General features: G+C 45.1%; 2 protein-coding genes and 2 long non-coding RNA genes across 16 annotated transcripts; 2 read left to right on the forward strand and 2 right to left on the reverse strand.

Moving 5' to 3' along the window:
- On the forward strand, nt 15161–19539 carry FXYD4 (FXYD domain containing ion transport regulator 4). 2 transcript variants are annotated; one of them, XM_013983261.2, is made up of 8 exons: nt 15161–15432; nt 16751–16810; nt 17496–17528; nt 17636–17659; nt 18640–18714; nt 18836–18872; nt 19117–19154; nt 19347–19539. In XM_013983261.2, the coding sequence occupies exons 2-8, from the start codon at nt 16771–16773 to the stop codon at nt 19364–19366; spliced, it is 267 nt and encodes an 88-aa protein (XP_013838715.1). In that variant the 5' UTR covers nt 15161–15432; nt 16751–16770; the 3' UTR covers nt 19367–19539. The 2 variants fall into 2 exon arrangements, with proteins under 2 accessions (XP_013838715.1, XP_013838713.1); XM_013983259.2 differs by having other exon boundaries at nt 15166–15456.
- HNRNPF (heterogeneous nuclear ribonucleoprotein F) lies at nt 28518–49753 on the reverse strand. 11 transcript variants are annotated; one of them, XM_021073897.1, is made up of 5 exons: nt 49663–49753; nt 49267–49334; nt 36061–36197; nt 34222–34293; nt 28666–30586 (listed from the first exon to the last, which is right to left on the reverse strand). In XM_021073897.1, exon 5 carries the CDS (start codon nt 30533–30535, stop codon nt 29291–29293), a length of 1245 nt encoding a protein of 414 aa, XP_020929556.1. In that variant the 5' UTR covers nt 30536–30586; nt 34222–34293; nt 36061–36197; nt 49267–49334; nt 49663–49753; the 3' UTR covers nt 28666–29290. The 11 variants fall into 11 exon arrangements, with proteins under 11 accessions (XP_020929555.1, XP_020929551.1, XP_020929554.1 ...); XM_013983263.2 differs by lacking the exon at nt 36061–36197 and adding an exon at nt 48618–48708; XM_021073896.1 differs by lacking the exons at nt 49267–49334; nt 49663–49753 and adding an exon at nt 48618–48708 and having other exon boundaries at nt 28518–30586.
- LOC100738157 lies at nt 49792–59881 on the forward strand. Its single transcript, XR_307560.3, has 3 exons — nt 49792–49873; nt 58483–58655; nt 59731–59881. It is a non-coding gene; the product is annotated as an uncharacterized LOC100738157 (long non-coding RNA).
- On the reverse strand, nt 66581–70548 carry LOC100737817. Of its 2 annotated transcripts, XR_135407.4 has the most exons (3): nt 69922–70544; nt 69588–69799; nt 67231–67378 (listed from the first exon to the last, which is right to left on the reverse strand). It is a non-coding gene; the product is annotated as an uncharacterized LOC100737817 (long non-coding RNA). The 2 variants fall into 2 exon arrangements; XR_002338868.1 differs by having other exon boundaries at nt 66581–69799; nt 69922–70548.

Consider the following 70995-nt stretch of genomic DNA (forward strand, 5'->3'; position numbering starts at 1 on the left):
TTTTTTTTTTAAATAGCTGTACTGATGGCCCATGGAAGTTCCTGAGTCAGGAACTAATTCCAAGCCACAGCTTCAACCTGAGCTTCAGCTGTGGTAGCGCTATATCATTTAAGCCTCTGCACCAGGCCAGGGATCAAACCCACAGCATTGCAACTACCAGAACCACCACAGTTGGATTCTTTTTTTTTTTTTTTTTTTTTGCAGTTGGATTCTTAACTTACTATGCCACAGTAGGAACTACAAATAGCACTATTCTTATGAGCCCAAATCTGGGAACTGCCTAAATGTTTGTCAACAGGAAAAATGTATACATTGAAGTATATACACCAGTATAATACGATATAACAATGAGGAAAAAAAAGGCCTCAATCAGGAGTTCCCATCGTGGTGCAGCAGAAATGAATCCGACTAGGAACCATGAGGCTACAGGTTTGATCCCTGGCCTCACCCAGTGAGTTAAGGATCCAGGGTTGCCATGAGCTGTTGTGTAGATCACAGATGTGGCTCAGATCCCAAATTGCTATGACTATGGTGTCGGCCGGCAGCTGTAGCTCTGATTAAACCCCTAGCATGGGAACCTCCATAGGCCATGGGTGCGGCCCTAAAAATAAAAAAAAAAAAAATTAAAAATTAAAAAAAATAAAGGCCTCAATCCCATAGGAGAAGCCCACAAATGCCTGGAACACTACATCGTGTGATTTCATTTACATGACGTTCAAAGTACAGCAAAACAAATCTATGGGTTAGAGGCTGAGGGAGTTCCTGCTATGGCTCAGCAGGTTAAGGTCCCAACTTGTCTCCATGAGGATGTGGGTTCCATCCCTGGCCTCACTTAGTGGATTAAGGATCTGGCATTGCCCTAAACTATGGCTTAGATCAGAGATATGGCTTCAATCTGGTGTTGCCATGGCTGTCGCCTAGGCATAGGTCTCAGCTGCAGCTTTGATTTGACCCCTAGCCCAGGAACTTCTATATGCCACGGGTGTGGGCCATTGAAAAAAAAAAAAAAAAGACTGAAAGACTGGTTACTTGGGCTGTGTGGAAGGGGGCAAGAGGGGCCTCTGGGTCTTGGTCATATTGGTTCTTAAACTGGGTGCTGGATATGTAGGCGTGCTCACTTTGTAAAGAATCATCAAGCTGGATACTTTGGTGCACTTTCCTATGGGTATATTACACTTCAATAAATTTTTTTTAAGTAGTCATTTTTTTTTTTTTTTGTCTTTGTCTTTTTAGGGCCACACCGGCAGCATATGGAGGTTCCCAGGCTAGGGATCTAATCGGAGGTGTAGCTGCCAGCCTATGCTAGAGCACAGCAAGGCCGGATCCGAGCCATGTCTGCAACCTACACCACAGCTCACAGCAACACCGGATCCTTAACCCACTGAGCGAGGCCAGGGATGGAACCCGCAACCTCATGGTTCATAGTCAGAATCATTTCTTCTGCGCCATGACGGAAACTCTTTAAGTAATCACTTTTAAAATCACAGGCTCAGAGTTCTTGTTTTGGCTCAGTTGGTTAAGAACCTGACTAGTACCAATGAGGGTGTGAGTATGATCCCTGGCCTCACTCAGTGGGTTAGGTTTCCAGCGTTGCCAAAAGCTGTGGCATAGGTTACAGATGCAGTTCAGATTTGGCATTGCTGTGGCTGTGGCATAGGCCAGCTGCTGCAGCTCCGATTTGATTCCTAGTTTGAGAACTTGCATATGCCACAGGTGCAGCCCTAAAAGAAAAAAAAATAATAATAAAAATAATAAAGTCATAAGCTCATTAACAGAGGATTCTTACTCTAAGGACTGCCAAAATGGGCACTTAGTCTGTTTAGGCTGCTATAAGAAAATACCATAGACTGGATAGCTTATAAACAGCAGAAATTTATTTCTCACTGTCTTGTAGGCTGGCAAGTCAAGATCAAGGGCTGCAGATTCAGCATCTGTTGATAATAGGGACAGAATAAAGGGACAAAGTAGGTGATTAAATGGTTAATCCCACTAGGGGATCATGAGTGGAAAAAAGGTATGGGAGGCCCCGTAAGTTAATGATCAATCAAGAGAGCAGGCTTGCTTAACAGCAAAACTATGCAACAGAAGCATGAGACACGCCCCTAAACAAAAAAATGACCGTGAAATGAGACCCACATCCTGCCTAGTGAGATCAGTAGTTAATGATGCCTAGGATCTGCTCCTCTGCACACACTAAAAACAAAAATATAGGGAAAGGTGATATTACACTGAAACCTGAGATGATTTACCTTTAGTATATGTTACCACATTTTTGCCCATTTCCATTGCGCCACGACAGTCCCAGTTTAACCATGTAGGGGACAAAAAAACTCCCCCACCACACTGGAGCAGGACTAATGATGGAATTTTGATGTCTACTCAAGAATGAGGAAGGTGGGCTTCTTCCCCTCCATTTTTCCTTTAGCTATAAAACTAGCCCACTAAGTTCTTGGGTCGGCACGCCTTTACCTGCCGGCTCGTAACTCTCACAAGTGTCCGAGGCTAATAAACTCTGTCCTTACCTGTCACTCTGCCTCTCTGAATTCTTTCTCTTCTGAGACAGAAGAATCTATGCGGAGTTCCTGCTGTGGTGCAAAGGGATCGGCAGTGTCTCTGCAGCACCAGGATGCAGGTTCAATCCCTGGCCTGACAAAGTCGATTAAAAGGATCTGACACTGGAATTCCCATTGTGGCACAGCAGAAACGAATCCAACTAGGAACCATGAGGGATCCCTGGCCTCACTCAGTGGGTTAAAGATTTGGTGTTGCCGTGAGCTGTGGTGCAGGTCACAGATGTGGTTCAGATCCTGCATTGCTGTGGCTCTGGCGTAGGCCGGTGGCTGTAACTCCGATTTGACCTCTAGCCTAGGAACCTCCATATGCTGTGGGTGAGGCCCTAAAAAGCAAAAAAAGGATCTGACGTTGCTACAGCTGTGGTTGCAGCTATGGTTCAGATCTGATTTGTGGCCCAGGAACTCCATACGCCAAAGGGGGGGGGGGTCCAAAAAAAAGGAGAAGAAGGAGAAGAACCTGTGCTCTACTGGGTCCTGAAATGTGTTCTACAGTTTCATTCTTTTCACTGTGTCCTCACATGATGGAGGTCTTTAAAATAAAGGCACTAATGACAATCACAAGGGCCACATCCTCATGACCTAGTTGCCGCCCAAAGGCCCCAGTACTATCACATTGGGAATGAGGTTTCCACAGATGAATTTGGGTGACATAGACCTCTATCTACAGATACGAACCTCCATGTGTTAAATGATGATCATAGTTCTGACCCTGAGGTTTATTTTACAGATGAGAAAACCAAGGTTCAATGTTACTTCCCTTGGCTAGGACCCTCTGACCATGAACTCTGGATCACAGTGGTCACCAGGTCCTGCCAGAAGACAACCACTCATAATGGCCAGAAGCAGCAGCCTGCATGGAATAGGTCCTCACGAAGAGCACTGGAAAGATGTGCACATGTCAGTGGTATGAAACATGCAGTATATACAACATTTTATTAAAGAGAAGGAATCTGACTGCCATCTATACAAGAAATGTATGACAATCTATCTTCCTATAGGTAGAAATGTAGACTAGGTTTTTTTTTCTTTATCTTTATTATTATTATTATTATTTTGCCTTTTTTAGGGTCGAGTCCGAGGCTCATGAGGTTCCCAGGCTAGGGGTTGAGTCAGAGCTGTAACTGCTGGCCTACGCCACAGCCATAGCAATGTGGGATCCAAGCTGAATCTGACACCTACACCATAGCTCATGGCAACGCCAGATCCTTAACCCACTGAGCAAGGCCAGGGATGGACCTGCATCCTTGTAGATACTAGTCAGATTTTTTTCTGCTGATCCTTTATTATTATTATTATTATTATTATTATTGTTATTGAAGCATGAACTGTAATGTGCTAATTCCTGCTATACAGCAAAGTGATTCAGTTATACATATATACATACATTTTTATATATTCTTTTCCATTATGGTTTATTTCAGATTATTGAATATAGTTCAATATATTCAATATGGATATATTCATATCCATATATTCAATAGATAGTTCCCTGTGCTATATAGCAGGAACTTATCCATTCTATATGTAATAGTTTGCATCTGAAATGTGAACTGCTTTAATAACAATTATGTGGTTAGGAGTTCCCATTGTGGCTCATTAGGTTAAGAATCCAGTGTTGTCTCTGAGAATGTCTCTGAGTTCAATTCCTGGCCTTGCTCAGTGGGTTAAGGATCTGGCGTTGCCCTAAGTTGCAATGTAGGTTGCAGACTTGGCTCAGATCTGACATTGCTGTGACTGTAGCTTAGGCCCCAGCTGCAGCTCCGACTTGACCCCTGGCCAAGAAACTTCCATATGCTGCAGGTCAGGCCATAAAAAGAAAATTTTTTAAAAATGTGGTTAGACAAATTAAATTGGTTATATAAATATTGAAAAGATGAAGAGAAAGTGTAAATAGTACTTAATTTTCAGTGGAGAAAAGGTATAGTTGTTCAAATATGTTCAGATTTATCTTTGTAGATTGATAAACATAACCATTTACATATATAGTGGTTAGATAAATATAATGTTTAAATGGACACTATATACATAGCAAAACAATTTTTTATATTTCTTAATAGATGAGGTATATACAGTGATTCAATAAATATATATTCAGATACTTAATGGTTAGTTAAGCATAACAGTTAAGGCATTTGGATGCTTTGAAGGCAAGTTTTTCCCACCAAAACTCCAAGGCAGGTAAGCCAAGGACAATCCTGTCCAGTCCTGTGCCAAGGGCACCTGTGGGAACACTGAGCCAAGGGAGTAACACCAGCTAGTAGAGACAATGGGTGAGAAATAGGATGATAGTAATGGCTTTCCATCGACACTGAGCACTAGGTATGTTCCAGGTGGTAACCTCAAATTGCCCCCTGAGGTAGACGATTCCATTAACTCTGAGTAGAGAGAACTGGGGCCCGACAAAGGACATCCTGGCATACTAGTAACTTTCCAAACATATTGGAGACAAGATGGCAGAGCAGAAGGACTCAAGGTTACCTTCTCTCACAAAAACACCAAAGTTACAATTAACTGCTGAGAAACCATCAGTGAAGAAGGTTGGGAGACCAGGGATTTGGGACTGGCATATGCACACTGTGGTATATGGAATGCCTATCCAACGGGGACGGGCTGTGTGGCAAAGGGAACCTACCCAATGTTCTGTGATAATCTATATGGGAAAATAACATGAAAAAGAATGGATGTGTGTTCATGTATAACTGTATAACTTTGCTGTACAGCAGAAATTATCACAACCTTATAAATCGACTATACTTCAATATAACTTTAATAAATGAGGAGTTCCCATCGTGGTGCAGTGGAAACGAATCCGACTAGGAACCATGAGGTTGCGGGTTCGATCCCTGGCCTCGATCAGTGGGTTAAGGGTCCGGCGTTACCATGAGCTGTGGTGTAGGTCATAGACATGGCTCAGATCTAGCATTGCTGTGGCTGTGGTGTAGGCTGGCAGCTGTAGCTCCAATTTGACCCCTAGCCTGGGAATCTCCATATGTCACGGGTGCAGCCCTAAAAGGACAAGAGACAAAAAAAAAAAAAAAGAAAAAGAAAAAAATACCTTTTAAATGTCATGAGAATTAACAGGCTGCTCCTGAATTATTTGTTTGTTTTTCTTTTAAATAAACTTGTAGTTAAATAAATTTGCTGCACCCCAAATCTACTACCCCCTAACCTGCGTGTTTTGGCTCAGTGAGAGCAGAAGTGGGGGGAAGAACAAAGTTGAAACGGTTGACTGCCACCTAGTGGCTACTGGGGGTATACTCCACCCCATCTCCTACCAAGGAAAACTGCCTTGGACTCCCACACCCTTACTTGCCACTCAGAGGGCAGGCCACTTTACCTGGGTGGGTAAAATGATGAGCTAACCACTGGCTTTGTGCCTGGTGTGGCTGTGGCCTGGCCTGGAGGGATGTATAAGCTGAGACATCTGGAGTCACAAAGAAGCAAAGGCAGGAAGGCACTGAGAGACATGTGGATACAGCAAAGATACAGAAATAAAGATGCCAACATCTTTATCATCATACCCAGAGGGATAAGAGACAGAGTCCCAGACAGACCAAGAAGCAACACTAATAAATAGACACAGACACGCAGAATGCTGAGGGCAGATGGGAGGCCCCTCCAACCAGAAGAGCCCTTACCCTCCTGCTCTCTTGGACTTCCAGGCAGCCGTCCAGCCCCATCCCAACACCCACTTTCACAAGGTCCTGCAAAATGTAATTCCTAGTACTTCCTGGGACTCACTGGTACAAATTAGCTTATTTCAGGGCTTTTCCCAGGACAGGCTGGGGTGCTGCTGCCTCTGTTGTGGTGTGTTCAGCTTTCCAGCTTCTGAAACGTGGCTGCCATTGTCTCTTTACCCCTTCTCTTTCTCCTGGTGAGTGTATTTCCCAGTCCTCATTCATGTACATAATGTATATTTTCCTGTACATAAAAGCTTCTGTACATAGAGCATTTGCCTGGAGAAAACAAAACTGATGGTGGGTTTCCTCCCAAATGGCTGTCTTGCTGAAGCTAATAAAGAGTTGTCATGGAGTTCTCCTTTGGCATAATGGATTAAGGATCCAGCATTGTTCTGCTGTGACTCAGGTTCCATCCCTGGCCTGGGAACATCCATATGCCATGGGGACAATCAAAAAAAAAAAAAAAAAGGAGTTCCCATCATGGCGCAGTGGTTAACGAATCCGACCAGGAACCATGAGGTTGCGGGTTCGATCTCTGGCCTTGCTCAGTGGGTTAAGGATCTGCGTTGCCATGAGCTGTGGTGTAGGTTGCAGACATGGCTCGGATCCCGCGTTGCTATGGCTCTGGCGTAGGCCGGTGGCTACAGCTCCGATTCGACCCCTAGCCTGGGAACCTCCATGTGCCAAGTGAGCGGCCCAAAGAAATAGCAAAAAGACAAAAAAAAAAAAAAAAAAGAGTTTTGGGGAGTTCCAGTCATGGCTCAGTGGAAACAAATACGACTGACCAATATCCATGAGGATGCAGGTTTGATTCCTGGCCTCACTCAGTAGATTAAGGATCCAGTGTTTCCATGAGCTATGGTGTAGGTCGCAGATGAGGTTCAGATCTGGCGTTTCTGTGGCTGTGGTGTAGGCTGGGAGCTGTAGGCCCAATTCAACCCCTAGCCTGGGAACTTCCATATGCTGTGGGTGTAGCCCTAAAAAGGAAAAAAAAAGAAGTTTGAACTTGGAGAGGCCAGTGATCTTTCTTGGGCTTGCTGAAGACCCCTGCCTGGCTGACAAAACAACGAGACTTGTCCTAACCCACAGTGGACAGCTTGTGGCCTCATCTGCCCTGTGCAATATGCTAAATTCACCCCTGCATTCCAGGGAGACCTCCTTACGGGCACTTAGCAGGCTCCTGGAGAACGCCAGGGAATTATCAGTGGAGGGATTTGGGAAAGTAGGAAAATGGTCAAATCCCGAATTCAATCCACCATTCTCCAGCATTCTCCTCTCACCCTCCCCTCCCCCGACCCCAGGTCATCCTCAGGCCACATTCAGGTTTCTTCAGCAAACACTGCCACCGTTTATGGCCTAGGGACCTAGATTATGGAACCTCACTTGATGAATTCTAATTTTGTTCTCACCACTTAACCACCTGGCTCTCCTAACCTCTGCTTCCCCAAATATAAAACAGAATATTGATAGGGTCAACAATTGATAGCACAATGAGTTAATATTGCAAAGTGTGGTTCTGAACAGAGGTAACAGAGATTTTGGAGGCAGACTGGCCTTGGGGAATTCACTTAATGGCTCCAAAATTTCCTTCTCATCTGTAAAATGGGCACAGTGACTTAAATGCACAGGATTGTGAGTATCTAACTAAATGTTGAGAGAGACCCTGAAGGACTTGAGATGTGAGATGGCCACTGTGGCCTCCAAAGTTCCTGTTCCTCCAGCTGTGCTTCCCTCACCCCTCCATGGCACTTAGCCCCTACCTCGTCCTCTGGTCCCTTTCCATAATCCCAGCCGGCCCAGCCTATGGCTGCTGATCCTCAGAACAAAGCCTCTATTCCCACTTCAGAAACCAGAGCTACCTTTCCCATAAAATACCTGGAAGGCCTTCCTGCAATTAAAAGTCCGTTGGCTCCCTCAGAGCCTCCTCCTAACCAGAAGAGTCTTTTTTTTATTTTTTTATTTTAAGGGTCACACCATGGCATATGGAAGTTCCCAGGCTAGAGGTCGAATTGGACTGTAGCAGCTGGCCTACGCCACAGTCACAGCAACACCAGACCCAAGCCACATCTGCCACCTACACCACAGCTCAAGGCAACGCTGGATCCTTAACCCACTGAGCGAGGCCAGGAATTGAAATCCAAATCCTCATGGGTACCAGTTGGTTTATAACATGCTAAGCCACAATGGGAACTTGAAGGCAATTAATTTTAAATTTGTTCTTTTTAACATTTTGTTGTCAGTTTTTCAAATTTTGCAATTGTTTTACACTGTCATTCTAAATAAACTGTCACACAAACATGTTATGTTGTTCATAATTGCGTGTTCTTTTCTTAGACTGAACCTTCAGCATTAGACGGCTTCAGCTCCACTTCCAGGATCTGCCCTTGCCTGTCTTCTGGGGCAGGTGTGTCTGTGCTCTGAGCGCCACACCTGTGGCATCGCTGCTGGACGCTATGTTTTCACTAGTTTAGGTCTCAGAGGCAATGCTTCTTGTTTCCCAAGGCAGGTGTGCCAATTTAGAAATAGAGCTGAGATCCAGTGACCCCACGCTGCCCAAGCCTAGTAGCCCAGCTCTTAGCCATGGATGAAAAAGTGGAATACAGCAAACTCCACCCAGCTCTATTGGCAAAACCGGCTCACCAGGTGCTCTGAGTGGAGGGGATGGCTTCAGACCCTCACTGTGGAAAATTCCGATGTGGATCATTTGAAGTTAATATATTAATATTTTACTAGTATATTAAGAACCCGAAGGCAAGAAATAGCTCTCAAGCCTTTATCAAACTACAGGACGCTCTACATGACAAGAAAAAAGCTAAAACTGCTACTCAATTTTTAAAATACGATTTATTCCCATTGTTTACGAAACTTCAACAGTTCTTTTAAATTTTGTAAACATCGCCGGGAAGTACTTGTTATTCTCTTCTGCAGTCTGATTGGAGTAGAACAGAACACTAGCTCCCTTTGTTTATTGGTAAAACTGCATAACACATAACTCCAAAACGTTGCAGGGTTTTTAGTTGAGCTACTGCAGTGGAGACAACAAAGACTTTGTTCAGCTTTGATGGCATTTGAATCCAGATTTCAGGTGGCCGCAAATTCAGTGATCTCATTATTTAAACAGACAAGGTTCTAGAAACTACTGAGATTCATAGTCACATCTATGCTAACAAATAAAGAACCAAGACCCTTACCGATCATAGTGCATTTACTCTGTTGAGCCAGTTTTCAGTTTTTCAACTTTAACATTCAGTGCCAGTAAAATATTCTTTTATTCTATTACTGCCTAATAAGTAAGTAATTCTCCTTATCAGACACTTAATCTTGTTATAGCTAACTTATTCAAAGATGTAGATAAACAAGTTCGAAGGAGAGACATTTCTTGGAATTAGAGCAACGTTGTAGATAAGAAACCCTTTTCATAAATTATGTTCTAATCTAAAATCTGGGTATGTATTTGACTTCACTGGTTCAGTTTAACAGGAAAAAAAGGGGAGCAAAGGGAAATTTATGACTATGTCATACAAATGACCGATTCTAACCTCCCAATCTAAGAAAGCAGTCTCTTTACATCTCTGCCATTTTATGTGTCTTCACTACACTCGTTAATCAATACTTGAAGTATTATACTGTCTATTCCTCTTTCTGATCGTCTCCATCATGATGTTAGCCATTCGAGGCAGGTGCTTTGCCTTAGTGGGTTGGAATCCTCAGTTCCTGGAAAAATGCTGGAACCGTAGTGAGATTCAAAATATATGTTGAATCAATCAATAAAAATCGAGGAATTAATTAGAATGAAAATACTTTGCAAGTTGTAAAATCAAATTATAACTTACTAAATTAAAAAAAAAAAACATGGTACATGGAGTTCCCACTGTGGCACAGTGAGTTAAGAACCAAACTGCAGCAGCTTAGGTCACTGCAGAGACTCCGGTTTGACCCCTGGCCAGGGAATTTCCACATGCCAAGGGTGCAGCATTAAAAAAAAAAAAAAAAAAGCATGGTACAGAGTACATGTATAGTGATACCAACAATTGACACCTTAGTGAAAACAAAATGTGCATTTATTGACAGAAAATAAATAGCCTTCAGCCTAAAAACCACACCAAAGAATATATACGCATATATATGTGTGTATCTATGTAAAATAATGTACACAAATTCTGTAAACATCCTAAAACCGCTTAAATTGTACAATTTAAGTGGAAGAATTGTTTAGTAGGTGAATCATGTCTCAACAAAACTTTTTAAATTGCATTCAAAATAAATCACATGCACAGTTTAATGTGGAGAGTGGTGATTAAGAAACGGTTCTGGGGCCACTACTCCACCTGAGAGGTTGGGTGCTCCTCTTAACCTCTCTGACTTCATCCTAAATCGGGTGGTAAGAGTCCTCACTGGAACAGTTGTTATGAGGATGAAAGGAGTGAACACGTGCAAGCACTCAACAAGGCTGCCATTGCCAGGAAGCTGCAGCACCCAAGTGAGGGGGTGCTAGTCCCCTTAAGCGGGTCATAGGCCGAGGGGATGACGCATCAATACTTTCCATATGAAGTGCTCAATGGTGGCCGATGTGACCAGGTGGATAAGGGAAGGACCTGAGATAGGGAACTCTGAAATGGAGACAGGTAGGGGTTGGGGGAAGTGACACAATAGGAAGGTTTATTTCAGAAGGCGTTGACTGAGAGGTGTATCCACGAGGTATTTTAACTGTAAGGTCGAGGACTGAGTAGCCCGGCTTATGAGACATAAGCAGTAGTTGGACAATGGAGCTAAGTAACCTGTAAGGTAGGAGGAAGTAACACTGAGCTCTAACAGACACGTATCTGCTGCTCCTCTCCTCTGGCACAGCTTTCCATCCTCACTCTTCGAAGGACCTTCTCAAATGCAAATCTAACAATGTCCCTCCCCTGCCTGTCCCCGGATGGCTTTCTGGCCTCACTCCCTGCGGCTTGCATCTTGGCTCGTCCCCCTCCTCCCTGGCCTGCTCTGGGCTCACCCAATGCGCTCTCCCTTCACCTCAGCTATCCCTCACAGCCTCTAAGGTCCCAGCTCCTGAAGACCTCGACCTCCAAAAGAACGTGGCCATCACAGCGACGTTAAGTAGGCGAACAAGGCCGGACAACTGAAAATGGAGAGGAACAAAAGAAACTGCGCAAGCATAATAGGGCGGCTGCTTGACAGGCACTCGAATGAGCCGGGGCAGCCAATCCGCGCGAAGAGGGTCGGGACCGTTTCGCTACAGGAAAGCCCTGCCCACACTTGCCTCGGCCCTCACCTCACAGGCGACTTTAACCACGGCCCCGCCTCAAAGGCCGTTCCTTGGTGCTGATTGGCTGGAAGCCACCACGGCCCTGCTCCAATTAGCTGTTTCTCGGCCCTTTGCACGACGGAGAGTGGGTAATGGATAGCTTCTTGCAAGCGGCCAGTAGAAGTCGATCTAATCTTGTCTGGAGGCGGTAGTGGGCCAAAGGGAGCCGGGCCTTCCCTCCAGACTCCGATGTCCCAATTCTTGAGACACTCTCCCACATCATTTCTGTATCCCCTCATCTCTTAGGTCCGCCCCCACCCCCCCAACCGGCGTGAAGAAGCTACCTCCCCAGCGCGCAGGAATCAGCCGAGGCCAAGATCCGGGAAAGAGCCCTTCATCCCTCAAACTGCGCTACTCTTCAGATGGCTGTCCTTGCACCCTGTCTTATACCCGCTCACCCCCTGCCCTCACGCTGGCAGGCAGATGAGCAAGGTCAGGCTGCCTCCCTCCCCAAGGTTCTCAAAGGGAGTAATTCGCAGATCTATGGGCAAGGAGCCCAGCACCCTGGGCACAAAGAGGGGGATCTGCGGGGCACACGTCAGAGAGAGAGAAGGAAGAGCAGGGGCCTCCTGAGATAGCACAGGAAGTGGTCCAGTGGGAGTTCAATATTTCTCAGAATAACTGGGAGAAGCCTCAGAGGGCAGGGAGAATCTTCCTCTGGTTCTCTCCGAAATTAGGTGTTTTCCCTCTCCTCTACCACACCCTGCAAAACTGACAATCTCTTCTACTGATGCTTGTGACATCCAGTTCATCTTGGAAAGCAGGAAAAAATACATCATGCTCCCACAGTGTGCCAGGCACACCAGTAGCCACTTGCCTTTTACTCTGGTCAATCTTATATAATTCCTGTTTTATTATCTTTCCTCAAAGAAATCAATGGCTTTGAGGAAGCATCTACATTCTTTACGGAGCAATAGGCAGTGCTTAGAGAAGGGGAAAAGCAGAGTTTGGAGGAGCTGTGGCAGTGACTGACATGAACAGAAGAGAGTCCTGGGTGTGAGTGACTTTCAGCTGGCCACTCTTGGCAACAGACTTCCCTCCTTACACACAAACTCTTTTGTATTATCTGCAGTAATGAGTCCAGAAGAGGACTCTTTCAGTTTTCTCTCTCTTGACTTTTGATACCTCTAAGCTCGCATCTGCACCCATCCAATGAGGCTGGCTCTCCATCACCTGCTCCTCCCAGCCCTTCATCACCTGAGGTTTGGTTTCCCTGTAAGTCTCAGTGCCTCTAACCCAGCTCTCCAATCTGGTAGATAAGAAATTAGACCCAAATGGATGGCTCCAGGAATTCTGATAAAGAATGCACGCCCAAGAAACAGGGCAAGTGAGCAGCCCTCCTTAAAAGTGACTTCCTGGAATTCCCTGGTAGCCTTGTTACTGCTGTGGCTAGGTTCGATCCCTGGCCTAAGGACTTTTGTATGCCGCAGGCACAGCCAAAAAGAAAAAAGAAAATCACGCTTAGAAAGCAATTGTTTGTTCATCCTAAACACTGCTAACATGAGCCACTTGTAAATATACAGTTTTTTTGTTTGTTTGTTTTCATTTTAGGGCTGCATTCATGGCACATGGATGTTCCCAGGCAAGGGGTTCAATCGGATCTGCAGCTGCCAGCCTACACCACAGTCACAGCAACAGCAACACAGGATCTGAGCCACATCTGTGACCTACACAATGCTGGATACTTAACCCACTGAGTGACACCAGGAATCAAACCCAAATCCTCATGGATTCTAGCCAGGCTCTTAACCCACTGAGTCACAACAGGAACTTCTTTGGAGTCTTTGGTGGGGGACAGGCAGCCTACAGCATGTAGAAGTTCTCGGGTTTGGGATCAAACCTGAGTCACAGCAGTGATAATGGCTAATCCTTAATCCTAATCCTAGGCCACCAGGGAACACCTACAAAGCTTTTAAAACAAGCAAATAAATAAAGCTTTTAAAGTTTTCTATAACCAGTTTCATAACCATTTATAAGTGCTGGGTTTAATATCTAAGAAGCTATATTCATTGCCCTGGAAACTGACTTGTGCCACTTCCAGCATGGAAATCACTATTGCCCACCCCTGAGTGTTTGGCTGGCCTTTGGGACCTCTCAGAGGGGACTCACCCACTCCTTCCCATCCTGCCTTTCAGGGCATTGTCCTGTCCTCTGACTCTCAACACTAGGAGCTGCTGATGGCTTCTTATTCTCACTGACTCAACAATTCAATCAAAATCTGTCTGTGTGTATCCATGACTGGGCACTGGGAATAAAGGAGGCAAAATTCCTGCCTTCAGTTGTTCACCAGCCAGTGGGAAAAGATGAACAGAGAGGAATGAGGGAGAAGAGACAGCAGAATGGAGAGATTTGGGCTCATCTGGGGCCCACAGCATAGGTCAAAGGCAGTTGGTGGTGTGAGCGACAAGGAGAGAGATTGGCCAGCAGTGCACAAGGCTGGCATGGGGGTCCGCAGAGGGAGGTGCTCACTCCTCATCCTGGTCAGAGGGTGGGCGATCCTGAGGGACGCCCATCAGCCCCAGCTCGCCCCTTGATGAAACCTAGTCCAAGGGAAAGCAAGGGGACCTCTGAACAAATGGAGCCTCAATGCCAGCCCCTGACTCTTTGTTGACACAGTTGTCACTCCCACGCAGAGGTCCTGGGACCCTTACTTCTGGCACAAGTACCTAGAAATATCCTGTCCCCCTCCAGCACATCTCTGGACCCCTCTTTTAGGATCTAGGTGAGCTAAAGAAGCTGGAAGTCGGAGTACCCGTTGTGGCTCAGTGGGTTAAGAATCTGACTAGTGGAGTTCCTGTCCTGACTCAGCCATAACAAATCCAACTAGTATCCATGAGGACATGGGTTCAATCCCTGGCCTTGCTCAGTGGGTTAGGGATCCAGCACTGCCATGAGCTGTGGTGTAGGTTGCAGATGCATTTAGGATCTGGTGTTACTGTGGCTATGGTGTAGGCCAGCAACTACAGCTCCAATTGGACCCCTAGCCTGGGAACTTCCATAAGCCACAGGCCCAAAAATACAAAAAAAAAAAAAAAAAAAAAAAAAATCTGACTAGTATCTCTGAGGATGCAGGTTTGATCCCTGGCCTCACTCAGTGGGTTAAGGATCTGGCATTGCCACAAACTGTGACGTAGGTCCAGGGTACAGCTGGGATCTGGCCATTGCTGTGGCTGTTGTGAAGGCCTGCAGCTGCAGCTCCCATTCCACCCCTGGCCTGGGAACTTCCATAAGCTCCAGGAGCAGCCCTAAAAAGAAAAGAAAAAAAAGAAAAAGAAAAGCAAGAAAAAAGCAGCTGGAGGTCCACTTTCTCCTCAAGAGAAGGGTGTAAGGAGTTCCCATCATGGCTCAGTGGTTTAGGAATCTGACTAGGAACCATGAAGTTCCCGATTCAGTCCCTGGCCTTGCTCAGTGGGTTAAGGATCCGGTGTTGCCATGAGCTATGGTGTAGGTCAGAGATGTGGCTTGGAACCCCCATTGATGTGGCTGTGGCCTAAGCGGGTGGCTATAGCTCTGATTAGGCCCCTACGCTGGGAACCTCCATATGCAGCCAGTGTGGCCCTAGAAAAGACAAAAAAAAAAAAGGAGAGAGAAGGGTATATGGCCCATCTCTCCCCCACCATCACCTCAGCCTCTGAGCAGGCCTGGGGCCCCTCGCTCTGCTTGGTGCTGAGTGTGGCGGGGTAAGCAGTCTCCTTTAAGAGCACACTGGGGAGAGGAAGCTGCAAGAATCTCAAGGAATCTGACCAGTTCCTTCTGCCTGATAGTATTGTTGCCCTGGGCGGGGCCACTGGGTTTAAGAGCCGGAACCCACCTGGGCTGAAATGCAGCCCCTGCAGCCTCCACAGACCAGCTCTCGGCACTCGGCTCTCAGGTGCGCTCAGGAGAAGGCTCTCAGGTAGGCAGGTATCTGCTGGTACTTCTAGCCTACTAGGCAGAGGGGTTGGGGTGGATGGGAGGCCCAGAGTACCAAACTGAGGGGGTGCCTGGCTATTCTCAGTAATAGGTGTGTGGGGGGGGGCAGGTGAGAACTGGGGGCTGCCTGCTCGGTAACCAATGTCATATGGTTTGCAGGGTGGCTTGCAGGGTAGTGGCTGGAGGAGACAGGAGCCAGTTTAGGGCTAAAGAATATGTAAAAATGGAGTTGTGACCCTCATAATCCAGAAATTCCAGGGTGGTGGAAGGGGCAGAGGGAGATGGAGAGGCCAACGGAGGACTGGGTTTGGAAACTGCTCAAAGCCAACAAACCCTATGTTCTGAAGGAGCATGTTAATACTATCTCCTTTCTGTGGCAAAAGGATTCATGTCCTTGTGTATTTGCTTATTGTAACACATTTTGGTACTTAACTACATGCCAGGCGTTATCCTTAAGATTATGATTTAATTTAAGCCTAGCCTTACAAGTTTGCTATTATGAGGTTGCCGGAGGGTGCCATTTGTACAGTCACTGAAGCACAGAGAGGTTAAGTAAGCCAGCTGAGTCACACAGCTGTTAACTGGCTGAGAGGGGAACTCTCCAGCCAGCTGGGCCCAGCGCAAAATAACTAGGGTTGTTGTCTGGATCCCTGCGGCTCCCAGAAAGCTGGGAGTGGTCTTATCTCAAGGACAGAGCCACCGCAGGGACTAGTCAATGAAGACAGGGATAGTTCCCACCCTAAGGAGAAAGAAGAAAGGGATATCCCACCCACCAGGCAGTGTCCTGCTAAGAGCAGTCTGTACTCTGCAAGTGGAGTTTGGGGCTACCTGGAGCAGGGTCCCTGGCCGGGGCTGGAGTGGGAAGCTCTTGCCTGGCTCTGGCACCTGCCCCCAACACCTCCGCTTCCCCTGCCTAGATGCTCACTCTGCATAGCTCAGCCCTGGGCGCGCCCTTTGTGGAGGCTATCTTGGAATTCAGCCTGGTAGTGCCCCAGCTGTTGGAAACAAAAGCCTAAAGGCCCTTCGAGTCGGGGGTTAAGAAGGCAGGCACCACAGCCTGATTTAGAACAGTAGTCCTGCTCTCCGGGTGTGTCAGGCATCTGATTACCAGATTTTAACAAAACATTATTTGTCATCTCTAGACAAGGACATAGAAATTAGTAACTTTCCCAAGTCCACATGTGAGGGTATCCTTGAGATTTGTGCCACGTGGTGCTGAGCACCTGGGGTAAGTTAGGGCTCTCTGACTCCAGCCTGTCTGTCCCCTTCCTCTGCAGCCCTGTCCTGCAACTGTGTCATGGAGGGTGTGACCCGGGGCCTTCTCCTCCTGCTGGCAGGTGAGTCCTCCCTGCTGCCACCGACCTGCCCACCAAGCCCCTGAAAACCATGGCAGCATCTCACAAAGCAGGCCTGATGTTGGCTTAAGAGTCTGATGGCAGCAGCTTGGGTTGCTGCGCAGGCGCTGGTTGGATCCTTGGCCTGGGAACTTCCATATGCTGTGGGTGTAGCCATTAAGAAAAAAAAAAAAAAAAACCTGTCAGTTTAAAGAAAAACATCAAGGAAATAATAGTACAGGTAGGAGGATATTGCAAAAGTTATCTCAAATATTGGAACTTTGGGAAACCAACCATCTGTTAGCTTGAAGAGAATAGCATTTCCTATTTCTTTAAGAGGCAGAGGTCTCTGTAGGAAACTTTTCAGGCAAGGATAACAAGATACCAACACACCATCCCATTTTAAATGTAAGAAAGAATAGCAGGAAGCCTGAGAAATAGCAATAAGGGCTGGGAGTTGGGGGTAGGGATTGGGGGGGGCAGGGAAGCCAGAGGCCAGGAAGTGGGAGACAAATTCTCAGGGCTGTTTTGGGTTGGGAAAGGTGTAAGGAAGGGAATCGGGGTCCTGGAAATACACTCCCACCTCCCCTGGTTATCCCTCCACCTCTGGACCAGGGTCCTGCCTGCTGATTCATTTTGAGACTGGTGTCATGAATTAACACCTAATCTCTCTGCTTCTCTCACTCAGGCCTGCCTATCTTGGAAGCCAGTAACCTGGTTGGTGAGTGAGGCCCCAAAACTGCCCTACCCCCATGATTTCCCTCCAAGTCTCACATGCCGCTTCCTGCTTCTAGTCCTTATTCTTTTTTTTTTTTTTCTTTCTTGCAGATAAAGACAGCCCTTTCTACTATGGTAAGAGCTGATATCCCTGGCCCCCCTCCCCTTACCCTTGCCCATCTGGGACCCCTTTGCTAGAGGCTGGAGAAGGGTGATGTGGAGCCCAGTGTAGACAGATTGAGGCTCGAGGGAGTGGGAAAGGAGGGGGAGGATGGGGCTGAGACTGGGGATTAAAGAAGCAGCATGGTTAATTAAAAGAATGAGAGGCTGACATGCAGCCTGGTCTTTGGGAAAACTTCATTCCAACAAGGGGGTAAGGTGCCACAGGATATTTGGGAAGATTTCTGGGGAAGGGGCTGTAGGCACTGGGCTGCTGGGCCCTTGGGGAATCTCACACCTAATCTCCTTCCCTCCACTCACTCTCTCTTGCCTTCACCAGCTCCCTGCTGCCCCATAACCCCCAAGCAGGTTTCCTCTTCCTCTGCCCAACTCTCTTCCCCAAATCCTCCAGATCTCTGTTCAAATACCACCTTCCAGAAAAGCCTTCCGTGGGAGTTCCGGTTGTGGTGCAGCGGAAACAAATCTGACTAGGAACCATGAGGTTGCGGGTTCGATCCCTGGCCTCAAAGGGTTAAGGATCCAGTGCTGCCATGAGCTGTGGTATAGGTCGCAGACGTGGCTCGGATCTGGTGTTGCTGTGGCTGTGGCTGTGGCTGGCAGCAATAGCTCCGATTAGACCCTAGTCTTGGAACCTCCATATGCCATGGGTGTGGCCTTAAAAAGACAAAAGACCAAAAAAAAAAAAAAAAGAAGAAAGAAAGAAAGAAAAGGCTTCCATGATCATCCTTCAAACCCCCTTATTCTGTGCTCTCCGACTTATTTTTTCTTCCTAGAGCTTGTTCCCACCAGATACTCTTTGATGGGCATAATTACTGGCCTGTCTTTCTTGTTGCCTGGAATGTCAGTGCATCTGTACAAGTGGGTGCTCATAAATATCTTTGGAATGAGTGAGGGGGAGCCAGGCTGGTGCCAGCTCACTCTCTATGCTCCCCTAGACTGGGAAGGCCTGCAGCTGGGCGGGATGATCTGTGCAGCGCTCATGTGCATCATTGGAATCGCTTTCGCCCTGAGTGAGCAGTGGGACTGGCAGGCCTGGAAGGTGGGGGTGGGAGTAAGGGGAGGGGTGGGAAGCAGGGTGGCCCAGGCTCCCCACCTCTTTCTCTGGCACTGGCTGTCTCTCTTCCTTCACAGGTGGCAAATGCAAATGCAAGCAAAATCAGAAGCACAGGTAAGACAGGGCCCTATGGTGTGTCCCTTGCACTGAGCAGAACTATTAGGGGTAAAGCCCTAAAGTCTGGGAAAAGAGGACTGTCTCCTGGGTGTTCCCGGGCTTGGGGTAAGATTTATTACTCACAGATAATCAATGGTGAAGGGTCCCAAATCAGGAAAAGTTCTGACCAAAGTGGCACCAGGATCTTGGTGGGGGAGGACAGAAGATTTGAGGATGCTAATCTGATTTATTCCTTTCTCAGCCCCTTACCTGAGAAAGCTGTTCCACTCATTGCTCCAGGTGAGGCAGGGTTCTTCTGAGGCTTCCAGGCATTTAGGCAGGGTAGCCATATAATTTGAGAATAATAAATGTTATGCTGTGCTTAAGGCAGGACTGGCCTGAGTCAGCCAGACTTGGGTTTGCCTGAGGCTAGGGGGCGGTGGTGTCTGTGGAGTCAAGTTTGTAAAGATCCAACTCCTATTCTCTCCACAGGCTCTGCCAGTGCCTGCTAAGCACAAGACCAGCTTGGTGGCACTCCCTGTACCAGTTTCCATGCTGTCCCCTCCCCCTTGGGTGGTTAGCCAACCCTTCATGATTGCTTTTCTTTCCAGGAATGAGTCCTTAGGCTCCCTTCTGATCAGGAGGCTGTCCAAAACTTCTTTCTTAATTAAACTTCTCTCCCCCACCTCCCGTGGTCTTCTGTGGGGGATGGAGAGGCTGGGAAGGGACAATGAAATCTTGCTCAGGATAGCCCAGTCAGCTGAGGGGAGGAGGGGTGTCCCATGGATTGCTAATGCATCCTGTGACCACATGTCGGTCCTGAAGCCCATTCCCAGCATGCTCCACTTTGAGAACCTCCTGATAATTGATCCCCTGCCCTCCTGCCTCATCCATGCACCACATAAGACACCTCAATGTTATATCAGATAGCCTTACAGTTTCTAAGCCTTGCTTGGAGACCTAAGAAATCCCAATGACCCAGATATCCATGAAGTCTTTTTTTTTTTTTTGAAGGGGGGCACACCCACAGCATATGGAGATTCCCAGGCTAGGGTCCAATTGGAGCTGTAGCTGCCATCCTACACCGCCATAGCCACAGTAACACCAGATCCTAGCTGCATCTGCGACCTACACCACAGCTCACAGCAACGCCGGATCCTTAACCTAATGAGCAAGACCATGGAGCAAACCCATGTCCTCATGGATACTAGTTGGATTCGCTAATGGCTGAGCCACACTGGGAACTTTCCGGTCTTGTAACTTAGAATGACCCCAGTGGTTCGCCTTCTGCTAAGACCCCACCTCACTCAGGGACTGCTTCTGTGAGACCCCACTATGAGCAATATTCCAAGAAGCCCTGCGTAGTGCATTTTAGAACCAAAAACCATCTGTGCCAATCTAGATCTCAGTATGTCCAGCGTCCATTCCTGGAATACAGCTTGCACAGGGTGGAGCTGGGGAAATGGCTCAGCACAACCCCTGCTCCTGGCAGAGACCCTGGGGTGGAGGTAGGCTGGGGCCGCCACATGTCTTGCTGTTGCTTCAAGCCGGCTCTCCAATGGGCCCCTGTTCCAAAACTTCCATCTCCTTCCCAGGGTGGTGCCAGATCCTCTGGAAAGCACAGTGTATCCAAGACTTGTGGGCTGGGGTCAGGAGACCAGTGCAAAGGATTCTAGATGCTAAGGGGCTTAATTCCTGCACTGCAGCCCATCCTAGGCTCTGAGGTCTAAAAATGAGGATCACAGATCTGCTTAGGCCCTTGAAGCAGGACACATAAGCAGGGTATGGGGACTGATCCAAGGCTGGCTTACAGCTGCAACAAGAATTGAAGAACCTGAGTGGAACTTAAGCTACCTGGCTGAAGTTGCAGCCACTGTCCACTGTTCATAAGCAGAGTATGGAGGGGAGCCATGGGGGTGGGCGGCTGTACCAAACCCATCACCCACCCGACAGATCCTCCCAGGCCTTTAAGGCCCCAGCATTCTGAGCTGGATGCATGCTATGAAGAAAGTAAAACTAGTGTATTTTAGCGGCTGGGGTGCATGGGCAGCAATGGGTGATGTGGTCAGGTTAAGTGACACCTGAGCTGAAATCTCGGCGGCGAATGGTGAGAGGGGCCAGCAGAGCAAACATCTTTCCTCGTAGAGGGAACATCGCAGGAAAGTCGGTGTGATTGGTAGGGAGGCGATGAGGTCAACGAGGAAACAGGTGCGGCCACTGAAGGGAGATCCCTTGCCTCATCCCCAGTTGGAAAACAACTTAAAGACTGAGCTGCGCAGGCAGCGAGAGCAGGAGCGCAGAGAGCCCCGCGCATGCGCAGAGCCTGGGTGTGGGCGCAGTTCTGACACACACAAGATCTTCCGCCCAAAGGCGGATTCCGACCCCGCCTTTTAGTTCCTGGATGGGGGCAGGTCTGGCCTGGACATGGCAGGACACTGGTGTGAAGGGATTGCATAGGAAAAAGTAAAAAGGAGCTCCACCTAATGAAAGTCTGTGGGCATACGTGGGGCTAGAGTGGCAGATGCGGAAGCGATACTGTAAGAACGCCCCCTTCTGAGTGACCACAACTGCTTTCTTACTGAGAAATCCAATCGGTAAGGAGACTCCATCGCTGCCAGGGGAACCTACCTGGGCGCCCAGCTCCGGAACAGGGGCTTATTAGACGCAATATCCAACGTCCATCTTAACATTTTGGTTCCCCAGCTCAGCTTCGCGGTGGAAACCAAACACAGTCATGATCAGCTTTCAGCCGGCCAAACAGCCGGTCAAATTTCGCCTTAACAGTTTCCATTGTGACGCAGCAGGTTAAAGGTCTGCGTTGCTGCATCTGTGGCGCAGGTTGGAACTTTGGCCTGGGTTCCATCCCTGGTCCAGAAACTTCCACATACCTTCAACGGCCAAAAACCACCAAAACATCTAAAGCCGTCGCCCGCGACCTCCACCCCCGCACAAAATGTGCAGCTTCCTCATTGCCAGGTTATTGAGTCTGATTTTGTCCAGTTACAGGCACCACCTGGTGGTTTAGGCTGATTCTACCTGTTCAAGCCTGGGTCAAAGAGCTCATGGAGGATATTCGGGAGGCTGGGTTAATCATGGTGGGGAAGTCACGGACTGTGGGGAGTCGGACCGTGTTCCATGTTACCCTGTAAGGTTGACTCCTGGGCCCGCGAGTTTGGGCGGCTGATTCGCAAAGGAAACAAGCTTTCCTCTTGCCCTCCCAGAGAGGAGAGGTGCCTCTGCGTAGACTTCACTGTGCGGAATTACTCCTTATGCCTCAGAGATCCCTTCATTGAGCCTACTTCTCCTGGGGAACTGGAGATGGGGTGGGGGTGGCAGGTTGCTGACTTTGGTTGTAATTCCCACCTCTTGTCATCTTCTAGATGAGGGGCTGCCCAGAAAATAACCAGAAAAAGCAAAGGGTAATTTCCTTTTAATCAAACACTTAGTATGCCATGGGCACTGTTTATAACACTTCCCATGTTAATTTTCTCAGCAACCTATGTGATTGATTCCTATTATGTCCTATGTGCATAAGAAGAAACCTAGGTTCTCACAGGGGTCATCTTGCTCCAGAGTGTTTTGGTTATGCCTGTGGCAAATATGTGAAAGTTCCTGGACATGGGATCCAAACAGCACCACAGCAGCGACCAAAGATGCTGCAGTGACAACGTGGGATCCTTAACCTGCTGCGCCACAAGAGAACTCCAGAGGAATTTTTTTTTTTTTTTGTCTTGTCTTTTGTCCTTTTAGGGCCACACCCACAGCACATAGAGGTTCCCAGGCTAGGGGTCTAATCGGAGTTACAACTGCCGACCTACACCACAGCCACAGCAACTCCAGCCAGATCCCAGCCACGTCTGCGACCTACACACAGCTCATGGCAACGCCAGATCCTTAACCCACCGAGCAAGTTAAGTGGATCGAACCTGCAACCTCATGGTTACTAGTCGGATTCATTTCTGCTGCGCCACGATGGGAATTCCCAGAGGAATATTCTTAAGGCAAGGTCAGATCTGCTCAAAATGTGCCAAAGATATCATATTTATCTTCAGAAAAGTCTCTTTAATGTGGCCTTTAGTAAGCCCCATACCTGATCAACACTCTGCTCTCCCGCAGTCACCCTGCCTCCTAGTGTTGTAGGAATGAATATACCTCAGGCTGCAGCCTTAGCACCAGGGCACCTGTGCTTCCCATCCACTCATGGAATGTCCCAACTCCCCAGCATCCTGGCATCCCCGATTCCCTTCCTCTTTTTAGGCCCTTTCGGGAAGCCTCTGGAGCCACAGCTGCACCATTAACATCTGTTCTCTGTTCACTGCTTCCTCTCTTTGTACTCAGCCCTAATACACATACTATTTTACTGATTTTATTCCCATGGCATGTGGAAGTTCCCAGGCCAGGGAACGAGCTCCTGAAGTGACAGTGCTGGATTCTGAACGTGCTGCACCAGAAGGGAACTCCTTAGTGTAAGTTTTTTGGTTTTTGGTTTTTTTTTTTTTTTTTTTTGGCTTTTTGGCTTTTTGCGGGCATATGGAGGTTCCCAGGCTAGGGGGTCTAATGAGAGCTGTAGCCACCGGCCTACGCCAGAGCCACAGCAATGCAGGATCCGAGCCTTGTCTGCTATCTACACCACAGCTCATTGCAACGCTGGATCCTTAACTCACTGAGCAAAGCCAGGGATCAAACCTGCAACACCTCATGGTTCCTAGTTGGATTTGTTTCCACTACGCCACGATGGGAACTCCGAACTCCTTAGTGTAGTTTTAAGAAACCTGGCTGCCTTCATTCCACCAATCCCCTCACAGATGATATATATTTGAGGAATCTACATTTTTTTTTTTTTTTTTTTTTTTTTTTTTTTTTTTTTTTTGCCTATATTCCAGCTATTATCATGTATCCCCCTACACCAGCCACCCGCATCCGACCTCTCACCTCCCACAGCCCCCCCACCCCTCACAGACGAATATTTATCATTTAATGGACAGGAATGAATCTACATTTAAAGCAGCATACATAGAAGTGAATTTTGCAAGATCACAAAACTCAATATAAAAATCCATAGTTGTTGTTTTCCGTTTGTCTTTTTTTTTTTTTTTTTTTTTTTTTTTTTTTTTTTAATCCTGGTAGTTCTAGCCCCAAACAACTCTCAGCAAAAGAAGTAAGATACCATTTAGGGAGTTCCCTTGTGGCACAGTGGGTTAAGGACCTGGTGTGGTCACTGCAGTAGCTCAGTTCAATATCTGGCCTGGGGGCCTCCACATCTTGTGGACACAACCAAAAAAATAAAATAAAATAATGATAAAAGACACCATTTAAAATATAACACCTAGAAACAGATCTAATGAAATATGTTCAAGGATTTTTACACAAAAATAAAAAACAAATCTGAGATACCTGAAGAGTCTTAGGACTTGATGCAACTAACATGTGGGAGCAAGAGGTTGGTCTTAATGCAGAGCAAGTGCAGTGACTCCAGCAGCTGCTTTTCCAATAGTAAACAGTGACTTTATGCAGAGGACATGGTGTTGATTCATACCACTCCAGGGCTGAGCTGAGACACCACACAAAACCAGTTAGATACTTCTGGGGTTCCTGTTGTAGCTCAGCAGTAATTAACCCAACCAACTAGTATCCATGAGGATGCAGGTTTGATCCCTGGCCTCGCTCAGTGGGTCAAGGATCCGGCATTGCCATGAGTGGGCTGCAGATGCAGCTCAGATCTGCTGTTGCTGAGGCTGTGGCATAGGCCAGCAGCTGTAGCTCCAATTTGAGCCCTAGCTTGGAAACTTTCATATGCCGTGGGTGCGGCCCTCAAGGAGAGGAAGGGGAACATAAATACCTGAAGAGGGTCTGCTCTGTCCTTTGTAGTAGATGGCAGGGCAGCTTACAGAATCCCTGCAGCCTTCTGGTTGCCTAAATGGGCAGGAGCTGTATTTTCAAGTGTAAAATAAGGATTCTCCAAAATCCAAAAGGTCCTACCAAAAATTACGCCTCTTTCTTGGTGATGCACTATCTTGACCTTCCCACTGTAAGAAATTTCCCAGTTCTGCCCAGGGCCAGAGGTCAACAAACTTTTCTTATTTCCTCAGATAGTACATATCTGTTAGCCTTGTGAACCACATGGTCTCTGATGAAACTACTCTGCCAATGTGGCACAAGAGCAGCCTAGACAAAATGAACGGGCATAGCTGTGTACCAACTTTTTTTTTTTTTTAACAAAAAAACGGGCAGCAGGTCAGATTTGGCCCATGGACCTGCTTGCCAATCCCTGCCCAGGATTATCAGACCCTAAAAATATCCCTGATGTGGCAGAGCCCTAAATTCTTCCAACCCCTAGCACACAGGTGTCTCTCCCTAAGACATCTGGAGTACTCACTGCCTCCTCCTCACCAAGACCAATGAGCATGTCATCAACACAGTGGATCATGACAAGGCGGTCAATGTCCAGACTAATGTAATGGAGGGTAGGAGCTACTACACACGTGGAGAAAGGGAATGTATTCTGATGTCCATGTTAAAAAATCTCTTGAAGTTCCCACTGGGGTACGAGGGGTTGGCAACATCTCTGGAGCACTGGGACACAGGTTCAACCCCCAGCCTGGCATAGTGGGTTAAGGATCCAGCTTTGCTGCAGCTGTGGTGTAGGTTACCACTGAAATTTGGATCTGATCTCTGGCCTGCGGAATTCCATATTCCACGGGGTGGCCAAAAAATAAAAAATCTCGTTTGATGCTGAGTGAAGATAAGTATTCACTAGGTCAGGGGCTTCCCAAGTCCTTTTTTAAGTCTTCCAACATGGCTTGAACATGAGATGTTGCACACATTACAGAATCTTTGTTCACTGTCCTAGATAGGAACACTTTGCCTTTCCTACCATTCTCTTTACAAATGTGTGTGTGTGTAACGTCTCACGTTCGAGCATGTGTCAACTGCCTGGGACATCCCTTCCCAGCCACTCAGGGAGATAACCTGAGGGGTCTCCAAACTTGTTTAATCCAGTGAAATGAACTTTGTCACTGGCCTTCCGATGCTCCAACAAAAGGGCCACAATAGCATTATAGATCTTCTGGTATCAAGTCAGACTCCCTATCCAACAGCATGTAAGAGATTTAGATAATTTCCTATCCCTGGCCTCAGAGGGGAAGGTTTATAGAACCCTTATTACATACTGTTGTTGCAATGCTGTCAGCCCCTTCCTTCAATTGATAGTCTCTAGGTCTGAGGCCTGGCCATTTTCTGGAAATAAATAGAATAAGATCCTGATTTTTCCCCCAACTTTCTGCTCATATAACCAAAGAAGATTCAGAGATGGGAGCAGCAAGTTGAACTGAGCTGTACCTGTATGACCCCTGGACACACAGATGTCTGTTAGCTTTCACCATAGATCTGGCTGGGTCAGGGGCCCTTCCAGCCTTGTCGGGCTTTGCTGCCCATTCCAATTTGCTCACTTCACATCTAATGGTAGCCACCACTGGTCTGTGCTTTCCTGAATTTACCCCATTTTCTCCTCTATTGCCAACCCTGGATAAGGAGGGCTTCCACTGTCTCAATATGCTGGTGCATCTCCCTAAGCAATTTATTATCCATTTAGCAGAGGACTGTACTTAGGTCTGCCCAGAGGAACAGGCACACCAGAGTCGTCCAACCCCTTCTCTCAACACCCTCCTGCAGGCCACTGTTTCCAAGGTCAACTTTAGATTTGGATGGATTCCAAGGTTTAGAATTAGACCTGAGTCACAAGAGATGCCCCACATCAACTTTTATACTCAGTCAACTGGTCCAACACCCTCAAGACCCCTCTGTGCTATGGGATCATGCCCTGCAGTTTCCTCCAGTAGTAGGGACTGTCCCTTCAGTGCCATGATGCTCAGTCATGATACTATTTTTCCGAGTAAAAGATTCCTTTCAGGGGCTAGAGAATAAAACTTTTATATTTTATAGGCCAAGGCAAATCAGTTTCTACGAATACAAAAATTTTGATAAAACTCAAAACAATTAAGTACAATATTTTGTAGTACAGGTCTTACTAGTAAGTAAGAATCAATCTCTGGTGGAAGATTATAATTTTATTTGGGGTTCCCTGCCATCAAATTAACTCATGTGTAAAAACCATTCATTCTTACTTAGCTTGTGGGTCTCACAAAGTCACGCAGCAGGTGGGATCTGGTTTACCAGCAGTTTGCCAACACATCCTTGGAGCCCACTTTGAGGGAGTACATCATCTTATAAACCACCTACCTCGGGTGAGGTACCTTGGGCTTTTTTCTAATACAAGGGGCAGGTGGCCAACTGCTGCCGGCCCAGAGATGAGTCACCTTGGGATTCAACATCATTTAGCATTTCCAATTTCCCACCCCAGTTTCTACCACTCCCCTTCCATATCTGGACCTTAAAATTAAAACAAAATTACAATGGATAAAAGTAATCCCTGAAACTTCACGGCCTTAGCAAATCTTGGTCTTTTATGGCATCCTAGCCCCTGACATTCCAAGTTTCACTGGGTCTTCCTCACAGTCCAGTCTTTGTTTCCCTGTGGTGGACCCCTGTCTGAAACTTGGAAAACTGTCAGCTCCTAAGATGAGCTGACACCCTGTGAACACAGCCTAGAACAGGTGCAGTCTCTGACCACCCCTATTCTCAGACTACCCAGTTTCCTCTGTTCTGCTTCTAGTACCTCTGGGTAATGTTGCTGCCCCATCTCTAGCCACCTGAGCCTGCTCAACACTGATGGGAATAAAGCCAGAAAGACCTTAGTAAGACTCCAGCCTACTTGTAAGACTTTCTAATAAGATCTTCAGGGACTTTGTTAACAGACCAGCTTCTCTGTAAATGAGGCCAGTGCCTTGAAATAAAATCCCACATTTAAAATTCCTTAAACTGGAAAAAGAAAAATGAGTTCCTGTTATGTCACAGCAGAAACGAATCTGACTAGGAACCACAGGTTGTGGGTTCAAGGCCTCACTCAGTGGGTTAAGGATCTGGCACTGCTGTGGCTGTGGTGTAGGCCGGCAGCTACAGCTCCGACTAGACCCCTAGAGCTTGGGGACCTCCATGTGCCATGGGTGCAGCCCTAAAAAGAAAAAAACAAACCAAAAAAAAAAACCCTTAAAACTGGTGAAATTGGAGGATCTGAACTACACTGTATGGTTATTAAAGACAAGTGGGAAAATAAGCTGGGTAAATTAATAGCTACCAAGCAGCATTCTTAAGACTTTAAATTCTAGTGGCTTAATTTGTATGTTTAAGTTCAAGTGATGGTAGTAATACGCTGTGTCCAAAGCTGCCTGAAATTTGGCACTTGTTTTCCAGTGCTGGGGGGAACAATTCTTTTGGGTGGAGAATTTTCCACTAACAATTTGGAAACAGGTCTCAAGCTTGCCTTTGCTACAGCTGTGGCAATGCTGATCTTAAACATGCTGTGCCACATGGGAACTTCCAATCCAGCACCCTTTATCTAAAAACAAACAAAACCCCATAAATTGTGGCTAATGACTCAATGTATGTAACTCCCCAAATTAAAGACCTCTACCTATGAACATAAAGGAAGGGAACAGCAGGATACTACAAACGGCTGATCAACTGGACATAAGTCACACGAAACAGGCTAACATGCCTTTTCTATCCTTATACTTTCTGGTCTTTTTAAGTCACCATTTCCACTCATTTAATATTTTAAAATCTGATTTTTAATTTAGCCTCATTCAAATTGCAATGCTAAATTTTAAAATTAACACTGAAACACAGTAGTATTAGGATGAATTCAACCACCCAGTCATTCTGCTACTTTTGGTGAGTAGATAGTCTGTGCCAGTCATTGTGAAAAAGTCTTTTTATTTTAAGAAAAAAATTTAGTTAACAAAAAATTTAACAAGTTTCACTTAGCAAAATACACCCGAAAGGAAATCACAGTACAAAGAAAGTTTTAAGTCAAGGCCTCACCAATTCCTACAGTATTAGTAATGTGTCTCAATTTTCAAAACTAACTTTTAAAAAGCTTAAACTTAACCTAAAAGATTTTAAATGAAAATAAACTAGAATGAACAAACATGAGAAATGTTCCTCTTTGAATTAGGGATCTAGCACCTTGAGTTTTCCAAAAAAGCACACCTCCCCAATGTGTTCACGATGATGTGGTGTAAAAGATCCACATTTAACATACTTGAAACTACTTATAACTCAGATAACATCACTCCAGAAGTACACTACCAAAATGTTAATCGAGAAAAGCTGAAAATAGTTTTAGTTTACTCAATATCACATGCTAGAAGAAAGTTTGCATGAGAAAACACTGAAGAGGTAATTTTTTTTAATCCAGATTTCACAAACTCATGGTGCAAAATGGGTCCCACAGCTTCCTCTAGAGTAATAACTGCTTTTCATTGCTTGTTGGCTGCCTGTGAAAATTTGATTGAAATAACTCAAAAGCTACTACAAAACTAGTCATATCCACCCATGCTGTTCTGGCCACCGTAGCCAGCCCCGTAACAGCCACTCACGGACTGGCTCTCAAGGCCACTGTATGTGGACTGGGTTGACACCCCCATGCCTTGCATCATCTGGCTGCTATATGCCCCATTGCTGGCCCCTGTTGTGGAATTCAAGAAAAGTTCTATGTATCTGTGTTGCATGTTGGCCCTGTCTTTGGACATGGCTGCCACAGCTTCATCGTGGGTGGCAAACTCAACATCAGCTTCGCCCGTCACTCTTCCATCAGGGCCAATCTCAATATGGACTCTCACGGGGTTGAGTGGAGAGAAGAAGTTGTAAATGTCGTTCTCAGTGGCTTTGTATGGCAGCCCCCTCATGTGGACACAGTGTCCAGTGGTGCTCTGGACAGTAAACTCGCCATCTCCATACCTGTGGTCATACATCCCAGAGAGACAATAACTGAGGTCTCTTCCAAATAGGTCGGTGGTGAAGCCGTAACCATCACTGAGGCCACTGTACTCCTCATAGCCCCCATAGCCTGCACTGTAGGCACCAGACCTCATCCTCTCCAGGCCTGCTTGCTTGACAATGCCGATATACCTCCGGGCTGTGCCGGGGCGGTCATAGGGCCCTGGTCGCTGCACGGACATAAACTTCAGAGGGGGATCTGAGTATGACCTAACCTCTTCCTGACTGCTCTTGAACACCTCAATATACCTGTGCCCTATTCTCTCCTTGTGCTTCCCTAGCGCCTTCTCAGCTAACTCCTGTGAGGCAAACTGCACAAAGGCTTCCCCTGTAATCTTGCCCTCGGGGTCCACAGGCAGTGTGATCCCATTTGGCACGATTTCCAACCCTGAGAAGAACTGAACGATTTCTTCCTTGGTGCATCCAAATGGGAGTCCTCGAAGCCGCACGAAACCATCATTGGCAGTGTCTGCACTATTTGGACCACTGTGCTTCAACACCCAATCCATCTCGGTTCTGTGGGACTTGAACACCTCAATGTACCGGTGTCCCATGCTTTCCCTGTCTTTTTTAAGGGCCATTTTTACATCATCTTCTGATTCAAGTTCAACAAAAGCCTCACCACTCTGCCTGCCTTCTCTAGTGTAGATAAAATGAACACCTGCGGCCCCATCACGAATTGTGCAGTCGGAGAGGAAATTCTGCACATCCTCAACAGAGCAGGACCAGGGCAGGCCACGGAGCTTGACCACAAAACCTTCACCTCCCTCAGGGCCCAACATCATGGACACTTGTCAGGGCAGGCGTCAAACAAGCTTGGATGCAGCTTTTTGTGGCTGAAAAGAAAGCAAAAACTACTTTACATAATTTTTCATTTAATATGTATAAGAATACACAGTGAATAGTCTCCCACATTTTATAAATGAAAAAGGATGAGTAAAATAAAATACATTTGAACTGAAATTCAATCCTAGATCTCCCAAAACATATGTAACACTCACAGACTAAAGACAAAAATATGAACTGAGGCAACATTCAGAAATACTAAGAGAATGTCTTAGAAATGGAAGAAAACAGATAAGCTCTATTATTATTGCATGGCTTTTACTTTAGTGTAAGAGGTAGGAAGGTAGGTGTGACTTAGTACTTTGAACACAGAACAATCTAAATTATACAGGGCATTTTCTTGTTCTATTTATTCCAGATATTTGTCATAATGAAATATGGCAGTTCATTTACAACAGCTCCTGTGTGATTTTTTAAAAATGATTTTTATTTTTTCCGTTATAGTTCACTTCCTGTATGATTCTTTGCTTGCTTATTTGTGGCAAGATACTACAGAAGCAAAAATAAGCTATTTAAATCACAATATAGAATATTTTCTTCAACACTGGGGTGAACCAGATCAGTGTTATCAGCAACAAAGCTACAAGGATACAAGATAGCAATGATTTCTGGAGTCTAAGCAATTAGCATTTTGTTCCTCAACTGTCAACTTGAATACAACCTGAGTCAAATATGAGATCAAACTGAAGACACTGGAACAAGCAGATAAATCCATCAACAAAATATTAGATAAGTGCACAACAGATACTGAATTAATTGCTGTGTTTTATTGAGGGACTAGAAGAAAGGGAATGAAATTCTCAGTGTACTAGAGGAATGAGAGGTGCCCTTCCTAACAGTGTCAGAAGTGCAAGTGGCATCTGACACCCAGCATCCAAAAAGAAAAAGACTAAAGGTCAAATCCATGCTGAAGGGCAGGATTTGAACCACCAGATACCAACATATGACATACAGACAATAAAAATAGTGATAGGGCCATAAATATATTGTTATGAATGCTCAAAATGAGCACATGTTAAGTATACGGAAATTAAATGTTCAGTGAAATTGTCCTTTCACGGCAAGTCTAACAGATGTAGCTTTTAAAATCAGTGGTAAGAAAAAAAAAAAATCAGTGGTAAAGACATCAATCACCTCTTCAAGAAATCTGGGCACACTGGTTGACATGTAAAGATAAAAGCAGAATCTTACCCTGATGAATCCCAAATATATTCCAGATGGAACGGGATATTTACACTATTTAAATATGAACAGATTTTGAAAATATCCCACATTTAAAAAAACCCTGAAAGTATGGATGTTAAGAAAAGCAAATAGGGAGTTTCTGTCGTGGCGCAGTGGTTTAACAGGACCCGGCGTTGCCGTGAGGTGTGGTGTAGGTTGCAGATGCAGCTTGGATCCAGAGTTGTTGTAGTTGTGGCTGTGGCGTAGGCCAGCAGCTACAGCTCTGATTAGACCCCTAGCCTGGGAACCTCCATATGCTGCAGGAGCGGCCCCAGAAAAGGCAAAAAGACAAAAAAAAAAAAAAAAAAAAAAAAAAGAAGAAGAAAAGCAAAAAGGAGTTCCCGCTGTGGCACCACAGGACTGGCAGCATCTTGGGAGCACTAGGATGCAGGTTGCAGCTTAGGTGACAATTGTGACCTGGATCTGATCCCTGTCCTGGGAATTTCATATGCCACTGGGAGGTGGAAGGAAGGAGCAAATAGGTAATACATGAAATGCTCAAGTACACTAATAGTGCTCAGTAAAACAGCCCAGGAAAACTTAGGTATCTGATTGGCTGTTATTGGGTGCTTAGAGGCCACTCTCTCAAGCCCTCAAATGTCTGTGGTAAACCTCACATATTCTAACCTTCCATCTTCAGCTGATCATCTACTCAAAGGAGAGACAAGATAAAGGAAATCAGAATAGAACAAAATTTAATGGGGAGTTGCTTCTCCTTGTAGCTGAGATCATTATCTGTGTGCCTCTGCTATGGTTTCACACACTGAAGCCTATTTTCCTTATCAATTAATGAGATGATCCTTTCTAATCAATCTCCTAACATACCTTCCCTAATACCAACTCTGCCTCTAGCTACTTGCTGACTTGCTTTCTTGCTTTCCCTTTCAGTAAAATCTCATCCTATAGCGTCACCTCTAACCCTCCCATTAAAAAAGACATGATCTCACTGCCAAGACCTCTAGAGCAAGAAACATTTTCACACTCTGCCTTTTCGAACCCATTCTCAACCTTTAACTATAGGTTTACCTCTGGGCTCAGGATACACAAGTTTTCGGCCTTAGGCTTCCTGAAGCCAAGACTGGTATACACACAATATTATAGCTACACCTATTACCACAAATGAATGCAGCATTTTTCTCTCAAAACTCTTCTAACACCGTGGTTGCAACAAAATAGCCTTACCTGTCATCCAGAGACTGTAAAATAAAACTGAAGTAATCCTTGAACAATTCCCTTTAATCCAATGAGTTTATCTCTTTGGGGTGATCCCATTCTCCACCCTAATTCTACTCTTAATCCACCTTAAATTCAACTCAGTAACTCACAATAAAGGTTTCTCACACTTCTCAGTCCCTAGTAGAATGAACTCAAATCATTTTCTTTCTACATTGCCCTCACATCCTGTTCTACTTCTAGTACCTCTTTCTAATTCTAGTACCAATGGTCCTTTCCAGAACATTCACATCTAATCCTTAAACTTTTCTAGCCCTTACTGCAACTCAATCCTCAGCTAGCATGTTCTTTTTAAAGTGACTTTATGTCACTCTCCTGTATCAAGATGTCAGTGGTTTCCCACTGGCTAGAACACAAAACACAGGACTAAGAGGTGCTCAAGCCTTGCAACTCTGACCCACAACACACTATCTAGCTCACATCCATTAAAAAAGAAAAAACAAAAAACCATCCCTCTAATTTTCTGTGTCTGCAATGTGCAACTCTCCGCACCCTTGGATTTGATACACATGGTAATTCTCTCTCCAAATACTCCACCCAACCTTCTATCTAGCTAAATCCCACTAATCCTTATAATGTCACCTCAAATACACCACCTTTCCGCTTCCTCAAGATGTTCTTTTTCCATAAAATAAGTCTTATGATACTATGCTTCCAGAACATTCTTGCAAAACAAATTCAAGACTTGTTCAAAAGTATTCAAAAATGCGTCCGAGAGCCTAGCATGGACAGAATTATTTGTTCTGTAGGTCACTGTGGGCCCACCCCCAGTGCAGTGGGCCCAAGATTAGCAAGAGATTAACTGATGGCCATGTGGGGCCAACACCACTCTCTAGATAGACTATGGCAGTCTAGGTAGTTTAAAAAGACAAGCAAGAAACATAAAAGAACACCGACATTTCACGTCAGATTTACTTAAAATACCCAATACAGAAAAACTCCAAATTTGTTTCAGAAAATGTTTCAAAAATAAGTGATTTCTTCTCTGAAGGCATGATTATGTAAACATTTTTCTAAAACACTTATCTGTATTTTTACTGTACATAATGCAATATCCTCACTTTTGCCCTCAAATGCTACACTTGGATCCTTTACAGACTTAACAATACTTGGAACATTAAATTTTATGTCAATTAATTGAGAAATTATTTTTCTTAAAGTAGCTTACCTTTAAGAGCAGCCGCAGAGGGGGGGGAGAGGCCCAGACAGCGAAGAAACTTCGGGTAGATAACGAACCGACCTGAAAGAGAGTGACAAGGCGGCTATTCTGAGTGCCCCCAGCTCTCTCCAGCGGGAGTGGAGGCAGCAGTCTCAGAGCTCTCTTCCTTCGGAAAAGCCAGAGCTGGGGCAGAGGAGGCCCTCTATAACCACGGGGCTACCTTAGATAAATTACACAGCCGCCCCAACCGCGCAGCACTTTTAAAAGGTTTACCTTTTTCTTATGCTAACAGAGAATAAAGCCAGAAAACCTTCCACTCACCTGGAGACTACACACAACCCTAAGCGCGGTAAGAGAATTAAATATCGAGGGCAGGAGGGGCGCCGTAGGGGTGGGGCGGGGCCGTGGTCTGCGGCCCGGGAAGCCAAAGGCCCTCCGGGTTGTTGGGGGCGAGGGGCGGGCTGCGCCGACGTGCACAGGAGACCCGGCCTGGTTTTTCACTGGGACGGGCTCCAGAATTAAGATTGTTTGCTAAAGGCTGTCTCAACGATATTTACAATTTACAAGAATCCCTGTAGGGATGGGTGGGGATACTCTAAAAACTTTCCCAGTTTTATTTGGTAATTTCATATCTTGTGACCTGTATTTCATCTGACACCGACCTTTCAATTAACTGAGGGAGAATGAAGGGAGGAAACGTTGAAATATACTTTTTGAAAGGATAAACATCACCCACAGCCACGGGATAGAGCTGTCCCCAAAGGACTAGGATACGTGCTGAAGTTCAGGTAATACGTCTAAGAACTAAAATAGATTCTTAAGCTTTGGGAACATAGCATTGAGAAAGTCAAGTTAACTTCTCTGAGTTTGCCTTGCCTTATAATTACTGGGGGCGGGGGGCTATGCAAATGTAAAGTATTACAGTTTAAGTAGCAATGGTTTCAAATTCTCTGCAAGAGGCTTCATCAACCATCCCCCCCTCTACCCCCAAAATCTAAAGGGCAGAACCCAATTATGGTCTGATCCTTCTGCCTTGGTTTATCCCAACTTCTGGCTCACTCTAGTGTGGCCCGGAGACCATCGACTGGGGGCCATCCTCGGACGTACACACCCAGGGGTGTCCACACGCACGGAAGCCAATAGCCACGAAGATTGAACCGTGGTGCATACACGTGTTGAACCGTTAAGGGGGAACACTGGTCCCCCACTCCCCCCCCCCCCGCGGCAGCACCTTGCAATCGCTGGAAGTGTTGCAAAATACAGCTATTGGATTCCGCGCCTGCATATCGATCTAACTCTACGTACAGAGAAAGTGGGAAACCAAGGATTTTGCACAACTCCCGCCGGCGCCTAGACTATGACGTAAGTGCGCCCACGGACCACCCAAGGATCAAGTTAAAATGCAAATTCTAAAACAATAGATCTGGGCCGGAGCCAAAATCCCCCATTAGTAACAGGCTCCCTGGACTCCTGAGAGGCTCTCCAAAAGAGCTCTTCACTCTACTGGTTAGGCAAGATTTAGTTCGAATCCAGGTAAACCAATCAAGATAAACAGGGTGCGCCCCAGCCCATGACTGATTAGGATTATCTGCGAAGTACACAGGGCGGTTTACTGCACCCCCACCCTCCGTTCAGAGGGGAGCTCGGCGGGCCCCCGACTTCACCTTCATTTGCGTGCCAGTGAGGCCTGAAAAGCATTTCCGTCCTCATTTGTAAATTAATTTTAACCCACAGCTGGCAGTACGCACAAGCGAGATTGTCCTGGGTTTAAGTTCTACTCTTAAAGCCCAGTCCGCGGGAGAGGCCGCCTCAGTATTACGCAGTTGAGTCTTTCGCCCTAAGACTTACCGCTGAAAGGAGCAGGACCGATTTCTATTTTCCTCAAGCAAGCGCGGTCTACAGCCGGGACCCCCCAATTACACCAGACACTTAAAAACGCAGAGAAATCCGGGAAAAGGCCAGGTGCATCTCCTTTTGTTATCAACCTGAAATTGAAACTCAACTAGCTGTGGGCAAACGCTTCGTACGAGGCTTGAAAGTGCGGTCTCAAGCTCGCAGTCGCGGGCCGCCAGGGGCGCGTCTGAGCGGTTTCGGCGGGAAGCGCGATACTGGTCCCGGACGCCGGGCTCCCGGCGGGGGAACCGGGGACAAGGCGAAGGGGTTCGCTCGGCCTCCAACTGGCGATCCGACAGCCTTAGGTCGGCCCAACCCTACTGGAAGGCCAGACGCCAGGGCTCCCCATCCACGGGCCTGGGCGGGGTCAGCGGGAGCTTCCGGGCGGGGCGGGGCGGGGCGGGCTACGGGTGGGGGAGGGAGAAGCTTCCCGGGCCGCGCGAGGTTGGGGGAGGGGAAGGAGGTCACGCGGCAAAGGCTCCCCGGGCCTGGCGGTGGGAGGGGAGCTCCCAGGCGGGGACACTACTAAGGCGCTCGGAGGAAGAGCTCAAACCGAGGAAGGAGGCATGAAATGTTGGGAGCTTAGGTGGGAGAGGTCTCCCGCCGAGCTTCCCAGAGCCGCTGGCAAAGCGTGCGGGGCTCGCGAGTCAGAGGGGCTTCGTGGGGCGTCAAAGGAAGTTCCCGGGACTCGAGGGGGGCGGGCGGCTCCCCGGGCTGGGGGCGGAGCTCCCGGGTCGGGTCGGGGGGACTTCCTGGGGCAGCTGGAGGTGGGGGTGCGGCGTTCCCGGGATGGGCGAGCGGGGAAGAAAGAGTTCCTGGGGCTGCGGGGGGGGGGGGGGGCTGTCCCAGAGGAGGTGGGAAGATTTCCCGAGATCCGCGGGGGTGGGGGGAGTGGGGGGTTTGGGGTAGGCGGGCGGGGGTCGTCCGCTCGCCGCGGCTCACCACGACGGGTCCGGGGCCTGGAGTCCGGAAGGCCGACGCGCGGGGCTGCGTCCCGGAGGCAGCGGCCGCGTGACTGGGAGGGCGGCGAGCCGGACGTGGGTCACGGGGTGTAAAGGAGGAAGTGCCACCGACCGGCCCGCCAAGATGTCACCAATGGAAACGCGTCCTGCAGGTGCGGCCCGCAGCCCGCGGCCCGCGCGGTCGGCTAAGGCAGGAAGTGGGAGGAGGATGGAAGGAAAGCAACGAGGAAGAACGTTCCGTGTGAGCTCTGAGGAGAGGTGCCAGGGTGGAGGAAAGTCCAGAGTACGGGCGGGCGGAGGGGAGGGTGACGGGCACCACTTAAGTGGAAGGAGAAACCATGGAAGGAGAAACCGTAAAATTAAAAAAAAAAAAAAAAAAAAATCTCGGAAGGCAGGAAGAATTCAGAATGGACTCTAATGGACAAAAGGTATAACCTCTTTTGTGTATACAGTAGTACCTTGTTTTGTAGATTTGACCAGTCATGTAAATGTTTTTGCCCAATTTAAGAAAGATTACTTTTAAAACACGCAATTCTTAAACTTTATACCTAATCAGCAATTATTTTATGAACCTTTGAATCATAATTCAAATGAACTGGAAAACAATTATAAGACAATTGCAGTAATGTTAAGAAGGACTTAAGTTATAAAATTCTAGTTTTAACTATGCTGCAATGATTTCTTTTTTGAAAGTCATTAGAGATACAGCTGATGCCTAGAATCTGTTTCTAAAACTAAAGTGGAGGGAGCCAGAGTACAGATGAAACATGAGCCATGATTTAGTAATTATTTAAGCTGGGAGATGGATACATGGAATTTCATCATACTTTGGTCTCTACTTCTGTGTGTATGTTTAACACTTTTAGTAATAAAATTATTTTTAAAAGAAAAGTCTTAAGAATGTATTTGGAGGATTACAATAATGCTGTCTGCAAAGCCAGAATGGGCAATAGCAAGTCTTCAACAAAACAGCCCTACAGGGAGCAGTTATTGAATGAGAAAAATAAGAAAAACAGGAATAAAAAACAAAAGAATTATCAAGGATTCACAATGCATAGAACATATTTGGATATTGATTCAAACAAATTGGTAAACATTTATGAGACAATTTAGGAGCTATCTGAACACTTACTAGAAATTTGATATTATATTTACTTAGGTTAGATATGACAGAATTATGTTTAAAAATAAAAGCATTAATTTTTAGATATATTTTGAAATATCTGTGAGTCAAATGGTCTGATGGCTGGGATGTGCTTCAAAATTATCTCTGAGTAGGAAGCAGGCAGAGGATATAGAGAAAATTATCCATGAATGATAACTATTGAAGTTGAGTGATAGGATTCAAAATCCAGCCATCCACAGTGAGAAACAGACACTAAAAACTCATACATTTAAGAGAAATAAAATATTCTAAAGAAAAATTAAGCCACAAAACTGGCTGTTTTTAGAAAGATTACATCTCTACAGAAGTGAGTACTGTGACCACTTCATAAACATCTATTTCACGTTTTAAAATCTTCTTCAAAATACATTCCTGGTAATTAAAATGGCTGACATGCATTTTCTCACCTTAAGTAGTTTTACATATGCCTTCTTGGCTTAACTGGTGACACTGGCTAGGTGAGTGTTAATAATTTATAAGTCATGATAGGGTTCCTGGCCAAGTAAAAGAACATGAAGAGAAGACACAGGGGTTGAACCAAGACAGAAAGCACCAGAAAACACCTGCAGCCAAGGGCTGAGGTCAGTAAGATCCTAAAAAGCCTTGAAGGCCTTAGGTGGATATTTTGGATTTATATTCTAAGAGCAATGGAAAGTAACCCTCTTTCAAAATGCAATGTGGTATAATTGGAGTTTTGCTTTTTAAACAGTACAGTTTAGCTGCTCTCTGTGAAAATGAATGATGGGAACAGATGCATGGAGATGAAATGGGAAGAAATGAGACAAGTTTAGCAAGGATTGTTGGTACCCTGCAACAAAACGTTGTAGTGGAAACTGAAGCATGTGAAAGGATTTCAGTGATGTGCAGCAGGTAAAATTTACCAACTTTGAGAGTCATTCATTAACGCAGAAACACTGTGCAGGTACTGTGTGCTAAGTACACAGATCAGTAAAGGAACAAATAAACATGACAGATTCTGAAATAATTCAAAATTAACTGACAGATTAACTGACATTGCAGTCACATTTAAACAGAGAGCAGCATGAACCAGGGGTGGAAATTTTACCCCCCATAAAAAGCTAAGGTTTAAAAGTTACAACACCATAATATATATATTTTGTTTGTACACAATCTACTTACTTCCCCCAGATACTTTTTCATACCGTTTATATTTTAAAAATTCAGGAGTGAGGATCTTGCCACAGATGTGGCCAATAAATAAATTAAAAAAAAATAAATTTAAAAAAAATTTTAAATAAATTAAAAAAAATGTTTGTCAGGAATTTTTTGGAGTTCATTGCTTTGTAGAAATATAAATCCTTTTAGCACACAATGAACTTCTTTGCAGAACAGATACTGACTCACAGACTTTGAAAAACTTAAGGTTTCCAAATGAGATGGGGTGAGGGGATGCACTGAGGGTTTGGGATGGAAATGCTATAAAATTTGGTTGTGATGATTACTGTACAGCTATAAATGTAATAAAATTCATTGAGTAGTAAAGAAATTAAATCCTTTTAATCTGTATAATCAGTTCTTTTTAAATTCAAAAAAGAGAACTTTAGCTCATGTCTCTTTTACAACTGATAAGCAGAGATGGGTCTGGGGAAGAAGCAATTAATTCCCTGTCAAGGACAGTATACGAGCAGAGCCCAGATCCTTATTTGTTATGGCTGTTTTCCCATTCTACTGAAAAGCACATAAGAAACTTCAAAAGTCTCTTCCAATCCAGCAATTTTATAAATTCCCAATTCAGTGGCTCTTAAACATCTGTTGTCAGGGACTCGAGAATATGATGCAGGTCTGGATCAACTTTTTCAAAAAAGTGTACACCCTCCAGGTGTACCTACACTTTCAAGGAGCTCATGCATCTGAAGTATGAGAACTCTGACCTAATTTGCACAACATGCCCAGTTCAATATATAAAGCTTTTAAGGTCTATTAGAGAAGCTTATAAGATAAGATACAAAGTACTATACATAAAATAAACAAGGTCCTACTGTATAGCATAGGGAACTATATCCAAGATCCTGTAATATACCACAATGGAAAAGAATATAAAAATGTGTATATATATTTAGGCATAATTGAATCACTTTGCTCTACACCAGAAATACAACATTGTAATAAACTATACTTCAATAAAAAGAGATGCTATAGATGGATGATTTTAAATGTTTGTTGCTATTACTACATTTTAATCCATCAAAGAAGGTATGTCTTAATTTGGAAGCAAGAGCAAAGCCATTTTCCATTATCTTTTCACTATTAGGCCCTTAAGCTTACTGTAGCTAAGTCTGGGATAATAATACACTTTTCTTAGTGTTCATTTCTCAAAAGCTGTGTTAACTAAAATGCAAAAATAGTATAATGTTAAATTATATCTATGATGCTTGTATTGAAATTAACACACAAAAAAATCAACTGTTACTCTAGTAAAAAATTTTAAAAGAACAAATTAACACAAAGGACAAATTTTTAGCCAATACAGAACAAGCTATGTTGCTCTAAAAGAGTCTCCCAACCTCCTCCCCTACCAACTTCCTGTAGATGTGCAGAAGTCCTCAGGAGGCCTGTGGATTACACTCAGTCTCCAGGGAGACCTTTGCAGTCCCCTCAGGAGCTTCCTCCTGGGACTCAGTGAAGACACCTTGCACCTTGTCCGGTCCCAAGCAGATGCCACAGGCCTGGAGACTGCTTGGGGGACTATAACACAGTGCCCCCAGGAAGTGAGGAACACAGCAAAGAGGACGAAATGAACAGGACAAATGTACTTGGGAGGGGCTCCAGCACCAGGATACCACACATCAAACAACAGCTTCAAACAGCAGTTTTCAGGGAATAAGAAAGTACTGCACAAAACCGTAACCATTTAAGCAAAATAACAAGCACTCTCGGATACTCAATTACAGAATAAAAAACTTACCAGTGCTAAAAATTGAGTTTTGAATTTATAGTTAGTAGTGAACTGAAAGAAAGGATGGTGGCTTGGAAAACGAATTGGAATAGCTCAAAACAAAGGGGAAAAAAAACACCACAATAGTACAGGGAAAAAGATATGAAATTCAGAGGACTAACATAAACACAAGACAGGAGAAACAAAAGGTGAACAAGAGAATTCCAGAAGGAGAAAAAGATGAAATGGAGGCAAGACAACAGATAAAAGACTGGAAGAAAGCCTTCCTGGCTTAAGATAAACTCCTTGTAGTTCCCAACAGATACTTTAAAAACAAACAACCCAGGCATACATTGGTAAAACTCCTAAATTTAAAGTACAGAGGAAAACTGCTTTGGAAAAAGAACAAGTTACAAAGGATAAAAGTATGGTAGCCACCTGAAATGTGGCAAGTACAAAACGTTTTTTTTTCTTTTTTTTAAGGGCCAAAAGTGCAGCACATGAAGTTCCCAGGCTAGGGGCTGAAATCGAACTTCAGCTGCCGGCCTGCACCACACTAAGCCAGGCCAGGGATGGAACCCGCATCCTCAAGGATACTAGTTGGGTTTGTTTCCACTGAGCCACAATGAGAACTCCATAAATTGTGATGTACTGTTTTTAGTACATATTATGAATTGCAAACATTGAAATAAGAATGTAAAAATCTCAGAAGTTCCCCTGTCTTGCAGGAGGTTAAGGATCTGGAATTGTCACTGAAGTGGCTTAAGCTGCTGTCGCAGGTTCAGTCCGACCTGAGAACTTTCACATGCCAAGGGTGTGGCCAAAAAAAGAATGTAAAATCTCTCAATTTTCAGGGGAACTCAATTTTTTTTTTTGGGGGGGGTGTCTTTTTGCCTTTTTTAGGGCCACTCCCGTGGCATATGGAGATTCCCAGGCTAAGGATTGAATCAGAGCTGTAGCCACTGGCCTACACCACAGCCACACCAACGAGGGATCCAAGCCACGTCTGCAACCTACACCACAGCTCACGGCAACGCCAGATCCTTAAACCACTGAGCAAGGCCAGGGATCAAACCCGCAACCTCATGGTTCCTAGTCAGATTTGTTAACCACTGCACCACGACAGGAACTCCCTCGATTTTTAAATACTGATCACATGTTGAAATGATATTCTGAATGTAATGAACTAATCAAAATAAGTTAAAACATTCTACAAGACCAATATTACTTACACTATGTTATCGGCTGAACATTGTGTCCCCCCAAATTCCTATGTTGAAGTCCTATCCTCTAGTACCACAGAATGTAACCAGATTTACATATAGTCTTTACAGAGGTAATTAAGTTAAAATGACATAATTAAGGTGGGCCATACTCCAATGTGATGAAGGGGAAATTTGGACTCTGATAAGCAGAGAGAAGACAGCTATCTATCTATAAACTAAGGAGAGAAGTCTGGAACATATCCTTTGCTCAAGCCCTGCTGACTCGTTGATACAGGACTTCTAGCTTCCAGAACTCTGAGACAATAAATTTGTTGTCTGTTGTTTAAGTCACCCAGTCTATAGGACTTCGTTACGGCAGCCTCAGCAAACTAATACACTTATAGATATCAAAACCAGAAAAACATCACAAAATAATGCCTTAAGAGCACAGATGCAAAATTCCAAAAAAAAATATAAACCAACGGAATCCAGCAACCTATTAAAAAAGAATATACACCATGACCAAATGGGATTTATCTCAGGAATGCCTAAGAAAATGTTCTGAAAATTAGATAGTGGTTTTTACAGCTTTGTGAATATACTTTATTTTTTTTTGTCTTTTGTCCTTTAGGGCCAAACCCGTGGCATATGGAGATTCCTAAGGCTAGAGGTCCAATCAGAGCTACAGCTGCTAGCCTGTGCCGCAGCCACAACAACGTGGGATCCAAGCCACGTCTTTGACCTACACCACAGCTCATGGCAGTACCGGATCCTTAACCCACTGAGTGAGGCCAGGGATTGAACCCAAAACCTCCTGGTTACTAGTCAGGTTTGTTAACCACTGAGCCACTATGGGAACTCCTGCAAATATACTAGAAAACAAAGCAAAACCTCTGAATCTTTTTATCCTTTAAAAAAGTGAAGTGGGAGTTCCCACTGCAGTGCAGTGGGTTAAGAACCCGACTGCAGTGGCTCAGGTTGCTGGGGAGGTGCGGTTTTGAGCGCCAGCTCAGTGCAGTGGGTTAAATCATCTGATGTTGCTTCAGCTGTGGCTCTAATTCAATCCCTGACCTAGGAACTTCTATATGCCATGGGTGCAGTCATAAAATTAAAAAAAAAAAAAGTGACCTGTACAGTGTATGAATTATATCAGTTATTTAAAATGAACAATCACCACTCATGTCATAATTCTACCATCACTATTCTAATCAAATATTCATGTAAAGACCCCAATTTGGGGAAGATAAAAATGGAGATGTCAATGATGGAACATCTTTGTATGTAGACAGAATTGTAAATAGTGGTAGGAATTTGTAATATTTATACTAGATAAGGATTTTTGTAAAAGGCATGCTGTCAGAGAAATTTATTCCTGTCATTTCCCCCCCTTTAAATAAATAAGGCATATTTACTGCTTTTTGTATTGTTTAAGAGATCTTTTTCCTAACCCAAAACTTATATAGCCCATAAACTTATAAAGCTCTGTTGTTTTCATACATTTTTAAACATTTTGATTTATAATAAACCTGGAATTGGTTTTCCAAGAGATTTAGAATTAGTTTATCAAGTTTAACAGGCTAATTTGAACTTACATGAAAACTCCCATGAAACAAGTCCTTAAAAAAAAAAAAATCCTGAATAAACATTAGCCAACCAAATCCAGCAATATACAAAGCTATTTACTACATCATGACCAAGTCAAATTCACTCCAAGAATACAATTGTAGGTCACCATTTCCAAGTCAAGAACTGATACTGTCACATTAACATGTTAATGCAGGTAAAACATGAATTAACTAAGAGTTTTTCATGTCTATAGGAAATGTTTAGAAATATCCTAAATAACATAAGAAAAACAGAAAATAGATGAATTCCTATATACTGGAAGTGGGGAAAACTTTCCTGACCATGACTCAAAACCCATAATACAGGAAAAAACACACACAAAACCCCAACCTCTTATGCATGGCTGAAAATACCATAAGGTAAGCAAAAATATCAATGATAAAATGGGAAAGGTATTTCCAAGTTAGTTCCCAAAATGTTACTATCCTTAATACATAAAGAACTTCTAAAAAGAAAAAAACCCAACAATCCAACTTTTTGGTAAACGGGCTTAAGACCTATGTACAGTTGATGGAAAAAGAAATGCCCTTAAACACAAAAAGATGCTCAACCTTACTGGGTGAGATCAATTAAAATTTTAAATAAAATAACATTTAAAATACTTATCATGTCGGCAAAAATACAGAAACTTGATATAAACTCGCCTGGAGAGGCTGTAGACAGCAGACACTCTTAGATACCATTTGTAGAGATTCAATAGTTCAACCCCTGTGGTCAAAAATAGGGAAGACACCTAAAAAAGTTATTCACTGAAGCACTATTTCTAATAGGAAAGACTAGACCAACCCAACTGCCCATCACTTGAGGTCCAGGTGAATCATCTTTGGTAGATCCACTTAAAGAAGCATTATACCTTTTTTGTTTGTTTTTTGTTTGTAGTATATGGAAGTTCCCAGGCTAGAGGTCAAATTGGAGGTGCAGTTGCCAGCCCACACCACAGCCCCAACAACACGGGATCCCAGCCACATCTGCAACCTACACTGCACCTTGTGGCAATGCTGAATCCTTAACCTATTGAGTGAGGACAAGGTTGGAACTCAAATCCTCATGGATACTAGTTGGGTTTTTAACCTGCTGAGCCACAAGGGGAACTCCAAGTATTATACCTTAAAGGAAGGATGCTAAAGACCACTGAGATTGTAACAAAGTTAGGGACCTGAGTTTCCCCGTGGCTCATGTGGCTAAGGATCCAGCGTTGTCACTGGTGTGGTTCAGATTCGATCCCTGGCCCAGGAACTTCTGTATGCCAAAATAAATAAATAAATTTTTAAATTAAGAAAGTAAATAAAAAACTCAGGAACCAATATGAAGGGCTCTCACTGGCTAAAAATTGGGTAATATGAGCATCAAAAAGAATAAAAGCTACAGGGGATTAAAACACATCCTGTATGTTAAAAATCCATGACTTCATAATGATCTCAGAAAAATTACTGCCTTTGGCATATGCTAGGGATTCAATTCATTATGCTGGATAAATATAAAGGAATCAAAAACTCAACCTGCCTTTTATACAGAAAAAATTTCCTCTCTATAGAAGTACTTCTGCTAATGAATGGGAATGAATATTTAATTAAAACATCACTGATTTAGAAACAATTAACAAAACAATGAATCTAGAGAATGACCATCAATGCCTGCTAACATCACAAAGAACACCAACCAATATGTGCTTCCAGCAGTTCACAACACCTCCAATGAAATATTTCCCCCAAAATCTCAAAGGAATCAAAAAAGCCTTCAGAGATAACTACCATTTTACAGGAAATGCAGAGGACAGTGACTGAAAACACCACAGGAAAGCAGTCAGAAAAACCCAGAGTGTGGAGAAAGAATTCCACAAGACACACAACCCATTTGTTCAAAGACTCTTAAGAATAGAGAACCTGTGCATCATTACTGTCTAACAGGTAGCCTCTTGTCACACTTGATATGTGGCTGGTACAAACTGAGATGTGCTAAAACAAGCACACACAGGATTTTTAAAGCTTAGTTTGAAAAAAAAGTGAAAAATAAAACTTAAAAATTACATGATAAAATATTTTGAATTTTTTTTTTATTTTATTTTTTTATGTTTTTATTTTTTTTGTCATTTTTTGCTATTTCTTGGGCCGCTCCTGCGGCATATGGAGGTTCCCAGGCTAGGGGTCGAATCGGAGCTGTAGCTGCCAGCCTACGCCAGAGCCACAGCAACGCGGGATCCGAGCCGCGTCTGCAACCTACACCACAGCTCACGGCAATGCCGGCAATGCCGGATCGTTAACCCACTGAGCAAGGGCAGGGATCGAACCCGCAACCTCATGGTTCCTAGTCGGATTCGTTATCCACTGAACCATGATGGGAACTCCATATTTTGAATTTTAGACATACTGTTAGAACTAAATTATTAAAAGTGAACCATACCTGTTCCTTTTTATTAGAAAATGTAAAATTAAATATGTGGCTTTATTATATATCTATTTGACAGTGCTATTTCTTAAAACATAAGAGATCTGTCTACCAAAAATATAATGATCTTGTTTGGATCCTAAATCAAACCAACCAGCTATAAAAAATTCTACGCAATCAGGTACATTTGAACACTGGGTATTTAATACCAAGGAATTATTATTTCTTTAGGTGTGATAATGGTAATGTGGTTTTTTTGGTTTTGTTTTGTTTTGTTGTTGTTGTTTGTCTTTTTGCCTTTTCTAGGGTCGCTCCCGCAGCATAAGGAGGTTCCCAGGCTAGGGGGTCGAATTGGAGCTGTAGCCGCTGGCCTACTCCAGAGCCACAGCAACGAGGGATCCGAGACAGGCCTGCAACCTACACCGCAGCTCACTGCAACGCCGATCCTTAACCTACTGAGCAAGGCCAGGGACCGAACCCGCAATCTCATGGTTCCTAGTCGGATTTGTTAACCACTACGCCAGGACGGGAACTCCGGTAATGTGTTATATTTTAAAAGTCCTTAGATATACAAATACTTATGGAGAAAAAAATCCATGAACCTGGTTCTCCCTCTGCCCAATCGTTTGTCTTCCACAAGAACCCTTGTTCAGAGCAACTAACTGGAGGCAGGGGTCCTGGCAGAGGGATGTCCCACGTCAGACAGACTTAAGAACAGTCCCAGATGTGTTCTAGGACACATCTGTATGATGGGGATAGCAGTAATATCTCCTTATGGACTGATCGCGGGCATGTGATTAGAAAAGTGTAAAACACCTAGCTCTGTGTCTGGACTACTGAGGGCCAATCAGTGTGATTCCACAAAGAGTCTGAGAGCCAAAACTCAGACTGGAGAGGGGAGGTTGATGGGAAAGTCACCTCTGTCGATGGGGGGCCCCCCTCCCACTTCTGTAGCCCCACCAGGCACTACTCCAAAGGGCACGCACCACGTGTGTCTCCACTCTTCCCCAGTTTTTTTTTTTTTTGTCTTTTTGTTTTTTGTCTTTTTGTCTTTTGTTGTCTTCCCCAGTTTTGACCTTATCAAAGGACTAACTCTCCTCCTGTTTAATCAATCCCTCCCCTTAAACCATTCTCATTTTTACTTGAGTTACTTTATAAGGGAGGTACGTTAACAATACTCAAGTGAAAATCAGTCGCTTAGCAGTTAAAAATTAAAAAGTAGACTATAACACGGAAAGAATAAATCTAATCAATTTACAGAAACGCATACTATTAAGAGGAGCTCCCCGAGGCAAAGGCCGAACTTGCTTAACTAGTAAATTTACTTATTTTAAAATGAAGGAGCTTATCTTCATTAGAACTGAAAACATCACTTTTCACTGATAGATCCTAATATTTTTGTCTGACCGGAGAACCCGAGGTTTGTTCATTCTTACTAGAAACGCACAAATAGTTAACTTTTAAAAACGTGACTTAAAAGTAATAGTAAGAATATCAAGACCGGTAGTTTCGCTGACGCATTCGTTTAAGGATTATTTGCAGCCTTCAACTAACTCTCCCGGCTCTACAAGGGTCCGATTACCGAGGCCCGCCCCTAACTTTGGGAGCCTGGGCCCCCCTCCCCCCACCGCCGCCAGCCGCGGCCGGTTCCGCGGAAGCCGCCGCGGCCACCCGGCCCCTCCCCCACCCCCACAGCAGCTCTCGGGCCCCGGTCCCGCTGAACAACCCGCCCGCCGAGGCAGGCAACTCCTTCCCCCCACGCCAGGTTCTCTGGCTCGAAAATAGCTGTGAAGCACGTTGGTTTGTCGTAGGGCCTCCAAGGGAAGGAAACTGCCGCGAAGGGCGTCTCGCGGGGCTCGCAGGTAGCCGGAGAAGGGAGGCAGGCTCTCCCGGGCCTGAGGTTCGTCCGGCGGGAACCTGTGGGGGTCCCCTGATAAGGAAAAGACTAACCGGGAGGAGCTTGAGGCCTCCTAACCGTAAAACACCGGGGCCCAGGGTCGGTCGGGCCCCGCGTCTCGCGCGGCGTCACCCAGACCGCTCGGCGCCACCTTACGTGGGCCACGCGGGGGCTGGGAGGCAGAGGGAGCCGCGCGAGCGCCGGCAGCGTCCAGCAGTTTCTGGGGCGCAGTCACGAATTAGCAAAAATACACTCAAAGATAAAAGGATAAGTGAAGAATAAAAAAACGGCCGACCAAGTTTCCCCAGCGGAAGTGTGGGCACCAGGCAAAGACAACAAGAACCGAACAGTTTCAACCAAAATATCCACATGCTACCTTTGAGAGCAGGAGACAAATGCAGACCGGCTCAGGGCACACACGCGGCGCGGAGAGGAAGAAAAGGCCGCAAAGACGGAAAGTGGAGGCTCTGCGAGCGGGAACGTGGGAGGGGGGAGGAGTCAGTTCCCAACCAGTCCCGTGCAACTCCCTGACGCGCGCAGCCACGTGAAAGTACTGCTTTCATTTTTAAATGAACCCCCTCTCACGGTCGCCCCATGTTTTCACCGTACCCCAGGCAGGGGCGCTCGGGCTCTGCCTCCCCACCCCAAGAGTCCGCACCAGGCTCTTCCTCCCTTCCGATCCTGCGTCCTCTGACACCAAACCTCAGCCCCGCGATCCAGTCCCCGAATGTAAACCAGTGGCCTCAGGCCCACCTCCCCGAAGTTCACATCTCAGTCCCGCAGGCCCCACCCTCAGTGGGCCAGGTCCTCGTTCAGGACCTAGTCGGTCCCTAGGTGTGTGGCTCCTGATCTCAGACCCCAAATTTCAGCCCCACGGTCTTCAACCTCCAGTAGGCCCAGGTGCAGGCCTTTACCACAGATCCCGCCTCCCCTGACCCCCAAATCTCAGCTCCTCGGTCCTCAATGCCAGGGGCCTCGGTTTCTGGTGTGTAGGCCTCGGACACGCCGCCCCTACCACCCCTCACCTTGGGCTCCGAGTCTCCACGCTCCCGCTCGTCTTCACATCCGGCACCTCGGTCGACCCTGTGAGCACCTAGAAGAGGGTGGAACGCGGGGGACTTGGCAGTTGTAGCAGAGGCAGTTGAGGCTTGTTTACCATCACTATGGAAACCTCTGGCAGCGCGCCCTGGGCGGGGCTTACGAGGGGCGGGGTCAGGCGCGCGGAAGGCCTGAGTCCACAACTCCCGCCCGTCGTGCGCACGCGGCGCTTCCGGAAGCCCTTATGCCTTGGTTTGCCTTGACCCTCCCCTCCTCAGACCTGCGCCCAAATACCCGGGAACAACAGCCCCAGGAGCCCCTGCCCCCGCCCCCGCCTCCGGCTGCCGGCGTGACCGCGGGCCGTTTTCTCTGCAGAACCCCACCTTTCGCTCCTGAAAGACGCGGCGCAACCCCACTTCCAAGACGGAGCCGGAAGGACGTAAAGACCGCGGCGGGGCGGAGTCTCCAAGGCGGGTTATGGGGGTGGGGCCACAAGGGCGCCGTTGTGACGCGCCCGGAGCGGAGTCGGGGATTGGTCGGCCAGGCGCAGGACCGGGCCGGGGCCTGCGGTGCGAGGGCGCTGCAAGTGGCAAGGTGGGTTACGTGGGCGAATCCTGCTCGAGGGAGGGGAGGGCAAGGCTTATGGGTTTTTCCGGCGTCTCTAAGGGTATCATCTGGGAGAGTTTCCCCAACAGTGAGCCCAAAGGATCCCTGGATTGAAGACCAGCGTGACAGAAGAAAATGAGAGTCATTTCCTGCCGAGGAGGAAGAAAGAGGGAACCAAATCCTGGAAACCGACAAAGGCTGTTCCGAGAGCAGGGTTTAGGGAGGGATTGGTAGGTTGAGGTTGCTCATGTGATTATCACTTGGGCTGAGAAGGCCTAAGGTTTCTGAAGGTGACCCTCAAGTCCCCAGGGAAAAGCAGACATTTCAGAGCACCTGAGCGACAGGGTGGATGGTAGCTGAAGTGGCTACTCTGCCTGAGGCAGTGGAGCAGATTATTTTTTTATGTGTTCTAGGATTATTAATTATTACCATTTTATTTTTGGAGACTCAATTCATGAAGAGGAAAATATAAAGAAACTCATCACTGATTAAGCAGGTTGCTTTTTAAATAAATTAAGGGAGTGCTTGGAATAGGGTCAGATTATGAATGGACAACCTATAGTGAAGGAAGGAGAACAGTTTGTCAAAAGAAGTTGATTTGGGAGGGATGGGAAAAGTAAAAGCAGGAGGTAAAAATGTATGAGAAGACTCAGGCGAAGCATAATTACGGAAAACAGGTCCTACAAAATTCAAATAGGTATTCTTAAGAAACCCAATGATCCCATGCTAGCTCATGGTATAGAAAAGTCTGTTTATGGAAAGAAAGTGCAAGTAGCTAATCTGAGGCAAATATTTAAATTACCACCCCACCCCCGACCCCACCCCTGCAAAAAAAAAGATGCTTCAGGGTTTAGGGACTGTGAAACCAGATTCATGCAATCCACTAAGAGGGCCTGCGAGGAGTTCCCGCCGTGGCGCAGTGGTTAACGAATCCGACTAGGAACCATGAGGTTGTGGGTTTGGTCCCTGCCCTTGCTCAGTGGGTTAACGATCCGGCATTGCCGTGAGCTGTGGTGTAGGTTGCAGAGGCGGCTCAGATCTGGCTACAGCTCCAATTCGACCCCTAGCCTGGGAACCTCCATATGCCTCGGGAGCGGCCCAAGAAATGGCAAAAAGACAAAAAAAAAAAAAAAAAAAAAGAGGGCCTATGAGCCAAGTAGGCTTTATTTATTTATTTATTTATTTTGTCTTTTTAGGGCCGCACCCAGGCTAGGGGTTGAATCAGAGCTGTAGTTGCCGGCCTACACCCACAGCCACAGCAACACCGGATCCAAGCTGAGGTCTACACCACAGCTCACAGCAATGACGGATCCTCAAGCCACTGAGTGGGGCCAGGGATCAAACCCACGTCTTCATGGATACTAGTTGGGTTCCTTACTGCTGAGCCAGGACAGAACTCCCAAGTGGCCTTTTTGATTCCCTCATCAAATCTGACAATTCTACAGCATTCCTCAACGATGCAATTATCTTTGAGGCCTTTAAATAAGAAAAATGTGGGTTTGGGCTTGATTATGTGCCTCCCCTTGTTCTTAAGGAGTCATGCCAGGTGTCCACTAGGATATCTCTTGCAGGTGTGCACCAGCACAGTCACAGGTAGGCCCTTTTCCCCAGTAAGGAGTTGGAGAGCTCACCACAGATCCCAGGCCTTTTCTGCAGCTGTCCATCTCATCTCACCAACTGGAGGATGCTTGCCCACACCTGGTCTACTTGGACTACCTCCTCAGCTGTGGGTCTTTAGAGGTCTCCACCTTTTCACCTCTGTGTCTGCAAAAGTTTCACCTAAGCTCTAAAAGAGACTTTTTTTATTTTTTAAATTTTTGCAAGTACCTAGGAGTCCCCTTTGTGGCTCGACTAGGATCCGTGAGGATGTGGTTCAATCCCTGGCCTTGCTCAGTGGGATCTGGCATTGCCGTGAGCTGTGGTACAGGTCGTAGAGGAGGCTCGGATCCAGCGTAGCTGTGGCTGTGTGTAGACTGGTGCCTGTAGCTCTGATTCCACCTCTAGCCTGGGAAACTTCCATATGCTGTGGGTGCGGCCCTAAAAAGCAAAAAATAAAAAATAAATAAAAATGTTTGTGAGTATCTGCACAGGGATGCCCCTCAACGGTCTGGTTTAAAAACAATTGAATTCTCCAACAGTGAAAACCACCTCAAGAGGTATCCTCTTGCAGACTGCCTTGCCTATTTATTTCCTGTTGTTTATGTAAATAATTAGCACAGCTTTAATACCTTTTAAAAGGTATTTTAAGTTTTAAAAATAAGTTTGTCTTGGGAAACCACACATCCATGACAAAAAATACAAAGATTTGTATTGTCTACAATTTTCCAGTTGATACCCTTTGAAAATACGCTTTCCCCGTTAAGCTTTGACACCACTCTTTTCCTTTCCCAGGAGAATGCCATTGGATAGGCAGGATCACCAAGACTCAGAGAAGGCTCTTATTCAAAATCACATTATTTGTCAAATAGCAATAATGATAACAATAGCTAACATATATTGTACCTTCACTGTGTTTTGTACTGTTAGGAGTACTTAATTTTATCTCAGCATCATAGTAAACCACCAGGTGATGTTACTACTGTCACCACTTAGTAGAAAAAGAGTGAGGTATACAGTATCTTTTTTTTTTTTTTTTTTGGCTGTGCCCTAGGCACATGAAAGATCCTAGGCTAGGAATCAAACCCATGCCACAGCAGCAACCCAAGCTGCTGCAATGTCAATGCCAGATCCTTAATCTGCTGTGCCACAGGAGAACTCCAAAGTAACTTTCTTAAGGTCACTCAGCTTTAAATTGTAGGTTTGGGCATTGGGCTAAGGCACTCTGGTTCCAGGGTCTGTGGTCTTTTAACTGCTGCAATCTCAAACCTAGTGAGAGAAAAGACTTTCAAACTGGCTCACATGGTTTTCTCTCTTCCTTTCCAATCTGAAAAAAAGGAAAGAATGAAGTGAGGAAGCAATTGAACTGTCCAGCCACAGTATAGGTCCAGTCCAAATGTAGTTTCTTGTTGTGGCTAGGTGCTCCAGTAGAGATAAAGGATACGATAACCCAGGTGGGATGTGCCAAGTTCAGCTGTCACATCTTGTCTGGTTAATTTTCTTTTGTTTTTCTTTTTGCCACATGCAGAAGTTCCCAGGCTGGGGATTGAACCCGTGCCACAGCAGCAACCTGAGCATGGCAGTGGCAACACTGGGTCCCCACCCTGCTGAGCCACCAGAACTCCAATTTTCTTGATCAATATAGAAAAATACACCTTTGGGAGTTCCTGTCGTGGCCCAGTGGTTAAAGAATCTAACTAGGAATCATGAGGTTGCAGGTTCGATCCCTGGCCTTGCTCAGTGGGTTAACAATCCAGCATTGCCGTGAGCTGTGGTATAGGTCGCAGATGCGGCTCGGATCCCGCGTTGCTGTGGCTCCATCGTAGGCTGGTGGCTACAGCTCTGATTAGACCCCTAGCCTGGGAACCTCCGTATGCTGTGGGAGCGGCCCTAGAAAATGCAAAAAAAAGACAAAAAAAAAAAAAAAAGAAAGAAAGAAAGGAAGGAAAGAAAGAAAGAAAAATGCACCTTTGAAGCAGCACCAGTGCTTATCCAAGAAGTAAGTCATGCACGGAGTTCCCATCATGGAGCAGCAGAAACAAATCCGACAAAGAACCATGGGGTTGCCGGATCAATCCTTGGCCTCGCTCAGTAGGTTAAGGATCCGGCATGGCCATGAGCTGTGGTGTAGGTCTCAGATGTGACTGGGATCTGGCATTGCTGTGGCTCTGGCATAGGCCGGCAGCAACAGCTCAGATTGGACCCCAGCCTGGGAACCTCCATATGCCACAGGTGCAGCCCTAAAAAGTCAAAAGACCAAAAAAAAGAAAGAAAAAGAAGTTGGAGTTCCCGTTGTGGCGCAGTGGTTAACGAATCCGACTAGGAACCATGAGGTTTCGGGTTCGGTCCCTGCCCTTGCTCAGTGGGTTAAGGATCCAGCGTTGCCCTGAGCTGTGGTGTAGGTTGCAGATGCGGCTCGGATCCCGCGTTGCTGTGGCTCTGGAGTAGGCCAGCGGCTACAGCTCCGATTTGACCCCTAGCCTGGGAACCTCCATATGCCGAGGGTGCGGCCCAAAGAAATAGCAAAAAGACAAAAAAAAAAAAAAAAGAAAGAAAGAAAAAGAAGTCACCACTACAGAAGTCTGGACTCCTGTGTTATTTGCAGTTCTTTGAAATAGCACTCTTTGTGTTAAATAGTTAAAGAGGAATTATGGCACCCCACGACCTTGATGGTTACCTGCTTGAAGAGGTTTCCTGGCCTTGCCAGAGACTGCAGGGGGGACTGGGTGGTACCGGGTACTGTTGTATGGCTGCCCTTACTTTGACCATTTCCACAGCAGGCCTGGCCAGCAGCAAGCCCTGACATAAGCTTGTTGAGTTGTCCCCCTTTAGCCTGGTTTTGAGTTTTCTTTTTTTTTTTTTTTCGTTGTTTTTCTTTTTTTTTAGGGCTGCACCCGAGGCATGTGGAGGTTCACAGGCTAGGGGTCTAATCGGAGCTGTAGCTGCCAGCCTACACCACAGCCACAGCAATGCTGGATCTGAGCCACGTCTGCGACCTACACCGCAGCTCATGGCAACGCCAGATCCTTAACCCACTGATCGAGGTCAGGGATCAAACCTGCAACCTCATAGTTCCTAGTCGATTGGGTTTCCACTGCGCCACAATGGGAACTCCCTGATTTTGAGTTTTCCCACCCCAAAATATGTTCAGTTAGATTCCTTCACTTCTATGGGGAGAAGACTTCATTTGCATCAAGATGTGCTGTTTTATGTCAATTATATCTCAATAAAACTAGAAAAAATAGATGCGCTGGGTGCAGAGCAGCTTGCAGTTTTACCTCTTCTTCTCAGTAATTTCCATTTTAAAAAATTATGGACAGCTGCAGCTCCAATTCAACCCCTAGCCTGGGAACTTCTATCCATATGCTGCAGGTGTAGCCCTAAAAAAAAGCTGTAGAATGAAAAAATTAAGAAAATAATATGCATTATTGAGAGAAAGGTCAAAAGTTTAATATAATTATTCAGAAACATCCTCAGATACAGGAAGCTCAAAGAATCCCAAGTAGGATTATAAAATAATAAAGTAGAAAAAAGAACACCTCAATACATTATATAAAACTGCAGAACACCAAAAGAGAGGCACGGGGGAAGGCGTGAAAACACTCAAATAATAGAGTATCTACAAAGGGCAATTATAATTCTCAAGAGTAACACCAATAGTCAAAAGACTTGAACAGTGGCTCCCATGTGATGAGATAAGCTAGAATTCTACACACAGAAATTATCTTTCAAGAAAGGGGATGGGTTCCCCAATGGCTCAGTGGGTTAAGGATCCAGCATTGTCACTGCTGTGGCACAGGTTTGATCCCTGGCAGGCATGCCCCACCCCCCAAAATAGAATGGGGATGAAATAAAGACATCCTCACATAACAAAAAAGTGTCTTTTTCACCAAAAGACTTTCACTAAAGGAAATTCTAAAAGATGCACTTCAGGTAGAAAAAAATGATTTCATATGGAAAGTCTCAGATACAAAAAGTGATAAAGAGCCAAGAAAATGGAAAATAAATTTAAACAAAGATTAGCTACTTAAAACAATAATTTGCTAAAAATTTGCATGTATACAGGAGAGAAATATGTCAAAACTACAACAACAGATGATGGTGTTTCAGGCTGGGAGGAGAACAAAAAGAACATTCTAAGTAATATTCAGGAATAGGTTAAATATACTGATTTAGACTTTTCCTTTAAAACAAAAGGACATATGTTAAAATATCCAGACAAAAACACTAAAAGAATAAAGAATATATTAACTTATTAAAAAAAAAAAAAACATTATGGAGGAGTTCCTACTGTGGCAAAACGGGATTGTCTTTGGAGCACTGGGACGCAGGTTGATCCCCAGCCCGGCTCAGTGGATTAAGGATCAGGCATTGCTGGAAGCTGCAGTGTACATTGCAGATGCGGCTTGGATCTGGTATTGCTATGGCTGTGGTGTAGGCCAGCGGCTACAGCTCTGATTGGATTCCTAGCCTGGGAACTTCCATGTGCTGTGGATACAGCCCTAAAAAAGACAAAAAAAAAAAAAAAAAAAAAAAAATTCTGGAAACTACACTCAGTATTTTGTAATAACCTACAAGGGAAAAGAATCTAAAAAATATATATATATATATATTTTATATTCTTATATATTCTTTATATACATATATAAAACTGAATCAAAAAATAAATGAATAAAACTGAAACACTTTGCTGTACACCTGGAACTAATACAACATTGTAAATTAACTATACTTCAATTTAAAAAAGGGATTACTATAATACTATATATATATGTATATATATACATATATATATTTTTTTTAAACCACAGTGTGCAGTGGCTTGATGTGGAACCTCAGTTCCCAGACCAGGGCTTGAACCTGGCTGCAGCAGTGAAAGCACTAAGTCCTAACTACTAGACCACCTAGGGAACTCCCATAAAATACAATTTTTGAATGATGAAATATTTCAAAATTTGAGAAAAATCTTGAAGATAATGCACAGTCAGTGGAGGGTATTGAAATTTTGAGATCAGAAGAGTAACAAAAGGGAGTTCCCGTCGTGGCGCAGTGGTTAACGAATCCGACTAGGAACCATGAGGTTGCGGGTTCGGTCCCTGCCCTTGCTCAGTGGGTTAACGATCCGGCGTTGCCGTGAGCTGTGGTGTAGGTTGCAGACGCGGCTCGGATCCTGCGTTGCTGTGGCTCTGGCGTAGGCTGGCGGCCACAGCTCCGATTCGACCCCTGGCCTGGGAACCTCCATATGCCGCAGGAGCGGCCCAAGAAATAGCAAAAAAAAAAAAAAAAAAAAAAAAAAAAAAAAAAAAAAAAAAAAAAAAAAAAAAAAAAAAAAAAGAAGAGTAACAAAATATGTAGCCCATTTACATAAAATGTTTTAAAGCATATTGCTTCCTATAATATCATTTGTGTGGGTAGGTGTGTGCTATTTTGACCCAGTTTTGAGGCCAGTTCCTCTTCTTGAACAGCTGATTAATTCCACACCTCCAAACATCTCCCTTATCAGGCTCTCACACTCTGGAGCCATCTTACACTCACCTTGATTGCCCCAGGGCCAGATATCAGGCAACGCTGTGCCCCAAAACCTACTGAAATTATTCGAATTAGCCAATCCTAAGCCTTTTTGCCCTGTCTAGCACTTCCTTCCAGCAAAACCACAATAAAGGCTCTGGCCTCCAGTTCCCCCTTCCTCTGCCTCATGACTGACCTGGTACTTCCCTGAGTGGCCCTGAGTGGAATGCTCTGTTCTCCCCCAAAAGCTATGAGTACAAAACACTGGAAAACTCTCTCTGGTTTTACTCTCTTGAACTGCATCTGACCTCGTCATGCACTATCTCACCCGAGATAACATGGTTGAAACAATTCCTTGCCACTGCAGCTTCTAGTTCGAAACCATCATGGTTGTATGGGTAGGAGGAGGCTTGGCACTAAGTCCCTGCATCTGCCCCATGTTGCTCCTAAGTACTAGCCCCCTCTGGGGAGCAATCCCTCCTGCCTCTGGTTCTTCACAGCAGAGTCTGTGCTCCCCAAGGGGCAATGAACATGGAGGCCAGGGTTGGCCAGTAATTCTGGAGCCTCACTCTATGTGGGAAAGAGGTGATAGGAGAGAAATGTGGGCTCAGGCCAGGTGGGTTGCAGTCCTCCTTCTGAGTAAGCTGACTAAATGCTAAGCACTTATATTACCTATGTGAGTTTTGTCAGATGTTCTCTTTTCCATCACTTGGGATTTATGAAGCAGCATTGTGTCTTAGTATTTTCATTTTGACCACTTCTTTATGAAAAAATATATTCCAAGTTTTGGGGTTTTTTTGTTTTTGTTTAGCTTTTTAGGACCACATGCATGGCGTATGGAAATTCCCATGCTAGGGGTCAAATCCGTGTGACAGCTGCTGGCCTACGCCACGGTCACAGCAACACAGGATTGAGCCTCATCTGGGACCTACACCACAGCTCATGGCAATGCCAGATCCTTAACCCACTGTGCCGAGCCAGGGATCCAACCCATGCCACTCACACAACCACAGAGATGATGCCGACTCCTTAAACCGATGCACCGCAGTGGGAACCCCCAGGAGTTCTAAATAATGTTACCTTTGAAAGTTTCTGAACTACTACAGGCAAAAGGGGTTGGCGTTCGTAAAATCAGGTTTGGTGTGTGGGTGGTAATGAGAGAGATGGGAAAAAAAGAGCAAGAAAGGATAGGGCTTCTTCCTCTTTTGTATAAGGAAGGACAAACCAAAACTTTCCTGTATACAGACAGCCTCATATCAGGAACCGTTAAAACTACCTATACTCCTCTAGTCAGGGCATCCCAAAAGGCAGGCCACATGCAGAGCTGTAAAGAAACCAGGGGTGGTGGCTTCATGCTGTGGCAGCCTGGCTAAGCAGAAGAACATTGCCCAGCTTGCACCCCCCACCGACCACCATGTGTTTCTGAATGGGGAAGGGCTTATAAGCTTCTTCTGTGAGATTGGAGGGTGAAACCAGCCATTCTTTATCCTCAGTGGAAGCATTGCAACTGCCCTACTTTCCTCAGGATCCTCCCTGAACTTCCCCAACTCCTGGGCCAGGTGTGAGTTTAGCATGGCAAAGAAGGGTCTTCTACTGGACACCCACACTACCAAGGTCAGAGGCAGGAAGCACAGAGGATGGAGGTGAATTTCAGCTCTAGCTCCATGTGAGTTCAAACTTGTTGCTGTCCCCCACTTTACAACCATCTTTCCTTCCTGACAGCCACCGCTTAACCAGCTCCCACGATGCAATAACTCACATCTCTGTAACAAATTGTATATGCACATCTCCTGGTGGTTCTGTTCTTCTCTTTGAATCTTGACAGATAAAGAAGACCACTCAAAAATTTTGGCTGTACTTATACAACATATGAGTACATAGTGACAGACTGAGTTCTTAGGACCCTCCTGCTTAACACATGTGGGAAATACAAATCACATAATGTGACAAGCAGTTAATTATGCTATCTTCCTGACATGTGATAGCAGAGATTCTTTTTTTTAATAAAAAGTGGTCTATGGAGTTCCCGCTGTGGTAGGAATGCGATCGGCTGTGTCTTGGGAGCACTGGGATGTGGGTTTGATCCCCAGCCCAGTTTAGTGGGTTAAGGATCTGACAATGCTGCAGCTGTGGCCTAGATCACAACTATGGCTCAGATCTGATCCCTGGCCTGAGAACTCCGTATGCCGTGAGGCAGGCAAAAAAAAAAAAAGAGAGAGAGAGAGAGAAAAAGAGGTCTAGAAAGTTCCCTTGTGGTGTAGTGTGCTAAGGATCCATTGTTGCTGTTGCTCGGCCCAGGCCACAACTGTGGTCTGGGTTCAATCTCTGAACCAGAAACTTCTGCATGCCTTGGCCATGGCCAAAAAAATATTTTTTTTAATTAAAAAAAATATGCAGTTGGAGTTCCCTTGAGGCACAGCAGGTTAAGGATCTGGCATTGTCACTGCTATGGTTGCTGCTGTGGCTCAGGTCGATCCCTGGCCCAGGAACTTCTGCATGCATGAGTATAGCTAAAAGAGGGGGAAAAAAAAAGCTTTTAGGATACACCTAAAAGTGTTAACAGTGGTTTCCTCCATTCTTCCCCTCTTCTGAGTATTGGGACAACTACCGGTTTCTGTTATTCCAGCCCTTCATCCTTTATTCACGGTTTCTACAAAGTTATGGGACTTCACTGCAGCAAACTCACCTGCAGGGCTTCTGGAGGCATCACTGAAACAAGCCATCTCTCTTTGCTTTTACAGGTCTCAACTGCCTATTATCAATGTTAATGTCATTGACCAAAACCAGAATCTGAGGAGCAATCTCATCATCAGAAAAAAATTTCTTACACCTTCCTGAATGATCATTTTATAGGATTTTGGGGAAAATGCTAATAAAGACAATAGTCATCTACCCTGTCATCTTTAATGCCTATGATTCACAAACCTCTCTATACCTCCATATATGGCACTCTGTTACATAACGTGTTAGGGAAACCTAACTGGAGTTCGAAAGCCATGAAGAGAGAGTTCTCACACACACACATCACCCCTTGCAGCCAGCCTAGTACTGCAGGAAGAAGGAAGATTTTCCTCTCACTGAACAGTAAGTTGCAGGTACCCAGCAACACTGAGCCAATACTTCTACGTTAATTATCTGCAGCCCATGAGAAGCCACCACTAACTCGAACCCTCATTTTCCTCCAATAAACTTTGGTTTAAAACAACACCTGCTGTGGCATAGGCCAGCAGCTGCAGCTCTGATTTGATCCCTGGCCTGGGAACTTCCATATGCCTCAGGTGCAGCCCTAAAAAGCAAATAAATAAATAATTAAAAAAAACAAAACAACCCCAGTCTCTCCCAGCTTCCCCTTCTCATCTATAAAAAAATACTCTCTTCTTTTTATCTGGATTTGCTATGGTTCACTATAGTTTGCTTGTCCTGAATTGCAATTCCTCTGCTCTTCCTGAATAAACTTGGTTTTGCAGGCTGAATTGCTTACATTTTTCTTTTAAAAAAAGGGCATTTCATGGTGTTAGAAGAGGGATCTGAAGGCAATGAATCTCTGAAGAAGTAACAACCCTGGAACTGTGTATGGTACCCACTTGAGCCTCCTGTGCTCTTCATTTCTATGTGTCATTATCTTCTTTTTGGTTTGGTACATCTCCTCTCAGATTCAACTTCCCTCCTTTTGACTGAGCTCTTAAACTTTATTCGGATCTGTTTTTTTTTTTTTTTTTTTTGAAGGCATCATCCTTTTAGTGAGTACTCATTTGTTTTTTGAACTTCTGATTTTGAAGTATGGGATCCTGATCCTCTAAATTATGGGGGGAGGGTACTCCTTCTGGGACCCCTGGCTGGTTTTATGTTAAAAAACTATGGTCCCTCCTCAGGTACATTCTTAACTAAATGGATCAACTTAACCAAAGGTATGTAAATTAAAGATAATTTAGGAGTTCCTGTTGTGGTACAGCAGAAACGAATCTGACCAGGTACCATGAGGTTGTGGGTTTGATCCCTGGCCTCACTCAGTGGGTTAAGGATCTGGCGTTGCCATGAGTTTGGTGTAGGCCACAGTGGCTCTGGCGTAGGCCGGCAGCCGTAGCTCCAATTGGACCCCTAGCCTGGGAACTTCCATAAGCCATAGTGTGACCCTAAAAAAAAAAAAAAAAAAAAAGGATAATTTAAAACACCAATGGTCATGAAGAAAAACTTCTGACCTCCACAACTTGTTTTTCTCAGAACCAAATTAGAAGATTGTGGCTCTAAAATCAAACAGATTGAATGGGATGCCTATTTTAATTGTGCCTGGAGGCTTCCAAATGTATCCAAGATTCTAAAATCACCTCTTTACAAGAGACTGTTTCTAAATTAACCAAAGTGAGGACTTTCCATCATAGCTCAGCAGAAACAAATCAGACTAGTATCCATGAAGATGAAGGTTCAATCCCTGGCCTCACTTGGTGGGTTAAGGATCCGGCATTGCTGTGGCTGTGGTGTAGGCCAGCAGCTACAGCTCTGATTTGCCCTAGCCTAGGGACCTCCATATGCCAAGCTTAAAGCCCTAAAAAGAAAACAAACAAACAAGGAACCCCCCCCCAAAAAAAAATCTTTTGAGGCCTATTTCCTCTCCCCCCCCCCCGTCTTTATCTCTGGAATCAGCTTCCTCTTTCTCTTCTGCACTGTCCCCATCTCCTCTATACCCTCCACTTCCTCATTCTAATCCCCTCACTGAACTTCCCTTTTTCTCTGAACCTCTTCATACCTGCTCTCTTGAACCTATTAAAATTAACTCCTCTAAAATAGACCCTCTGAAGATCCAAATGCTAAACTTCTAATTCCTTATGTTCCCTGGACTAAAGTTGAACTTTGAACCATATTCAAAGATTTTCTCAAAGTAACCAAGGATCCCCACAGACTTGCTGAGGAATTTTATATAGTCATTCCAACTTATCACCCAGGCTTCTCTGACTTCTATCAGCTAGTTCACATCCTTGTCAGTGAAGGCCACGTCCACAGTGAATGAAAACTGCCAATTGAGACAATCCTGAGAAATCTTTATAATTACAACCTGGGGACAAAGAAACCCTTGCTGCTTCCATGATGAGGCTCATGGAATCACCAAGTGACCCCATTTGGCAAATCCTAGGGCTTTCCCAAAGCCCTTGATTGGAGTAAGATTCAGGTTTATCCAGAAGCCCAATGAATTCATACACGATTATAGCCAGCTCCAAAATGTCTTTATAGAAAATTGTGGTCTTTTTCAATGCTGAATCCACTTGAGCTGGCTTTAATTCTAAAGGTGAGTACTCATTTCACTAAAAGTCTGCACCAGAATCTTTCTTTTTAGTCATGAGCCAACCTGAGTTCCTGGTGTGGCTCAGCAGTTTACGAACCCAACTAGTATCCGTGAGAATGCAGGTTCAATCCCTAGCCTCACTCACTGGGTTAAGGATCTGGCATTGCTGTGGCTGTGGTGTAGGCCGGCAGCTGCAGTTCAGATCTGACCCCTATCCTGGGAACTTCCATATGCTGCAGGTGCAGCCTTAATAAGCCGGGGTGGAGGAGGACTAGGATGTAACGGGAAACAGTATCTACTCTAGATTTAGTTGAGAAAACCAACTCACCCACACCCTAGATGATTCAACTAAAAGGAAGACCACTAAAATCCTTAGTCTTCAACTCCAAAAATGGAGGCCTCTAAACCCCAAATCCTCAGGTCTCCATCATTATTTCAAAAAGCTAAGACATTGGAAGAAAGACTGCTACAAACTTAGGTACTTGGGAGTCCTTCAGTCCTCTAACCAGTCTTACCAATGTCTTCCTAATCCCCAACAGCTCTGAGGAACTACTGGGATTTACCCAATCCTTTTTTAATTGACTTGATGAAACTACTCTTTAGTCAAACTCTGTCCAACTTTTCAAATCTGAAAGGGAAGTTTAATAACCACCTTTCCTTAAGGCAACTCAATTATTAATTTCTGTTCTTCCTTTTTGTATATGAAAAAGAATAAAATGCCCTTGGGGTACTCATCCAAAAGCAAATGGGTCACCACTGATCTATAGTGTATTATAGCCAACGACTAGAACCTATAGCCTGAGGATACCCCAAACCCTACCTCAGAGCTATATCTGCTACTACCTTTCTTGTAAAGGCCACTGAAGAAATAGTCATGGGATCCTCATTAACCATCTTTGTGCCACATACCACTGAAGCTTTTTTTTGTTTTTTTTCAAGCCTTTTTTTGTTTGTTTTGGCTGTGCCCTCAGCATGGGGAAGTCTGGTCCAGGGATCAAACCTGAGCCACAGTAAGTGAGTCCCTAACCGCTAGTCCACTAGGGAAACCAATAAGCTCTTAATTCTCATTATACTCAACATCTTTCAGTAAGCCGTCTTACTTCCAATGAAATTATCCTGTTAATTGTCCCTTTTATTTTTTTTAAATTTTCTTTGTAGGACCGCATGAGTGGCATATGGAAGTTCCCAGGCTAGGGGCCAAATTTAATTGCAGCTGCCAGCCTATGTCACAGACACAGCAATGCAGGATCTGAGCCATGTCTTTGACCTACATCATGGATCACAGCAACCCAGTTCCTTAACCCACTGAGTGAGGCCAGGGATTGAACCTGCATCCTCATGGATACTAGGGTTCATAACAACAGCTGAGCCACAACAGGAATTCCTTTAACTGCCCCTTATTATCATTCTTGCCCACTGTAATAACCTTAACCTTGCTACCCTTCTCCTTCCTTTACAGAAGAACACACTCCTGCTATGACTGCTTATAGGACATGCTCTTAGATAATGAGAGATGTCTCAGGGTTCACTGGTGGTTCTTATTTGGAAGATGAACATGGTAACTGTTCTGCTGAATATGCAATGTCAACTCTTCTTTAAGTAACTCAACTGGCATCTTTGCCTTTGATGACTTTGGCCCAGTAAGCTAAGCTATATGCACTTACTTGGCCTGTATCTTAGTCAAGGGCAAAACTGCCAACTTTACACTGACAGTAGCTCTGCCTTTGGCTTACTTCCAGTGGAGATAAACTTAAAAACTGTTTAAGTTAGCTTTTATTAGATGGTATACTCCTGCCTGCTGCTTTGCCTATTCTTAAGGTTCTAGGGCATGCTAAGCTTGATTCTTTAGAAGCTAAAGAAAATCATCTTGCTGATATTTTCACACACCACACACACACCACACACACACACACACACACACACACACACAGCTGCCCTCAGAGGATCCAAATTCAAGCTGTCATTGTCCAAAGGAACATGGACCCTTCTGATTACTGGATCTGTCATTAGAAAACCCAATCTGTCCGTGACAGCCATGACCATTTAGCCTTCCCTATAGCAAGCTTTTTCCTTCACCTCCATCTCTACTGTGACCACTAACTATAGCTGCACCCTTTTGGATATTTCTCATGGAGTCACCTCTACAACCAGGTTTTCCTGTACTTTGCTTTGACCTCTCCCATGTCGTACTCTCTCAATGAGAGAATACGACTCTCCCATGTTGTATTCTCACTGTTAGGTCTGCTTGTCATGGCAAAACAACTCCCTTTTGTATGGCCTTTGAGAACAAAGGCCACAGAACAGAATGGTTTCTCCCTAAATGTTCACCAAACACCATTGACCTTTGGCTCAAAGGGGCCAATAGAATAATCCCAACTGAACCCTGGCAGGAGTCATACATGCACCACCTGATTTTTATCTTTGCAGCAAATGGGCCTCTTGATGGGCTTATGAATGTTTAGACAGCTGGCAGATTGGAGGCCAATGCATACTAGGATTTCTAATTGTCCCTATGGACATTCACAATCAATCTGAAGCCTCCCATTGGTCCTCTCATTGGTCTTACCCATTAAACCTTCATTGCCACCTTAAATGGAAACTGCCAGGAGGTATTTACTTCCATTGAAAGGCCCTTATTAATGCCAATGAACAAATGATTAGCAGCCTCTCTGGAATTGGGAAACATTACCGATTCTACCGCTAATGCAATTATTTGACTCATTGGCTAAAGCAGTTTTGGGTAATCACATAGCCCTTGATTACCTAGAATTTGTGTGACTGCAAACACCACCTACTGTACATGGGTAAATTCCTCTGGGGAAGTAGAAACCCCACAGGTACACCACAAGATATATTGTGGGTTGGGTTCCAAACCACCACAATAACAAATATTGCAATAAAACAAAAGTCTTATTTAAAAAAACCTTATTATGGAGTTCCCGTCGTGGCACAGTGGTTAACGAATCCGACTAGGAACCATGAGGTTGCGGGTTCGGTCCCTGCCCTTGCTCAGTGGGTTAACGATCCGGCGTTGCCGTGAGCTGTGGTGTAGGTTGCAGACGCGTTGCTGTGGCTCTGGCGTAGGCCAGGGGCTACAGCTTCGATTCGACCCCTAGCCTGGGAACCTCCATATGCCGAGGGAGCGGCTCAAGAAATAGCAACAACAACAACAAAAAGACAAAAAACAAACAAACAAACAAAAAAACACCTTATTATGTAAAATTTTAAACACTCAGAGAAATAGGAGTTCCCTTGTGGCATAGCAGGTTAAGGATCTGGCATTGTCACTGCAGCAGCCCAGGTCACTGTGTGGGTTTGATTTGATTCCTGATCTGGGAACTTCCACATGCCATGGGCATAGCCAAAGAAAACAAAAAAGAGGAGTTCCCATTGTGGCTCAGGGGGTTAAGAACCTGACACAGTGTCTGTGAGGATTCGGTTCAATTCTTGGCTTCCCTCAGTGGGTTAAAGGCCTGGCATTGCTGCAAGCTGCTGGATAGGTCACAGATTCAGCTTTGATCCAGTGTTGCTGTGGCTGTGGCAGAGGCCTTAGCTGCAGCTCCAATTTGACCCCTAAGCTGGGATCTTCCATATTCTTTAGGCATGGGCCTAAAAAAGAAGAAAAAAAGAAAATATGCTTAGAAGCTGATCCAAATTTATAAATGGGTATGCCAATTTGCCAAGGCATTGAAAAGATGCTTTCTCTATGGGAAATCACACATGGAAAGAAGCAGTAAGCATTGTTCAGACCTGATAGGTTTTTACAAAGGAAAAACTTTAACACTCAATGTTTCTAATAAGTTATAGAATATAAAATAAATATTAGTTTTAGTATTTTTTCATTTCTCAATACACTTAACAACTGTCAAGAGAGTTTTTAGTGTTTTGGTAAAATTTTTTAAAGGTCGCAGAACAGTCATAATTTTTCCCATTAAGATGGCTTTGCATGGTTTCAGCTTTCATGGCCCTTTGACAGTCCCACACTGCTGTTTAAAGCGAGGAATACACACACACACAGAGCAAAGAATCAGTTTGCCTTAAGAAAAGGTTGTTAGAATGAGACCCAAGCACTCTGGGGTTTTGTGCACCATTTACTACTTGGGCAACTTTGAAAAAATCCCTTACTTTGGCTGGGCTGAGTGTCCTCAACAGTGAAATGAGTCTTAACCATGACTCTTCTTTTCTGGCCTGTATGATGCTCGATAATTGACAACCTACTAATGGTGAGGGCAGTTCTTTTGTCTTTAGATGAATGGACCACCTGACACAATCTACAATGTGATCACAAATAATGAATCTATAAATTTATTGAATATTTATTGTGTAAATTTATTGAAAATCTGTAAGGACATTTACGAAATTCATAAATGCAATGAAAAGCTATTTGTCATTTCCTGAAAATGTGAACTATATATGAACTCTTTGTTTTCTATTTGGATGCTGGCTGACTTAGAATCACAAAGGTTGTTTTCATTCATCCTGACCACAACTGACAGAGGCCCGTTTCCATGGCTGAGCTCTGGTGAACATGGCTCTTCCTAGTGCTGAATGTACTTGGGCAATTATGCCCCTTCAGTGAGGCTGTTTGCTTTGTTTTGTTCTTTTGGCTGCACTGCACTATGTGGAAGTTCCTGGGCCAGGGGTCGAACCCACACCACAGCAGCAATCCAAGTTGCTGCAGTGACAACACAGGATCCCTAACCTGCTGCGCCACTGGAGAAATCCTTGCTCTTTTTTTTTTTGCCACCCCACTGTATATGGAGTTCCTCCTGCACCAGGGATCAGATCCCAGCCACACTTGGGGCAACAACCCATGGTGCCAGGCCGGGGATTGAACCCGTGTCTCAGTTCTCCCAAGAAACCTCGGATCCCATTGCCACAGAAAAAACTCCCTTGCTCTATTTTTTAATACTTAAAATATTTATGTGAGTTCTTCCCAAGGATTAATAAATGCAATTACATATTCATTTTAAAGCACTTTACTGTAAAAAGTAGTTAGCTTCATTTATCTATTAATTCAACACTACTTTGGTTCTTCCTTCAGGCAGGGGACCATCCAGCTCCTCAGGATACAGCAGGAAGGAGATAAACTTAGATGCTGCCCTTCATCACTGGTGGGAGACAAAGACATTTAACACTTTTAAAATAAAACTGGGAGTTCTCCTGGGGCACAGCTGGTTAAGAATCCAGCATTATCACCACAGCAGCTTGGATTATTGCTGTGGCACGAGTTTGATCCCTGACCCTGGAACTTACATGTGCCTTGGTCATGGCCAAAAAAATAAAAAGTAAAATAAACAAAAATAAAAATAAAACTGGATAATTTCATCTAGAACACATGTGAACATCTACAGAAAAAGCATTTCTAGCAATCAACAAATATTTACTGAGAAGTTATTTGAGCCCCATGAGTAATGCTATGGAAGATAAAGGGAATTCAATAGTTCCGTTCTGTCCATCCTTGCCTTTAGAGAGCTTACCAAAAAGCTGAGGGTTTTTACTCTTTTCTGAGAAGTGAGAAAGAAAAAAACAATTCTTAGGAGCCATGTGTAACTAAAGACTTTGACAACAGAAAATCTGATTAAATCATAAAGTAACCAAAGATTACTAAAAAAAAAAAAAAAAAATACAACTCCAAACAACCCTTGTCTAAAATACATATCAAGCATTGTGAGGAAACTTAATTGTGCTGAAAACTGTAAATAAAAGCCAACCACACTTAGGGCCTAGAAAAAATATGCAAACCTCATGATGCTTCATGTCATTCCATCATTCTTCTGTCCTGGAGATTTTTAATCTCTGTGCTATTCACAAATGAGACAACTTTATAAAGCTGCCTTCAATTTTAGACATTGAATCACATTAATTTCATTGTTTAATAATCTACTCAGGAGTTCCTGTCGTTGCTCAGCGGTTAATGAACCCAACTAGCATCCATGAGGATGCAGGTTCAATCCCTGGCCTTGCTCAGTGGGTTAAGGATCCAGCGTTGCTGTGAGCTGTGGTGTAGGTCACAGACACAGCTCGGATCCTGCACTGCTGCAGCTCTGTTGTAGGCCAGTGACTATAACTCCAATTGGACCTCTAGCCCGGGAACCTCTAAAAAGACAATTAATTAATTAATTAATTAACTGGGATAAAAGTTCACAGGGTGACAAATGGAGATAGAGGAAGTCTCTGGTGCCTTTCTTCTGAGAAATACTACACCCACAGAGTTAAAGTGGATGGCTAACACCTTAGAAAGCTGCACTTCTGTATACAAGTGAAACTCCCTCAAGGAAATGGAAGCTTTTTCTGAAGTAATTCATATGAGCCCCACATCTAAGTCTTAAATAACAGGTTCTAACTTTCCAAGGTGGAGTGAAGAAGGGCAGTGACTTAGAGGAGAGTCAGAGCCAGAGGGGAGCCTTTCAGAGTGGTGGTTTCAGATAGTAGGGTTTCAGTTCCTCCTTTTCCTTAGTCAAAAGCTGCATGGTATGATAAGGAAGCCATTTAGCCACAACAGGCTTGTTGAGCACTTGAAATGTGGCTAGTGTGACTGAAGCCCTCACTTTTTAATTTTTTTTTTCCTTTATTTTTTGTTTCTTTGGCCACACCCGAGGCAAATGAAAGTTCCTGGGCCAGAGATTGAATCTGCAGCTGCCACAACGCCAGATCCTTAACCCGCTGCACCGGACCAGGTATATAACCCGTGCCACAGAGATAATGCTGGATCCTTAACCCTCTGTGCCACAGTGGGAACTCCTTATTTATTTTTTTGGCTGTGCCCAAGGCATGTGGAGGTTCTGGGGCCATGACCGACCTGGAGCCACAGCTGTGACCTGAACCATGGCAGTGACAAGCCCAGATCCTTAACTTAATGTGCCACAAGAGAATTCTCTACAAGCTTTTAATATACCAAGATTTTGTCCCATTTTACCATTCACTTTAAGGTTTGATTTCTCATTAGAGTATAGGCTCTAAAGTCTTCTATGGTCATGTACAATTTATAAATGTAGGTTTTTTTATACTGGTGGTGCCCACCAAAGACTACCAAATCAGTTATTGTCAAATATTGAAGGGTTATTAGCTGCTGTGTTGAGGGAAACTTTACACTCTGGGTAATTATGTAGCATCTCAGAAAGGGAATGTTAAAGAGGGCTTATTATAGTATTCTGGCTTGTGTTAGGTGATTTTGGGGAAGGCCCAAAGAAACAGGGGTTTATTCTGGTGCTGTCAAAAGCAGAGGCAATTCAGTGATTTGCTTAATACTTTTCATCAGGAAAGCAGGAGGAATGGAATAGGGTAAGAGTTGTCGTTGGAGAAGCAATAGTCATTCACCTTTGCTAGGGCAGGAATGTTTGGTCAACTTTTTGTGGCTGCAGTGTCTGTATATCTGTTTAGACACAATCAGTCTTATTTTCTTCACCTTCCATCTCATTAGAGACCTCATCTGATGTAAAAATTCCATGACGTTGCTTATGTTCCTCAGGGCATTTCAGGCCAGTAACCAAAGGTGGCTTTCAGGGCTCCTTTTCTTCTTAGCGGGGAACCTGATAATTAAGAGAGAAAGGAGATTGGTTGGTTAACAAGTTTGCTACAGAGTATGAGAACTCTTGGTCCCCGATCCTGCTAATTGCGACTGTGTATATGTGTTTAACAAATAACTCCTCACCAAGGTCTGGAAAGTTCAGTCTATCTTGTTTAGAGCAAAAACAGCTGGTCTTGGTGAAAAACAGAAACGTAGATGACACTGAACTGGCGCCATGTCCCTCCCAGAAGAGAAGGTGGTGACATCCTCTGCCCCTGCACTTTGTATCTGCCGACCAAGCCTGAGGCGAAAGCCCTGCTCTCTGAAGGAATCAGGTGAGGTCACCTGAAGGTACTCTACAGCTGAGTACACCCATCGGCCGCCCTTCAGGTTCTGCTCTCGGAGACGCCTTTGTCGGTCTCCGGGGTTCTCGGGTCCCTCCTTCTTCTTCCTCAGCAGGAAATGACTGTCATTTTCTTAGGTCACGCTGGTCTTCAACCCAGCAGTCCTTTGGGCGCACTCTTCTGAGTACCCCCTCAGTCAATGTCCTTTGAGGCTCAAGAACGCTGTGTACGCCCTCCTCTCCCCACGCCCTGCCTTCCCCTCTTCTTCCCTCCTCTCACCCCCGCCACCGAGAGAGCAGTGCTCACCCACCCTCCCCAACCCGCAGCGTCTGGGCGGCTGGCCGCGGCCCCGCCCTGCGCCTGGCTGGCCAATCTCGGGCTCCGCTCCGGGAGCATCAAAATGGCGCTCTCGCGCCCGTGGCCCCGCCCCTGGACTCCTGCCTACCGGACCCTGCCCCTCCGCTGTCTTTACGTCCTTCCGGCTCAGTTCTGTAAGTAGAATTGCGCCACGTCTTCCCGGAGAAGAAGGTGGGGTTTGGCGAGAACCCGGAAGTGGGGCGGGGAAGCGGGCTCCCTGGGTTGCTGTTCCCGGGTGCTTGGGCGCAGGACCGAGAGGGGGCAGGGCGCGTTAGAGCAGAAGGGAGTTCCGGAAGCGGCGCTTGCGCACCTTGGGCGCGAGATGTTGACTTAGGCCCGCTGCGTACCTAACCCTGCCCCTTGATAGCTCCGCCTACGGTGGTAAATATTGGAAAGATGAATTAGCCTCAGCTGCTACTATCCAGTCCCCGTCGTTCCACCCTCCTCTAAGTTCTCAGAGGGAAGACTGAGGTGCCGGATGTGAAGAAGAGGGAGAGCGTGGAGACTTGGAGCCCTA

Source organism: Sus scrofa, chromosome 14 (assembly GCF_000003025.6).
Source record: "Sus scrofa isolate TJ Tabasco breed Duroc chromosome 14, Sscrofa11.1, whole genome shotgun sequence".
Lineage (NCBI taxonomy): Eukaryota > Metazoa > Chordata > Mammalia > Artiodactyla > Suidae > Sus > Sus scrofa.

Excerpts from the sequence above, each read along its gene's own strand:
- FXYD4 (XM_013983261.2), top strand. The coding sequence starts at position 16,771 with ATGGAGGGTGTGACCCGGGGCCTTCTCCTCCTGCTGGCAG. Across the intron at positions 17,529-17,635 it reads GGAAGCCAGTAACCTGGTTG|ATAAAGACAGCCCTTTCTAC; the intron begins GTGAGTGAGGCC and ends TCTTTCTTGCAG. Across the intron at positions 19,155-19,346 it reads TGTTCCACTCATTGCTCCAG|GCTCTGCCAGTGCCTGCTAA; the intron begins GTGAGGCAGGGT and ends TTCTCTCCACAG.
- HNRNPF (XM_005671001.3), bottom strand. The coding sequence starts at position 30,535 with ATGATGTTGGGCCCTGAGGGAGGTGAAGGTTTTGTGGTCAAGCTCCGT.